The 62,308-nt window shown below is 35.1% G+C and overlaps 2 protein-coding genes across 7 annotated transcripts; one reads left to right on the top strand and one right to left on the bottom strand.

Annotated features, from left to right (window-relative positions):
- Window positions 1–1,576: 1,576 nt before the first annotated feature.
- LOC101257103 (uncharacterized) lies at window positions 1,577–34,958 on the top strand. Of its 6 annotated transcripts, none has more exons than XM_026029827.2 (11): window positions 1,577–2,238; window positions 3,034–4,254; window positions 15,123–15,190; window positions 15,344–15,432; window positions 15,512–15,674; window positions 16,434–16,723; window positions 24,950–25,154; window positions 30,401–30,479; window positions 30,604–30,653; window positions 33,968–34,125; window positions 34,205–34,797. In XM_026029827.2, the coding sequence occupies exons 1-11, from the start codon at window positions 2,016–2,018 to the stop codon at window positions 34,467–34,469; spliced, it is 2,811 nt and encodes a 936-aa protein (XP_025885612.1). In that variant the 5' UTR covers window positions 1,577–2,015; the 3' UTR covers window positions 34,470–34,797. The 6 variants fall into 6 exon arrangements, with proteins under 6 accessions (XP_025885612.1, XP_025885619.1, XP_025885618.1 ...); XM_026029834.2 differs by having other exon boundaries at window positions 33,968–34,115; window positions 34,205–34,385; XM_026029833.2 differs by having other exon boundaries at window positions 33,968–34,121; window positions 34,205–34,385.
- A 3,063-nt stretch (window positions 34,959–38,021) lies between these two features.
- Window positions 38,022–41,660, bottom strand: LOC101246748 (transcription factor MYB106-like). The gene is made up of 3 exons (XM_004228325.5): window positions 41,326–41,660; window positions 40,350–40,479; window positions 38,022–38,980 (listed from the first exon to the last, which is right to left on the bottom strand). The coding sequence occupies exons 1-3, from the start codon at window positions 41,456–41,458 to the stop codon at window positions 38,239–38,241; spliced, it is 1,005 nt and encodes a 334-aa protein (XP_004228373.1). The 5' UTR covers window positions 41,459–41,660; the 3' UTR covers window positions 38,022–38,238.
- Window positions 41,661–62,308: the final 20,648 nt, after the last annotated feature.

Genomic DNA, 62,308 nt, shown 5'->3' with positions numbered 1-62,308 from the left:
GTGATAGGAGATACACATAAGATGCGTTCAATGTTGTTGATTAGTTGCAACTAGAAGATCTTAGGATTGATGTAAGTAAAACTTTTTGGAGAAGACTATACTTTGATATAGTATACATGTGGATATATAGAAGTGAATGTTACCTTCCTCAAAAAATATAATGGGCGTTGGGAGTAGGATTTGATGATGTTGATCAGTGATCAAATTTAAATATTTTAAATTTTTAGCACCTTATATTTGATTTGGTACTTCTTTTATTTTTCATTTGCACCAAAAAATCATTTTAAAATATCGAAGACAATCGAATTGAAGTTGAAAAGATCGAATAAAAGAGAGAGAGCGTAAAGCGATTGGGTGGACGAAATAAATTTATTTGGTTTGATGTTCGATGCAAACTCTTTCAGAACCAAAAACTAAATAATCAAATCGAACAAAAGAATCAACGCCCACCCCTAGTCATGATTACTGTGTATTATGTATATGTATATCCACTAGTGCTGTAATTTTTTTAATTAATCAATTAAATGTGTTTTTGATAATTTTTATACTATAAGTTAACAGAATTTAAATTTCGATCCTTCTGTAATATGACATAATTTTGATTTTGTTTTGAGTGGGTTGCTTGATGTAATTACATCCAATCTTATATTGTAACAAGTTCTTGAATTAATTTCATATGATTCATAAAGTGCAACAATTCTTTAAGATTTCATGGCATACGATCATGAAAAACCTATTTCATTATCATTTTTTTTGGCGAGAGGGGGGGGGGGGAGTTCATTGAGTGTTCGATATCGCATAAACTTAAGAGTTTAGTTAAAGGAGACTCATGTGTAACATCATATTCGTAAATGTTCTTTACCACTTATCATGACTAGAATTTCATATGCAAATTAAAGAATCATGCTAATCCATTTTATTACTTCTACTAATTAATCAAAGGTTGAATTATCGGTAGCCCTCTAAATTTGACATTAATTTTTACTTAAACATCTTAATTAGACTTTATTAATTTTAGACGCCTCATGTTGAGTTTCATGTGTCATTTTGGTATGCTTTTGTTTGATTTCATTTTTATATATGCTTTTGTTGCAGAGATTAATTAAAGTTGAGCAGATTTTAATATTAACACTTTAACAGTTATTGATTAAAATTAATCTTGTTTGATATCCAAATTTAATAGACTATTTTTTATGAACACTAGAAGCTAAATAAAGTTAGAGAGCATACATATCACGATAAATACATATTCGTCTAAATTTTATTTCATACCTTTCAAAAAAATTAAAATAAGATAATTATAATTCAAAAAGAAAAATAAGCATATCATAGCATTATCACACCATCATCAAAGCCAACAAAAAATTAAAATAATTCGATGTTGATTTCAATTTAAATTGACTTCTTGAAAGACTTGATTAATAACTAAATTCTATCACTTTTCACAGTCTTTTGCATGTATTGATTCAATCAATTTTTTTCCAAAATTAAATTTGTAAATTATACTCTCTTTCCTCATCACAATCTGAGATTTTCTTTTCTTCAATAAATAAATAAATATAAACAGAAAGTATATATTTATAATAGTTTTTTTTTTGTTTTCAATTTTTTTACAGAGATGAAAATGTTCTTAAAGTCAGAAGGAACATTCGTATTATAGCATCTTTGAGTTCTTGATTAAATTTACATTTTTCAGCTTTTGCCTCTTCATAGATCTTCCAAATTTCTAGTATTTCTTTTGATTCTGATCCAAAGTGCAAATCTTTATACTGGGTTTTGTATCTCTTGTTTCCATTTTTGAATTCTAGGGTTAAATTTTTCTCAATGCACTTCTTGATTCTGGTTTAAAAATCAAAACTTTATAATGGGTGTTGAATAATATTTCCCATTTTAAATAATAATAATACATGATTCTCGAATATGGAGAAATGGGTATGTTTGTAATGTTGTAAAGTTGTGATTTTTAGAATGAATTTTGGCAATGAGGGGTGAAGGAGAGGAGGAGAGGGAAAACAATGGAGAGTATGGTAGAAGTGAGGAGTGAAAGGGTACAACAATCTATACAACGGGTAGTGATACAGAGGACTAGGTTGAAACTGTTGTTTATTCCTGTTTTTACTAGCATTTTGGTATGGGCCTGTTTGGTTCAGCTTTGGCATATGCGCTTGCTTTCGGGTTTCACTCGTGTAACTAAAGCATCGGTTCGTGTTGATGAGACTGTGCATTCGACTACACCTAGTGAGTCTCTATTTGACAGAATCTTGAATTCTGATGTTGTTATGGGATTCTTAACAAGTTTGTCTTTTATTTGTTATGTGTATACTTTTGAGTAAATTCACTTTTATTTGTTTTGTATCAATAAAGTCAATTTTGTTTGTTTCGTATCAATAAAGTCACTTCCACTTAACTAGTCATTTGCCTGAATCTTGATGTTGTTATGTGATTCTCAATAAGTTTGTCTTATTTGGTATGTGATTACTTTGAGTAAATTCACTTTTATTTGTTTTGTAGCAATTAAGTCTAATAAAACTAGCTTATCAATTAGTTAGTTAGTTAGTTGGAGTTAGTTAGTTGGCACTATTCATCTTTCAAGAAATTAGTTATAGTTTGTTCAAGTAGTTAGTTATAGTTAGTTATAGTCACATGTTTTGTATTGATGATTTGTTAATCTGCTAGCTCATCATTATTGTGTATATATACACATGTAATACATTGTTTGAGATTAAGTACTCTAATTCAATAATCAGATTTCTTCTTCTCCTTCATTTCGTTTCACTGTTGAAGGACTCAACCTCCATTAATGGAGGAATGAGGTACTTTCCAGCTTACATTGCTGGTTTCAACATGGTATCAGAGCGAGGTTCCTCACACTAGATCTCTTGATTTGATTGTTGATCGATTTAGTAGTCTCCTCTATTCAAGTAGATCCTTGATCTGTTTTTTTTTCTTCTCTTTTTTTTTCTCCTCTGTTTCTCTTTGGTTTGGTTGATCACTTGTTGCTGATTCATAGAGTTTTTTTTTGCTGATTCATAGAGTTTTTTTTTGCTGATATCAATCCATTCTCCATGGGTGATACTTCAAGTGATGTGAATGCCAATAACTCCCTAAAACGACCAGACTTCAATAGCCCATTCTATATACATCCATCTGAAAATGCTGCGTCTGCCTTGCTTCCTGTGGTGTTTGATGGAACTAGTTATAGATCGTGGAGACGAGCAGTTCTTAGGGCATTATCCGTTAAGAACAAAACTGGATTCATCAATGGTAAGATTGTGAAACCAAGCTTTACAGATCCATCATTCATGCAGTGGGAGAGATGTGATGACATGGTGACATCTTGGATTCTGAATTCCCTCTCCCCAGACCTGCAAGATAGCCTTCAATATGTTAACAATGCTAAGGAATTATGGGAGGAATTGGAAGATAGATATGATCAGACTAATGGATGCAAACTGTACCAATTGCAGAAGGAAATAAATGACTTGGTACAAGGTACTTTAGACATTACTGGTTACTATACAAAAATGAAGAAGTTATGGGAGGAAATGAGTGCAATTGATGTCCATTCTCAGTGTAGTTGTGTGTGTACTTGTGGAGGAAAGGTAAAATTGTATAAGACTGAGCAGGACAGAAGACTTATACACTTCTTAATGGGTCTGAATGAGATGTACACTGCTGTGCGAGGGAACATCCTCATGATGTCTACTTTGCCCACAATGGCACAGGCATTTGCTATCTTGTCACAGGAAGAGAGGCAAAGAGAAATGAAGTCTCCAAACCATATGGCTTTGGAATCTACTTCACTTAATGCTTCTATGTTGCCTCAAAGTAATGCAACAAACTCTGGTTCTTATAGAGGAAGCACAGGTAGGGGAAATGGAAACTACAACAACACTGGCAATTTCAACAACACTAATACCTATAGAGGAAACTCCAACATTGGCAATAGATCAAATATGTTTTGTGAATATTGCAAACGAACTGGACATGTCAAAGATAGGTGCTACAAACTTCATGGTTATCCATCCAACACAAGAAATCCAAGAGGAAGAGGCAAAGGATCAGCAGCAAATGTACATACTTCTGAAGGTGATGGCAACAAATGTGAAGAAAACTTTGAGCAGGGAAAACAAATGCCAGTGAACCTGTCAAAAGGTCAATATGAACAGTTACTCAACTTACTTGGAAATATGCATGGTGGAGCTGAATCTGATTACTTAAACAGTGTGTCAAGTGGAGCTGCAAGCTTAGCAGGTATATTTGCTTGTCATTCCTCTATCAGTAGGATAGGTGATATATCATGTAGATGTGAAAAATTGACTGCTGGCTCTTGGATCATTGATTCAGGGGCATCTCACCACATGACCTACACAAAACACAATCTCACAAACCTTAAGTCTCTACCTTATCCCTTCTTAATCACATTGCCAAATGGATACAAAGTCAAGGTGACTGAATTTGGTGATGTGTGTTTGAATCCAACATTAATTCTTTATAAAGTGTTGTACATACCTAGCTTCAAGTTCAACTTAATATCAGTTTGTTGTTTGGCTAATCAACTCAGAGGGATGGTTAGTTTTAACAGTGATTCTTGTTTACTGCAGGGCCCTTCTCTGAAGAGCCCTCTGGCACTTGGTAAGGCAAGGAATGGTTTGTATTTCTTTTGTTCAAAGTGTCACATTCCATCTGTAAATGATGATATTGTTTCTCATCAAAAATGTCAATCTGTTTCTCTTCTTAACTACTGTAAAACACCATCACCATCTAGTACAAGACATCCTCATATAATCAATAAAGAAACCTGTTCTACTGATCATACTTCTAACTCAGCTACTCATTTTTCCTTCAGTCAAGACAATGAATTCTTATGGCATGCTAGATTAGGACATGTACCTTTTGTGAAAATGAAAAACATATCTACCATTCCTTTAAAGTTTTCCAACAAACAACCTTTCACTTGCACAATTTGTCCAATGGCTAGACAAACTAGAATGCCATTTCCAGAAAGTACTACTAGAACTAGTTCAATATTTGAGCTGTTACATGTTGATTTGTGGGGACCTTATAATGTACCAACACATGATGGATATCACTACTTCTTGACTATGGTAGATGATTACAGTAGAGCTACTTGGACACAGCTCATTAGGTGTAAGAGCAATGCTCTTCATACTATAAAAGCCTTCATATCCTTAATAGAAAATCAATTCCACACCAGATTGAAAACCATCAGGTCTGATAATGGCTTAGAATTTTCTAATAATGAAGCAACATGTTTTTTTCAAGAAAAGGGCATAATACACCAGAAATCTTGTCCCTACACACCACAACAAAATGGGGTAGTGGAAAGGAAACACAAGTATCTTCTTGAGACAGCAAGGGCACTGTTGTTTCAATCAAAATTACCTATGAGATACTGGGGAGAATGTGTACTAACTGCCACTTATTTGATTAATAGATTACCTACTAAACTTCTTCAAGGGAAGTCTCCATATGAGCTGTTATACCAGAAGAAACCTTTTTACTCTCATCTCAAAAATTTTGGATGCCTTTGTTTTCCAACCACTTTGAAAACTCATAAAAAAAAGTTTGAACCAAGAACTGTACCTCACATTTTCATTGGATACCCTTTCAATACAAAAGGGTACAAGGTCTTAAATTTGGCTACCAAGAGAATTCATGTGTCTAGAGATGTCTATTTCTATGAAACTATTCTTCCTTTTGTCATTGCTCCTGCTGGCTCTAACTTTAATTCTGTACTGCAATGTCTTGTTCCTTACTCAAATAAGTTACCTTGCATGTCTAGTAAAACAAACACTTTTATTGATGATGAAATGTTGGATGATCACACACTGGATGAAGTCACTTGTGACCAAGTATCCATGCCTGAAAATACACCTACAACTGAATCCACAACACCTCCCACTGGACTAAATATACTTACCACAGCACCTACTGGACCAAACATATCTGTTCTTACACCAAGAAGGACAAATAGATCTTGTCATCCTCCAAGCTACTTGAAAGATTACAACTACTCATTACCCAAGTTACATTCTACTTCACCTATAAACAATATTGCTGATTCTCAACAATCACTCACATCTCTCACAACTCATCCTAATCATATGTGCTTCTCTACACTATGTTGTGAGAGTCAGCAGTTAATTCATAATGTCTCACATGATATTGAACCCACATCTTATGAAGAGGCAAGCTTAAATCCAGCCTGGCTAGCAGCAATGAAACAAGAATTTGATGCATTGCATGTTAATGATACTTGGGAACTGGTTAAGTTGCCAAAAGACAAGAATGTTGTTGGATGTAAATGGGTGTATAAGATTAAACATAAGGCAGATGGGAGCATAGAAAGGTTCAAAGCTAGATTGGTGGTAAAAGGATACACTCAACAAGCTGGGATAGACTACAATGAAACCTTTTCACCTGTGGTAAAGATGACTACAGTTAGAACTCTAATCTCCTTAGCAGTAAAGAAGGGCTGGAACTTGTATCAATTGGATGTCAATAATGCTTTCCTACATGGTGATTTAAATGAAGAAGTGTATATGGCATTACCCCCAGGACTGGTAGTGGACAGCAGTGATATGGTCTGCAAATTGAAGAAGTCCTTGTATGGTTTGAAGCAAGCTAGTAGACAGTGGTATGAGAAACTAGCTAATAGTCTTTGCTCAAAAGGTTATGTTCATTCAGAAAGTGATTACTCACTGTTTTACAAGAAAAATGGTAACTCCTTGGTGTTTGTGGCTGTATATGTTGATGACATTATCCTAACTGGTACTGATATGAAGGAGATTGAATCTTTGAAGCTCTTCTTGCATGAGAAATTCAGAATAAAAGATTTAGGAAGATTGCATTATTTCCTTGGGCTAGAGATATTGTACAGGCCAGATGGTGTCCTTATTTCACAAAGAAAGTTTGCTCTTGATCTTTTGAAAGAATTTGACTCTATGAACTACAAGTCTACAATTTCACCATTGGATCCCACTGAAAAACTGAGGCTTGCAGAAGGCAAACTATTGCCAGATCCCACCTACTACAGAAAATTAGTAGGCAAGCTTAACTTTCTTGCTAACACAAGAATGGACATAGCATATAGTGTCCAGTATCTCAGTCAATTCATGCAATCTCCTAGAGAACCTCATCTAAAAGCAGCTTATCATGTACTTAGATATCTACAACATGATCCTACCTTGGGAGTTTTTATCAACAATAAACCTGATCTTACTGTTAGTGCCTATTGCGACTCAGATTGGGCCTCTTGTCCTGATTCAAGGAAATCAGTGAGTGGTTATTTGGTTCTTATGGGAGATAGCCCCATTAGTTGGAAGTCTAAGAAACAACCTACAGTGTCATTATCATCAGCAGAAGCTGAATACAGAGCCATACGACAAGTAGTAGGAGAAGTGGTGTGGCTAGAAAGACTACTTGGTGAACTCTCAGTGACTATCCCTTTGCCTATACATGTATTTTGTGACAGTCAAGCAGCAGTACACATTGCTAAGAATCCAGTATTTCATGAACGAACTAAGCACATCGAGGTCGATTGTCATTTTGTCAGGACAAAGCTGCAAGGACTGATTATACTCCAATATGTTTCGACAGATGCTCAACTGGCTGATATTTTCACTAAGGCATTGACTGGCATTAAGCATACTGGTTTGTTAACCAAGTTGTCTGTAAGCAAATTACTTCCAACTTGAGGGGGGTAATAAAACTAGCTTATCAATTAGTTAGTTAGTTAGTTGGAGTTAGTTAGTTGGCACTATTCATCTTTCAAGAAATTAGTTATAGTTTGTTCAAGTAGTTAGTTATAGTTAGTTATAGTCACATGTTTTGTATTGATGATTTGTTAATCTGCTAGCTCATCATTATTGTGTATATATACACATGTAATACATTGTTTGAGATTAAGTACTCTAATTCAAAAATCAGATTTCTTCTTCTCCTTCATTTCGTTTCACTGTTGAAGGACTCAACCTCCATTAATGGAGGAATGAGGTACTTTCCAGCTTACATTGCTGGTTTCAACAAAGTCACTTTTGTTTGTTTCGTATCAATAAAGTCACTTTTGTTTGTTCTGTATCAATAGTTTCTCATAAGTTAGATTAAATGACCGGAACATTGTCATTAATAAAGTATTCTTTAAAAAACCGCCAGAAAGCTTACTCTTTCATTGCACTTAATAGATAATTGTATCCATTCTGGCTCTATTTAACGATAGATAGTCTTCAAAACTTATCAAATTAACGAGCATATTTTTCCACTTGAACAAAATTACAAGATTAGCAGAAAAATGAACTTTATCTTCCTATTTTTTAGGAAGACATACATATATGTGTGTTCGGCTTGAATAAGGTATGTTTGCCAATAAGAGCATTAAGGCCTGAAGGGGGGAATTGGGGATCAGGGGCATTAGCAATCGCATCAGTGAAAGGCTCCCAATCTTGAGTTAACATGTTGTCAGCAACTTTGCTTTCGAGTTAGTTAATGAAGTATGAGAGAGTAATTTTGCCGGTGGTTTTATAAAGAGAAGTTATTAATGGTACTTTTTAACTGATTTTATTAAAGTTTCCAGGGTGATCGTTCTTTTAGAGAAACAAATGAATGATTAAATGACTTTGTTGGTACAAAACAAAGAAAAAAGACTTGAAAAGATAAATTCATCAAGTTTGGTGTACATTTGAGAAACGGAACTTGATTACTTCATATAGCTGACATCAATTGAATGGTGATATGTAATTTTATTGGTGGATTATCGTGGAAGGCGTTTAAATGTTTGTTACATAGTCATTAGGGGACAAGGGATTCACTTGAACTAGTGGATAGTTTCATAGTAGTGAGATTTCAGGAAAAGACCAACTTAAATTTTTTGTTCTTAATAATCCAACGGATAGAGCTCTCCAGGAACAAGAGAAACAGAAGTGCGAGCAATTTAGAAAATCCTCATACTTGGCTGAAGTTTTTCTGCAGCAGAGAAGCAAATCAAATTGGATAAGGTTGGGTGATGACAATACTGGGTATTTCTACTCCATCATAAAGCACAAAAGATTAGAACAGGTTACCACCCAAATTAGAGACAAGGAAGGAAAAATGCATTGGAGAACACAGATACTGCTAAGGTATTTGTGGATTATTATGAGGAGTTGTTGGAGAGGAAGGAGAGGTATAGAATCAAGGCATTGGATAGATTTTTAAAGAATGGACACATGCTCACAATTCCTCAACAATTGGAGTTGGTCGGTCCATATTCAGAAAAGAAATCAAGCAAGCTGTGTTTAGTATTGATATGAACAAGAGCCTTGCACCAGAATCCAGATGGCTATGGAAGTGCTTTCTTCAGTGATGCTTGGAGTGTGGTGGGTGAAAAAGATGTGAGTCCAGCAAGGGGATCCTATTTCCCTGCTTTTGTTTGTTTCGTCATGGAGTACCTGTCTAGAGTGCTAACCAAAATGGGTACACTGCCTGACTTCCAGTTCCATCCAATGAGTAAGGGGAACAAATTAACTCATTTAATATTTGCAGATGATGTTATGATATTGTGCAAAGGAAATATGAGTTCAGTCTCGAGGGTTATGGAAGCACTTCATCATTGCTTGGTGGCAAACCTAGACAAATCAAACATATTCATAGCTGGAGTGGAAGAAGGTGCCAAACAAAACATTCTTGCTAAAACTGGTTTTCTCACTTGGTTCCCTACCAATAAAGTATTTGGGGTTACCACTTACCTCAAAGAAATGGAGAAAAATGGATTGTAAGCAAATGGTAGAGAAAATTACTCATAGAATTAGAGCAGCCTATGCTAAACACCTTTCTTATGCTGGAAGATTGCAGATCATAGTGGCAATGCTGTTCTGTTATGTATAACTTTTGGGGATCAGTGTTCATATTGCCTTTGAGCATACTGAAGGAAATCGACAGGAAATGCAGAGATTTCTTATGGGGAGCTATGGAAGGCAGAAGGAAAATAGCATTAGTCAAATGGACCAATGTATGTGCACCAAAGAAGTATGGAGGCCTCAATATCAAGGGTTGTTGCAATCAGAATATAGATGCAGTGGGGAAATTGTTGTGGGAGCTAGCAAGCAAGAAGGATATCCTGTGGGGCAAATGGGTCAATGGAGTGTATATGAAGTCGAGTGCAAACATTTCGGAACACAGTCCAAATGATTGCAGCTGGTATTGGAAGAAATTGAATTCTTCGAAGGTTCAGACTTCAGATGAATGTTGGTATCAAGGAGGGAGGTACAAACTTACACCAACAGGGGACTATTCTATTTTGCCGAGTTACCAAGACTTACTGGGAGATCTGCCCAAGATGAAGGAAGCTGAATTAGTGTGGAGTTCAATCCTTTTGCCCAGGCAAAGGATTATAATATGGCTGGCTTACCAAGAAAGATTGCGTACAAAGGAAAGATTAAAGCGGTTGAACATTACCATGGATACTACTAAGTGCTGCTTGGCGTGAAGAGGACAAAGGAGAGACTCAATTGCATTTATTCTCAGAGCGTGGCTGGATAACGGAAGTAAGGAACAAATTAAGTATGTGGTTAGGGATTACTATACAATGCGCAAGGGTCTGCAGTACAGTCCACTAGATCAAGAACAGAAGATGGAAGCAGTTCCAAAAGGAGATTGTAGCATCAGTGTGGGGGGCAATGATTTACTACACTTGGCAAACAAGGAATAGGAGAATCTTTCAACAATCAAGTATACAACCTGAGTTCATGATCACACAAATACAGAGGGAAATATGTCAAAGGTTATACATTTTGAAAGACACCAAGAAAGCACATATGTCAGGTCTTTATTTCAAAGATTTGTGATTAGGAGGAGTGTTTCCTGAGACCTATCAACTTGAGGTTCCCTTGCTGAAAGGTGGCTGAAATCACTAGGGGCTCTTTAGGTTGTAATTATTTGTGGTGGTATGGTAATAATTTCACATTTTATTACCCAAAAAAAAAAATGGATGTGAAAAATTGCTGATTTTTTGTTTACCCAAGAAAAAAGGAAGGAAGAAAAAAGTTTCTGTTTTAGTTTGGGTTGCGTTTTGTGTGCTAAATTAGACACTTGATATTGATGACTTAGCCCCCAAGTATAGTGAAAAATGAAATGGAAACAAATTAAAATAGTTGGTTCTCCTAGTGTAGCTTTTTCGCACTTGATGATACGAAAACATAATCCTAATAGCTTGGGAATACAAAAAATCATTTTATTTTAAGCGTAGTGGTTCACTGGTTTGTATGTGATTTCAAGCGTCTTCTTTTTGTGCCAATTGGCTTAACAATATTTTATAACACTTATACTTCATAAAAAAACAGTATTCTGCTACACAACACTTATATTGTTTGCTTCAGACAGATACACTTGTTTTTCCTTATTTCAGGTGCACGTCCATCCCGTGATTGTAACTGTAATACTCTTTAAAATGAATTATCAACTCTAGTAATTTTAAAAAGTTAAATAGTCCAATAACTCATAGAATTTCTGCTTAGTAGGTTGAAGAACAAGTCAATGGATTAGTAGGGAGTCAGCCGATAATCAGTGCCATATTGATGAAAACAAAAAAAGGCGCTATGCCCCAAAAGCAAAGGGAGTCGTGTGGGTGGAGGGAAGTGTCCTAACTCTAAACAACTTACTTTTACAATAAAATATTCTAAGGGGCTGTCTGGCACTGTGTGTTAACAATCCTGCGTCTTCAAGAGAACCTCCTCCTTGACAGTACAAAGGGAATTGGTATTGTTAGTAATGTTTGTTCAACCATTTGCTCAAGCCCCTAATATAACTATAATTTCATTGCTTATAATGCAAGGAACAAATGTTGTGTAATGTTGGAGAAAAGAGGTAACTTGATTACCAACTAATGTATTATATACATATTCCCTGGTTTAGTATGATATTTGTCCCAATTATAAATGTATGTTCAGTTCATGTTTTATATATTATTTGATCTTCATAATTCTCCCCACATTTTTAAATAGCCTTAGCTACCATGACTCAATGTATATCAAATAACAATTTGAATATCATCCTCATTCCTCTGAATTAGAAATTACTAGGGATGGAAAACGGTGCGGTGTGGTTGCGGGGAAAACCTGCAAAGAGTTCTACCCGCCTCAGATAGCATAATTTCTATATTCAACCCACCGCCCTGCCCCACATAAACCCACACGGCATAAACCTGCACTCATAATTGGCTGTTCCTTTTTTAAAAAGAAAGCGTTTATGGAATGAATTTGATAGTTTATGCTATCAAAGAAAAGCATCATTGATACATGATACATTATCCTTGTCAATCCAAATTATGATGTACCTTTGAGAGGCAACTATGTAATCTACTACATACTAGTCATTAGCTGTACTTGCATACTTTTGTAAAAATTCATTTTTTTTCTTTTTCCCTTCTTGGGTAGTGTTAGGATAGTGAATTCTGTTTAGTTTGTGTAAATATATTGTTCTTTTTCCTATCAAAAACTTGTAAAAAAAAAAATGAAACAACGGAATGGTGTAAGAACAAAAAACAGTCTGTTGTTACACAAAGACTGGTTCTTGAATTTGAAAACTGATGAACTTCATTATACTCTCCTCAGATATCTTGATGAATATATATGCTCCACTTCCTCTAAATCTTATTTCATCTAGTTTTGTTTTGTCTACTTCAGCTATTCATTATAAGAGTTTCTTTATGTGAGAAATATAAGGGAAGAATATTATTGAATTTTTTGTTGTTTACATTATTACAGAGAGACCGTATTTATGGACACTACAATAGACACCTTTTCCAACTAGGAACACTGCAATACAATCCCTTTCTAAGTAGGACCTATATATTATTCCTATTACTATTCCTACTCCTATTTCTATTCTAAGTAGGATTGTATATACCTATTATTATTCTAACACTCCCCCTCAAGCTAGTGTATACAAATCATATATATCTAGCTTGTTACAAAATAGAATTAATACAAGGACGAATGAGGAGCTTGGTGAGATATTTGCAAGTTGATCACTCGACTTCACAAAATTGACATTCAATCTCAATGTGCTTAGTCTTCTCATGAAATACTGGATTTGATGCATAATGCTGATAAAACACAGAGAGATAAATTACAGTGTTGACCTTCCAAACCAAGCTTGCACAAGCTATTTCAGACCATAGAGTGGCTAATACAATCTACATACAAGATTACTAAACTCCCCCTGAGCAACAAAATTGGGTGGTTGCTCCATATAGACTTCTTCACAATTAGCTGTCAGCAGTGTTATCAAAGGCGCGCTTAAGCCCTGAAGCGAGGCTCAAAAAATGTTGAGTGTTTTGCCTCGCTTTATGTGCGCTTTAGTGTTGTCATCAAGGTTCTAAGGAAAGCTTTTCCTTTCTAATGAACCTCTTATGAAGAAGCGACACTAAACAATTTATATTTCACTTATCATAACTTTTTTTCACTTTTTTGTCATATATTTATCATTTATGTTTATAACTATTAGTCTTGGACTAAACATATACATTTGTATTTTTTCTTCCTTTGCGCCCTTTTTATCAAAGCCCACGCTTTATTTGCGCTTTACGCTTAAAGTCCCCACGGACCTTAGAGCTTTTTTTGTGCTTTTTGCCTTTGATAACACAGGCTATTGGCGAAAGTGCTCAAAATCTAGTATAAAGTGTATGGATCATGTTGGAATCAATATATGAGTCAATATTGAAAAAGTCACTGAAAAACAGGCCAAAACATGCTCATATGTCGGAGTATTAGATTTGATGGCTAAAAATGGTCACAATCTAAGAAATAAAATTATACGGGTAGGGTCAGAATGATGTCACGACCCAACTAGAAAATAGAAATTATACAGGATAGTTCAAATTGATGGAACGACCCCATTGAAAAAGAGAAATAATATGGGTAGGATCGGAAAGGTGGCACGACCCTAGTGAAAAAGAGAAATTATATAGGTAGGATTGGAATGATGACACAATCCTATGCATATCAGATTTAAGGGGTCACCGGAAAGACGAATGAAACTACGGAAATCAAATCTGAGGAGTCATCGAAAAGACACACGGTGCTATGCAACTCAGATATGAGAAAGTGGTTCGGAAAAAATCCCATGGTACTACGCAAAATAAATATATGAAAAGTAGTCCGGAGATGCACGGTGCTACACAAATAAGATATGCAAAAAAAAGGTAGTCATCAGAAGGATGGCATGCATGGTGCTACACAAATTAAATATGATAAAGTAGTCACCGAAATGATGGCACAATGCTACACAAATTAAATATGAAAAAGCAGTCACCGAAATGATGCAAGGTGCTATACAAATTAGATATGAGAAAATAGTCACCAGAAACATACATCACCCAACTTTTGCTAACATAATCATTGGTAGGACGGACGACATATATGGATAATAGCCACCCGACGGTAGCGAAAGCTCTTTGATTGTTTACCAAGATTGTAGAGGCTCTGATACCATGTGAGAAATATAAGAGAAGAATATTACTGAATTTTTTGTTGTTTACATTACTATAGAGAGACCGTATTTATAGACACTACAATAGAAACCTTCTCCAACTAGCACACTGCAATACAATCCCTTTCTAAGTAGGATCTATATATTATTCCTATATCTATTCCTATTCCTATTTCTATTCTAAGTAGGATTGCATATACCTATTACTATTCTAACACTTTAAATCCACTTTAGTGTTTCAGGTTTAGGTTAAAAGATTTTTATCCCAAACCCGTGATCCGCATGATTCTTTTTTTAAAAAATATTAGAAGTGTATTATCTTAATCAGTTTATTTTGCTAGTGGAGGTAGTGCAGGTTAGAGCTTTTATAACCACCAATGTGGGACTTTTGTCATTCTTTAATAAAATGAATATGAAGAAGTGTATTATCTTAATCAGTTTATTTTGCTAGTGCGCCAACATACCATGTTTTCATGAAAATGCTATTACTCATCTTATAAGTGTAGCATTCATGAAAAGAGGAAACCTTTGAATTCTTCTTTGCAAATCCAAACTCTGCTTCTGCTATACATTACAATGAGTCGGAACTATACAACTTTTGAGTCATAACTCCATTAATTTCTCATGCCATGCAGGAAATTATACAAGTAATGGGTTTCTTCAAGTGTCCTGCAATGGTGGTTTGAACCAAATGCGTGCGGCGGTTGGTCTTTTTCCCGCTTTTTCTTTTTATATCAATTTTCTCTTTTTGGCGTTGAGGAAGTTGGAAATTGTACAAGTGCATTCAAATTGAATTAGACCCACAAAATTTTGATACAAACTCCTAACCTGATAAATTCAGCCAATTTGAATGTAGATTTGTGACATGGTGACTGTTGCACGGCTTTTAAATTTAACGCTGGTTGTCCCAGAGCTTGATAAATCATCATTCTGGGCAGATCCTAGGTAATTCTGGTGTTATGTACTGCTGTTTCCTTTGTCCTGTTGCTTAGTGATTTATAATAACTGCAGCATATCTTGGCAGCAATTTTGAGGATATTTTTGATGTGAGACACTTCATTGATTCATTAAGAGATGAAGTCAACATAATAAAGAGACTGCCAAAGAAAGTTGCAAGGAGCTATGGATACCATCCAGTAGTAATGCCTCCTGTTAGTTGGTCAAGTGAAAAGTACTACTTGCAACAGGTTGGTCTATTTGTTCTGGAGTACGTTATTATCATATAATTTGTTAACTGGTAGATGCATGATTGACCTTACCGAACTAGTTGTTCTTCATGGTTGTGCAACAATATTATTTGTCATCATTTAGAAGACCAAGGGCGTTTGGCTAAGCTGACAAGCTGGTTAAACTGATTTATAACGAATTTTTGGCTTGTCTACGCTTTTGGTAAATACTAAGTGCGTATAAGCCAAAATTAATCATAAGCTCTAAGATGGTCATCTCCAACTTATGGCTTTTCAACTTATAAGCACTCTTAGTTTGACCAACCCAGGACTTCTTCTTCACCCCATATCTATCGTTTCTCTTCTTTGCAACGATACATTTAAATTTTTAATTATTGGTAAAAATTTTAAGGGCATTTTAACAAAAGACTAGCTTATCAGCAGTTTTTTTCCAAGTATATTGACTACTTATGTTCTGTTTCATCACTTCTAGCACGTAATTCATAACTGCTTACTTATCAAAATTCACCTAAAACTTATCAGTTAAGCCAAGCTGGCTTCTGTACAAGTACTTTCACTTCACAAGTTTTGACTAAGTGATGTTGTTGCTATGTGTGTATACTACTTTGACATTAATCAGTATGTAGTCGAACGATGAATTCGTAGTCATTAAATATCAGTAGCCTTGATTACTGATATTCCTTCTGTCACACACTGAACATTTACATGTTATTTAACGGTAAAAGATCCTACTATAATGCGTTTTATATGTATTAACAGATACTGCCTCTCTTCAGCAAGCATCAGGTTGTAAACTTCAACAGGACAGATACTAGGCTAGCAAATAACGGGATCCCTCTTGAGCTTCAGAGACTTAGATGTCAGGTCAATTTTCACGCTCTGAAATTCACACAGAAGATTGAGGCATTGGGACAAAAGTTAGTCCATATGCTTCAGCAGAGAGGACCATTTGTAGCATTGCATTTACGGTATGAGATGGATATGTTGGCTTTCTCTGGTTGCACTGAAGGCTGCACAGAGGAGGAAGCAGAGGAGCTCAAACAGTTAAGGTGATAACAATTGAAGTAGCATTTTGTATTTACATTACACTCATGTATCTTTGCTTAGGATAGTAACGTTTATATAGGTTTAATAGTTGAATTCAATGTTAGTATATGATGATGTTCAAGTAACATCATTGATTTGGTCATGCTCAAGTCATGATGAGATTAGTAAAATCTGACACCACAAGGATTGTCTAAAGAATGTGTTTTCTCTCTTACCTACTTAGGTCCATAGGCTTTTATCTTTCTTTTCTTTTTGGATAAACTAATGATTATCTAATTTGAAACTCCATAAAAAGTGATACGGCATAGACAAGGGACACTGAAAGAGTGCCAAAATCAGTTTGGACTTATTATTGTTAGATCTACACCATCCGTGAAGGCAACACTCTTACTAAGAACATTGATGGAAATTTAACATCAGAAGAATAAAAATGTACACAGGTGGCCTAGAGAAAGTGTATGATAGGGTGCCAAGAAAGAGTTCTTTGATGGGTGTTTTGCCAGCATTTAAGAAGAAAAGAATTCATATTAAATATATAAATACCATGAAGGAATATGTAGGAATGAACTGTCACTGGTGTGAGAGCATAGTATTAGATGCAAAGTTATTTCTCATAACCGTGGGTTTACACTAGGGATCGACATTGAGTACATACCTTTTTATCTTGGTCTGGATGAGTTAACTAGCATTATTTTGGAGGTCCCTTGGGGCTTGGTGTATGCTATTTGCAGATGATATTATGTTTATGACAAAACTAGTGATTGTGTCAACCAAAAGCTTGAACTATAGAGAAGTACTTTGAGAGAGTAAGGGGTCATTGTTGGGATAAGGTAGGTTACTCTAGTATTAGGATTGAGATTAAATTTGTACTTTGTTTGTGTTAGAACATGAATAGGTTTATACAATCCTATTTAGAATAGGAATAGGAATACAAATAGAAATAGGAATAGTAAATAGTATCCTACTTTGTAAAGGATAGTATTCTAGTGTCTATAAATAGGGTCTCAATGTGATAATGTAGACACAACAATTCAATAATATTCTTCCCTTATATTTCTCACACTTTGGCTGAAGATATATCCCAAACTTAGTGTTCGATATCCCACCTATTACTGTCGAACTTGGTCTTATTTTATCCTACCTCCCAGCTGGGATAAACTAGTAATAGGATTAAAATCCGAGGACAATAATTTCGAGATAACTTACTCTATTCTTAGAATCCTAAGAATATTCTATAGCATATGTAAATATAGTAGGTAGCTTGATTTCCTTCTAGATTTACTCGTGATTAGGTATTGATTTCCTTTCCTTTTTAGGACATGTATACTTAGCTATCTAAACCCCAATAGCTTTTGGGAATAATCAAGGTGAGTTCTCTCTCAAACTCTTCTCTTCTCACATGGTATCAGGGCTTCTTTAGTGAGAAAGCAAGAATAATAAGAGAACAAAATTGCTGAAATTTTTTTTTCCAGCAAAAAAACCTCCACTGTTCTGCGATTCCGACACTCTCCAGGGGTATTGTGCATATACCAGTACCACCATTACGATCGGAATCCTTGCAGGTTGTGTTTTTCAGCCACTTTTCTGGCAGTTCCTTTTTTCCAGCAACTTTTTTCCGGCAAGACAGCAAGCAGATCTGTTCTTCAGTTTTTTTTTTTCTGCCAGAATTTACTTTATTTTTGAACACTAATAAATCTGTTTTTCATGTCTCTCGGATTCGATATGTTTAGCACTAAATCTGCGAGTTCCACCAGCCCAAACCATGGCATCACCACAGAACCTTTGACAGTTAGTGCAAACTATTTATCTTGGTCCTCCTCTGTTCAATTGTGGGGCAAGGGACAAGGTGTTCAGGATCACTTGGTTACACAGGCCAAGGATATTACTGAAAAAGATAGGGATCTGTATAGTCTGTTATGGAAATCTATTGATTCAAAGTTTATGCCATTGTTTCGACCATTCCAAACTTGCTTCTTAGTTTGGGAAAAGGCTCGTGGGCTATACACAAATGACATATCCTGCTTTTATAATGTGATTTCTCGGAGACTAATTTTAAAAAGCTGGACTTGGGATATGTCAACTTATGTTCAGGCAGTTATGGAGGAATTTAATGAGTTAATGCCCGTTACTCCAAATGTTGAAAAGCAATTAGAGCAGCGTCAGAAGATTTTTCTAGTTATTACACTTGCTGGACTTCCATCTGATATTTGATTCAGTGCGAGAGCAAATTTTGGCTAGCTCTACTATTCTTGTTGTGGATGACCTGTTTGCTCAATTGTTATGACTAACTGCACCACCTATGTTGTCTAGTCATCCAGTACCACCTGCAGATTCTTCTGTCTTAGCATCTCAAGCTGCATTTTAGATCGAAAATCATCATGGAGGCCGGCATGGGAAACAACGGCCAAGATGTGGTTATTGCAACAAACTGGGTCATACCCGTGAGTGTGCTACTCTCTACATGGTAAACCATAGAATGCTCATGTTGCTCAAACTAAAAACACTGGTAATCCCACCAATCAATTGTTCTTTTTGTATGAGGTGGAATATAATGACTTTCTTCAATATCTGGTGAGTAAGCATACATCTTCATCAATAGCTTCTGTTGCCCAAGTTGGTAATCCCAAGTTGGTAATCCTATTGGTTATATCTCACAGTCCACCTAACTTGGCCCTTGGGTTATGGACTCAGGTGCTTGCGACCATATTTCTGGTAACAAATTTTCATTGTCTAATATAACTCTTAGTGGGAAGCCCTTCCCTCTGTTACATCAGCTAATGGTTCTCAGACTATGGCAGCCGGAGTCGGTCAAGACAATCCTTTACCTTCCTTGACTCTAAATAATGTTCTTTTTTTTTCTGGTTGTCCCTCTAGCTTCTTGTCAATAAGCCGTTTGACTAAGACTTTAAATTGTTTGTCTCATTTTATAGTGACTTCTTTGTCATGTAGGACCTCAGTACGGGAAGGATGATTGGCGAATCCACTACCGTTTATTCAATCTCAGACTCTTCAGATTTAATCCACAGACAATTGGGACATCCTAGTTTATCCAAACTTCAAAGATGGTACCTAGCTTGTCCAAATTGTATAAATTAGATTGTGAGTCATGTCAATTGGGGAAGCACACCTAAGCTACTTTTCCGCGTAGTCTTAATAATCGTGTAGAGTCTCGTTTTCATTTAGTTCATTATGATATTTGGGGTCCTAGTAGAGTCAGTTCTACATTGAAGTACTTTGTACTTCCATTGATGATTACTCAAGGTGCACTTGGATGTTCTTAATAAAAGATCGTTCTGAATTATTTTCCATATTTCAAACTTTTTGTGTTGAAAGAAAAAACCAATTTGGTGTTTCTATTCGCATTTTTCGTAGTGATAATGCATGTGAATATTTATCATCTCAATTTAAACAATTTATGTCTTCCCATGGAATACTTCATCAGACATCTTGTCTTTACACTACACAACAAAATGGATTGGAGAGAGATAAAACAGGCATATTGTTAAGACTGCACACACTCTCTCATACAAGCAAAGGTTCCAGTGCGATTTTGGGGGGACGCAGTGCTCACCTCTTGTTATCTGATTCACTGTATGCCTTCCTCTGCTATTCATAATCAGGTACCTCACTCTGTTTTGTCTCCCAAGTCAACCCTATTCTCTCTTCCACCACGCTTCTTTCGGAGCATATGTTTTGTCCATATTTCACTCTAGGAAAAGACAAATTCGCTCCTCGTGCTCTTAAATGTGTCTTTCTCGGTTTTTCAAGGGCACAAAAAGGATATCAATGCTTCTCACTTGACCTTCAGCGATACCTCATGTCAACTGATTTTAATTTTTTTTGAAGGTCAGACCTACATTACATCCTCTTTTGCTTAATAATTAGACATTTCTGAGGTTCTACCAGTTCCATCTTTTGGGGATCCCACCATTTTTTATCCTTCCATATCATCTCCTATGACTCGATCTACCTGCTCTGCACCTCCACCATTATTAATCTATCATCATTGTGTGCGCCCAAATGATTCGCGCCCTCCGCTAGAATCTTTGCCTGCTGAGAACTTGTCTACACAGAGTTCTTCCATTTTCACTCGAAAAGGTAATCGCTCTACTCGTAACCCTCATCCTTTCTATACTTGTTTGAGCTATCATCGTTTATCACCAACCTATTTTGCGTTTGTATCACCACTATCATTTGTGTCTATTCCTAAGACTATAGGTGAAACCCTTTCTCATCCAGGCTGGCAACAAGCTATGATCAAAGAATTGTCTGCCTTACACTCTAGTGGTACTTGGGAGCTTGTTCCTCTACTTCTTCTCGGTGGGTGTATGCAGTGAAGGTTGGGCCTGATGGACAGATTGGTCACCTATGGTGATACTTTCTCTCCAGTAGCCAAGATTGCTTTAGTCCGTCTCTTTTTCTCGATGGTTGTGTTTCGTCATTGGCCTCTTTGCTAGTTGGATATTAAAAATGCCTTTCTTCATGGAGATCTCAAAGATAAGGTATATATGGAGCAACCACCTGGTTTTGTTGCTCGGGGGAGTATGGTAACATGGTTTGCATACTATGACAAGCACTTTATGCCTAAAGCAGTCTTCTCGAGCATGCTTTGGTGAGTTTAGCATGGTTATTCGGGAGTTTGGCATGGTACGAAGTTTAGTCGATCATTTGGTGTTTAATTCTCACTCTGCATTTGTGCATGTATTTATTTGGTAGGTATGTTGATGACATAGTTATCACTGGCAATGATGATGAGGGAATTACCAAATTGAAACATCACCTTTTCCACTTTCATACTAGGGATCTTGGTCGGCTGAGGTACTTCTTGGGAAAGTAAGAAATAAAATGTGGTTGCTAGATTTAGTGCAGAAGCAAGATATCGGGCTATGTGGTGGCAACACGTGAACTCATATGGATCAAGCATCTACTGAATGAGTTGAAATTTGGAGATACTAAAGGAATGGGACTTGTGTGGGATAATCAAGCTGCACTTCACATTGCATCAAATCCAGTATTTCACGAGAGGACTAAACATTTAAAGATTGACTGTTATTTTGTTAGAGAAAAGGTACTTTCAGGAGACATAGTCACAAGGTTCGTGCAGTCAAGTGATCAGTTTACGAACATATTCACCAAGTCCCTAGCTGGTCCCAAAACAAGTTATATATGTAACAAGCTTGGTGCATATAATTTGTATGCACCAGCTTAGAGGGGAATGTTAGAATCCTAAGAATATTCTATAGCATATGTAAATAAAGTAGGTAGCTTGATTTCCTCATAGATTTAGGCTAGCTTGATTTGATATTGATTTGTAGTGATAAAGTATTGATTTCCTTTCCTTTATAGGACATGTATACTTAGCTATTTAAACACCAATAGCTTGTGGGAATAATTAAGTTGAGTTTTTTCTCAAACTCTTCTCTTCTGACATCTATGAATCGAACTAACCTAGAAGAGTCGTTTGGTTTCAATATAAGTTATGATGGGATTAATTATGATGAGTTAAGTTATGTTGGGATTTGTTACGATGGGATAAGTTATGTTGAGATTATTTCTTATTGAGTGTTTGGTTTGCCGTATTCAAAATAATATGCATTGCATAAATTTTTTTAAGAACAAGTTAAGTTTACAAAAATGCCTTTCATGATTGTGAAAAGTAATGTATAAAAAGGGTTTAAACGGATATCTTTGTCATTTGTCTATTTATCCTGGGATTAGTTAGTCTAGACTTACTATACCACCGATGGGGAGGGATAACTTATTCCAGTATTAATTATCAATCCCGTAATAAGTTATCATGGACTTGCCTATGAGGCAACACATTAAGCGGCACTTTAATTTATTCTCAGGAATATTTAGTGTTATCCTTCACACAAAACCACCCTTGAGGGTTTAAAGATAAGTTGAAGTAAAAATGAACGCGTAACTGTAGGGTATTGCATAAACATAGTGAAATTGAGGTGAGATTAGGTGGGATTGCATACTTAATCACAACTCAATTCAAATAATAAAGCTTGATGTCCTTGAGATTTGGTATGATGGGTGATGATGTTACCAACACAATCAAAATAGTTTGGTTGAAATATGAAGTGTAATTGTTGTGTTATATGATATAATGGTACTTATGAAATTAAAAGATAAGAGATCCAAAATGCATTGCTGAGGCTCAAGTAGAAGAAGGGGTACTCGAGCAGAGGGTTGTTGTAGGACCATCAATGTTGCATGAAATTGAATGTTAGGCCTATAATATCCACATATATCCATAAGATGTATGACTATCGCAGTAATAAATTTGTCAAGGTGGATGTGCGGATTACATTCAGGAGAAGGTGCAAGTATCACACATAGATGATTATATGAGAGAGTAGCTTGAGGTACTTTATTTATATCCTAACTCCAACATGGAGTTCCAGATGCACCAGTTTTATAGGTGTGGAACCATGATGAGTGAAGACATCTTAGCAGGAAATGTGGTACTTGTTTCCCACCCTTCCTCCTTTACTTTGAGAATTGTGTTAACAAAGAGTGAGAAGAAGTGGAAGAGGTCCCATACAAAATCACTCTTACTTGAGCAATGCAGGAGACTAGGGAATGGGTCAAATAAACTCTGTCGCGTCGAAACAATAACGGGTGACGACATACTTAGATGATTCTTTGATTGATATTTTCATATTAGTGATTGAAAGAGGTGTGAATGGTTATGTTATAGAAAGAGAAAACGGAAGCATCGAATGCCAAGGAGGTGCCTTGACAAGGAAGGAATGAAATTAGTCAAGTATGCCTTCTTTGGTGGCGAAAATAAGGGATAAATAGCAATACTGATTCTCTAAGCTGGTTTGGATTTCCAATGTTTTGATAAATTGGTCAAGATAGATGGCATCACCATTTTTTGTTCTTTCTTACCAGTTGACAATCTTTGGAGTGAGGGAGATGTAAATCACATGGAAGTTATCCAAAGAAACCCTATGATCGCTTGGAATTCACTAAACCTAGAAAAAAGCAGGACACAACGAAAGAAAATAATCTGCATGGGTGATACCAATTAGTTGGGATTAAGTTTTAGTCAGGATTCTGGCCTAATGATCAATAAAGTGTGTTTTACTTAGAGACCAATACCAGATACAAGAAACACTACATAACTTTTTACTCTTGCTTATGTCTTTGATGGCGGAGTTACCCGATACCTATGTTGGAAAATTCAACAGGTTCTTGACATAATAGTCGAGTTGTGCAAACTGGCGCATACACCACCATAATTAAAAATGAGGTTTTAGTGTTATTAGTACGTTATGTAGGGTCCAATGTTTGATAGGAGTTAGTCTCATTGATCATTTATACACGAGTGAAAAATGTGGAGGACTTATAATGCTTGAGAGACAAGTTCTTATATATTACACAGAAAAAGCTTAATTGGAGTGACGTGTAGTGAGGATGAGATTGTCCACCTCAACTTACTTGGGATTAAGGTGTAGTGTTGTTGTTAATGTTGTAATGGTTATTTAATTTCTTGCTCATCATAGCAACTCCAAGCTACATCGTTTATCTAGATAGTTCCTTGTCACACATTAATTTAGAACGGCTTCCATGCCCAGACATCCCTATCGTGCATTTATATCATGATACTAGATAATGCATGTGACATTGAAGAATAACTTTTTGATTTTTGTTATGTTCTTTTAAGATCCCTTTAATAGAGGATGTCGAATAATGGCTAACCCAACTCCCCTAACCTAGGCAACAAAAAAGGAGAACACCAAGAGATAGCCTCCAAAGTTTTCTCTCGAAAACACACACGAGTGGCATGATACCAAAAAAAAATTCTTTACTGTAGAATATGTCTAGTATCAATTTTTGATCTTAATTTTCAGTTTTTTGTTTTTACTTTTGTAACTATTTACATGGACTGATCACCTAGAGTTTCACCATGGTGATAGTCGTAGACTGGTAAAGTTGATTATGAGTAGTGTGCAATGACTACCTAGTGGTACAAGTTGGTTGCAGACCTAAATTGAAATGCAAACATAAATAACATTATTTGCTCATAATTTTTTGTTTTCCCTTTAATTCGATTTTGAAGTTTCTATATTGTCGAAGATTTTCAATTTTTTATTGGTTATTTTCCCATATACTTGATTTTCTTGTATTGTACCGTTCTTTGTGTTTGACATTCATACACCTCATTTTATTTTTTCTACATTGTAAAGTTTTGTTTTACGTTGTTTGCTCAGGTATGCATTTCCATGGTGGAAAGAGAAAGAGATTGTATCTGATGAGAAGAGATCTCAAGGCTTGTGTCCCCTCACACCGGAGGAGACAACTTTGATTCTACAAGCATTGGGTATTGAAAAGAATATGCAGATTTATATTGCGTCGGGTGATATTTATGGTAGTGAACAAAGACTTGCTACACTGAGAACTGCCTTCCCAAAGATCGTAAGTGTTAATTGTTTTTTTTCCTTTCCTTTGCCGGACTATTAGGAATATAGATCTCACGACTAAATATATTAGAAAAATTGTCGCATTTGACTATATTATGATAAAAACGACTTATTATTCATTAGCAACCTAATTGCATGCTCTCATATAATTGATAATCGTTGATATTCTGAAAATCAAAATTTTATAACTAAAAATGATTTTTAGCAAATTTTAATAGAAATTGTGACATTAAAGAGATCTGAAAACTTTATTTTGACAAGCAGTCTTGGAGTCTTTTTTTTTGTGTAGTTTCTATGAAACTAGGAAGTGACCAGCATAACCCTTAATGATGAGGAATACAAAGTTACCCGTTTAAAAAAAGTAACATATTTTTATAAATTGTTCTATAGATTGAAACCTTGGTAAGGATGGAGAAATTATGTATATTAAAGTTAAGTCAGAAAAGTATGATAATTAGAAAAACCTGATACAATTGGTGTAGTTTATGAGAAATGAATTAAAGAAGAAGAAGAGTTTGAATAAGCAGCAGAAGAAGATATGAAGAAGGAAACACAATCTCTTAAGAACAAAATACTAATTATTGAGAGTCTACAAGCTCTTAATACAGATTCTCATTAATTGTGTTAAATCATACAAAGTGTAGTTCTATCTATATAAATACATACATTCTTGAAAGGGTGGTTAGTAATCCTAACTAACTAATGAAATATTTTAACTTACTTCTAACTAACTTATAAAGTTCAACTTGTGCCTATTTGCTTAATACATTAACAATTGGCATGCCAATAAAGTTTTGGAAATATTGCAGAGAGATAGAGTTGTAAAAAAATATTTATTAATGATAAAACTTTGAAATAAACGATAGAAATTACCCTTAGAAACGTTATCTAGAGTCACTCGATAAAATTAATAGCCTAACATCAATTTTTAATAAGAGACATTTTTTTTTCTCCATGTTTTTTGTTTATATTACAGTATTCTTGAAAAACATAAAGTTTTTTAGCTTTAATAATCTTATTGCTTATATTTATATTAGTAAGGATAAATAAGATGTTGGTCATTTGCTTGCAATACAATCTATTGGATAATATTATATAAAATTTTATTTACTAATGTGAAGATGTTAGTTATTTAATTCAAAATTCTAAAATAATATCTACTATAAAGAGTAGACAATATTTTCTATAACAATTTTTTTAATCTAAATTTTATATTATTTAAGCAAAAGTAAAATCATAAAGTTTATAATTTATTAAAAATTTTGGGCACTCAATATTTTTGTTGCCTAAGCAAAGGCTTCATTAGTCTCCCCTTGAGCCACTCCTGAACATCATAGAGAATCAATTCGAATTTGTGCTTAGTAGATCCATAAAGACTAATTTTGTTCGAGTGTTTTATGAAAAAGTCATGGCAAAACTTTGGAACGGAGAATAGAGTTCATGAATTAGGGACATGATAATGATGATAAGAAATCAATTTTAATCTGTGTTTAGTTCGTTAACAAAGATTAAATTTCGTTAGGATGGTTAATGAATTTTTATACTGACAGAAGAAGGATTTTCACATGATAACTCTATTCACAAGATTGAATGCATAAAAATATAGATATGAAGATGAGTGTTCAGTTACAAAGATATTGGGTACGATGAGAGACGATCACATTCAGTAGAAGATGCATGTAAAATACATAGAGGGTATGATGAAGTTAAATGTTTGGCTAAAGTCTTAAGCGACCCCCTAAACTTGTCCGCATCTTTCGTTTTGACACTAGAACGAAGACTTGTTTCTATTACACTTACAATACTAAAGTTGTCCTATTAAATACTTTTTGCTGACATGACATTGTGTGGCTAAAACACCTCAAAGGGGCACGTGAGAGATAATTATTTGGTCAATTTTTTTTCTGTTCTTCTCCATTTTGTCTTGCAAATATTTTCTTTTTCTTGCTACCTGATCTCTTCTACCACCACCGTCATTTTTCTTCAAATTTACTTCCGCCGCCACTACACCACACCACCTTCTTTGCCTGAAAAAATGTGAGTCCACGACCACAACTTCTATCTTTCACACCATTGCGCCACCTTTCGACACTTATCACTCTCCATCTCCCTCCCTCCTTAGATCTTCAGAGTCCCACAAATGTAATGAAAAACAGGTTCATGTAAATGATAAAGACCTCAAAAACAACAATGTTCCTTCGCCATATGGAGTTCGGACCCAAAGGCAATCATTAAGTGAATTGATGTGTCTTCTTGTTTCGTAATCTAGTTGATGTTCTTCATATAGCATTCAGATCGAATGATCATGAAATTACATTAAAGGTGTATTTGGTATGACGGAAAACATTTTCCGAAAAGTGTTTTCCAATTTTTCATGTTTGGTTCGGTAAAATATTTTTCAAATCCTCTCCTATGTGGTTTGCGAGCTGTTGCATAGGAGCTGGGGTTTTACCTTGTGCGCACCCAAAGGGTAGCGGCTGCGGGTTTCCCTTATCATAAAAAAAATGTTTTTCAAATCAACTCATTTTCCTCAAATTCAAGGAAAATGACTTCCCTTCGAAACGTAAGGAAAACATTGGCGAAATAGTCTGATAGACCCTTATACTTGTATCGAATTGTAAAATGGATCCTTCTACTTAGGATTTTGTCAAGTGAACACTTAAACTTAACAAAACACAATATTTTAAACCCTTATTTCATTGGAACATGGTGCGTGTAATACAATCAAATACACGTGTAATCCAACTCATTTTTTAATGCCACATCAGAAATTAAATATAAAAAATAAATAATATTTTTTTAAAATGTTATTTTTCCGTTCTTGTTGCACCTTCTTCTCAACTCTTCCATTCTCATCATCCACCATTTCCCATCCATCTGCCGCCCCACCCACCTCCCACCATTTCCCATCTGTCTGCCGTTCCACCACCCCCAAATCCAAACCCAACTTTCTCATCCATCTGCCGCCCCACCCACCTCCCACAATTTTTCATCCGTCTGCGGCCCCACCACCCCCAAATCCAAACCCACCTCCCACCATTTCCCATCCATCTTAAGCATAAATATACACCTGCTGCTATATCTTGCAAATTAGGTGTTCTCGTTTGGCAAGTTTCTACAAAAGATGAAATTCTTTTCTTTATCCAATTCTTGCAAAGCTATACATGAATTTTCCTTCCCCAAAACACTCAGAGATTCAAGAATCTTTACAGAAAAAAATCAGAATACATAAATCTCCGCCCACCAAAAAAAGGTTGCTTGAAGCGACTGTAGATTTTAGTAACGACAATTTTCTTCCTAATCTGCAGCAAAGAAAGTGGCCGCTGCCCCACCTATACTCTCTTACTCACCATCTCCACCTCCGTCGTTGAATAGGTAGTTTTCAAAATAAAAAATACCCAATTTTCGAGCAAGCACCACCATGAAACAAACGCCGCATTCTCCCTCCACTAATAATCACCATGAAATTTGATGTCATGAAAGTTCCAATGTCAAGATCGATAAAGAAGATAATGATAGGGTGTGGATAAGAAAGAAAAATGGGGTTGGGGGTGGGGTGGCTGAAAAAAAATTAGTGTGGGGAAGAAGATGGAGTTTTTTCCTTTTTAAATATCATGTTCACTTGCCTTTATAGGCGTGTGACTACACTCTCTTGCCAACTCATTTATATTAATGCCACATAAGAATGGTTAATTGTCAGAGGGGTTTAATATGTTGTGTTATGTTGAGTATAAGGATTCAGTTGACAAAGTATTAAGTAGAAGAGTCCACAATACAAATTGATACAAATATAAGGGTCCACCAGATCATTCCGCCAAAAACATTTTCCAAAACTTTCCTCTATACAATTTTTTTGTTGAACAAATAAATTCAAAGCTTATTTTTAAAAAAAACATTTTTCAACTTCAACTTTTTTACTTTTTAACCCCCCTAACCCCGACCCCCCCGCGAAAAAAATAAAAAAAATTAAATGTTTGTTTTCAAAAAAATATTTTCAATTTTAAAATTTTATTTTCACCCCACCCCTACCCTCGACCCCCCCTCCAAATAAAAAAATAAATAAATTTAAAGTTTGTTTTATAAAAAGTACTTCCAATTTCAAAATTTTTATTTTTTCACACCCCCCCCCCCCCCCCCCCGAAAAATAGAAGTTTGTTTTAATTTTTTTTTAAATTTCGAATATTTATTTTTTTTACTCCATATCACCTCTAAACCCTTGCCCCCCCCCCCCCCAAAAAAAATTAAGATTTTAAAAAATATTTTCAATTTCAATTCAAAAATTATTTTCTGCTCTCTATAAAAAAGAAATATTTTCTCAAAAATAGTTTTCATTCATAAATCAAACACTAAAAAATCTTTTCCGAAAAATATTTTCTACTCACCAACCAAACATGAGAAAATAAGTCAAAAATCATGAAAACATTTTCCTTCATACCAAACACACCCTAATACTTCCACATATTATCAGTAATGCAGGAGACATCTCTATTTTCCCCTCGGGATTCTTTATTCCAACTGCTTAACTTTCAAGTCGCCTTATACCATCAAATGAAATGTGAATAGCATTCATTCTGAATGGGAATGGGGAAGAAGACATGAGGGGAATAATACAGTCAAAATTGTGGACGAAGGTGGCGGTAGATGGAGACGGCGGTGGTGGCTGCTTAGTTAGGCTTAAGTCTAAATTATTTTTCTTTTTTTTTTGAAAAAAAATCATAATTCGTTTTTAATAATTAATTTGACATAAATTTCATGTCCCTGGTAATTGGTCACTTCGCCACCTCTTCCACAAGTGTATTGCTCACACTTCATATTTTTGGCTAGTTATCACAAGTGTCTGATAGAATTATTTTATGAATAGTGTAAGTGTATATGAGAACAAGCCCAAGTTCAAGTGTCAAAATGAAAGATGAGGACAAGTTCAAGGGGCCGCTTATGACTTTAGCCTAAATGGTTTCACCAAAAAGAAAAAGAGAAAATAGTTTGAGATGATTACACTATGTTCTACATAAATCCTCCAATTTACTCGTTTGTGTAAATGAAAAGTGGTAAAGTGGAGACAAGGTAGATATGAAAATTGTATAAAAAGGAAGCTGTCATTTCAAGGTCTATTACATCTCAAAATCAATGCGAATTAGAGTATCCAAATAGATGATATGACGTATGGTTTTGATTCAACGACAAAGACCCAAGAACTGATGTATGGGTTATGTCAAATCGTGGTACTTTTGTTTGGATCAGTGTTGTGAAAGGCGCTCGCCTATCTGCAGCGGGGCGAGGCGATTTGAAAACGGCGAGCTGTGGCGACGAAAAGGCGATGGTGAGGCGACTGGCTTTGCCATGTTTTTAGGGCCTAATTTAATAATTAAAAGCCAATTTTTTTTTTTTTTTTTTTTTTTTGCAAATTTTAACCTTCGCAACCTGCGCTCCTCAACCCCTTCGAGATCGAGAGTCAAGCTTCTTCGCGCTGCTGCTCCTTCGCGATTGCTGCCAGGTATGAGACGAGACGTCCTTTCTTCTTCTTCAGTCCTTCTCTTCTAGTTCTTCTCTTCTTTTCTTCTTCTCCACTCTGTTTTTCAGTAGTGAGTCTGAGACTGTCACTGTGCTCTGTTTTCCGGTGTTAATGTAGTAGTGACCCGAGTCCTCTGTTTTTAGTGGTAGTGAACTATGTGCTCTGTTCTATTGCAGTGTCCACTGTTCACTGAAATCTGCCTATATTTTTTTTTTAAAAAAATTAATCCTTCTATAATTATTTCTTTATTACTTAATTTAATTTTATACTTATTAATATGGTATTTATTTTTTCATAAATAATGAATTCAATGGTGAATATATGTTATTGCTATTAAGATTTTAAATATTTATATATGCTATTAAAATTTCAAACTTTTGGTATTAATTGGCGCCTTTATTAAAAAAGGCAAGCGGCGAGGCGAGGCAGGCCCTTTTTGACTTGTCGCCTTTCGCCATCCAAAATACTGGTTTGGAGGATAGAGGAGGAAGCCCATACTTCTTGATATCTCGAACCTATGTGCCCACAGGAGTTGGCAACAAGCCTATAAGCGATATCAATTAGTGAGGATTAAGGATTAGCATGTTACATAACATTAGGGCGACATGGATGAAATGGAGGCTTGACTCTAGAGTGCTGTTTATAAGAAGGTACCACTCTAACTTAAAGGTAAGTTCTACATAGTGATGGTTAGACCGTCTTATTTTATGGGGTGGAGTGCTGGTCAGTCAAGAACTCATATGTTCAGAAGATGGATATTGCGGAGATGAAGATGTTGAGATGGTGTGGGCTTACTAGGAGAGACATGATCTTGATTGAGGTTATCCAGGAGAAGGTAGGAGTGGCCTCTGTGGCGGACAGATGAGGGAAGCGAAACTGCAATGGTTTGGACATGTACAGAGGAGGTGCCCGACACCCTATGAGGAGGTGTGAGAGATTGGTTGTAGAGGGTTCGCAGTAGGGTTGCATATGGTCGGTTCGGTTTTGAAGTCTATTGGTTATCGGTTTGTAGACATGCTAAATCGTTATAGAATCGTTAAGATATAGACTCATCTTTTATTGGTTTATCAGTTATTTATCGTTAACGATTCGGTTATCGGTTCAACTTTAAGATTGACACAAAAAAATCATTGAAAATCACTTAGAAACAAGGTGACAAACCAAATGAACCATGCATATGAGTTTACATATTGCATCGTACTCAAAAGCAAACACTTTTACATTGAGTAACCAAGAGTTTTGGACAACTAAAAATAAAAGTAGGAAACCAAACCCTAAGTCAACAACTTTATGTACAAAAAATGGTATAAATATAACTGTTTGATTTACTATCAGGTTATGGTTAAATCGTTAAGAGAAAAACATCAAACCCCTATAACTCATTACTAATAAAGCAATAACTTTGTTCAGTTTGGGTTATCAGTTTCGGTTTCGATTTTGAACAACCCTAGTTAGTGGAGGGGTTGGGTAGGTCAAAAAAATATTGGAGAGAGATGATTAGACAGGATACTTTCATATTATCGAGGATATAACTTTAGATAGGATAAGTGGAGGTCTCATATAAGGTTAGAAGGTTAGTAGGGATAGAGTGTTGCCTTGTGAAGGTTTAGTGTCTGTTGTAGGACTAGTCGTACCGTTTTAGTTCTTGCACATGAGTTTACATATTGCATCTTACTCAAAAGCAAACACTTTTACATTGAGTAACCAAGAGTTTTGGACAACCAAAAATAAATGTAGGAAACCAAACCCTAAGTCAACAACTTTATGTACAAAAAATGGTAATGAATGTAACTATTTGATTTACTATCAGGTTGTGGTTAAACCGTTAAGAAAAAAACATCAAACCCCTATAACTCATTACTAATAAAGCAATAAGTTTGTTCAGTTTGGGTTATCAGTTTCGGTTTCGATTTTGAACAACCCTAGTTAGTGGAGGGGTTGGGTAGGCCGAAAAATTATTGGAGAGAGATGATTAGACAGGATACTTTCATATTATCGAGGATATAACTTTAGATAGGATGAGTGGAGGTCTCATATAAGGTTAGAAGGTTAGTAGGGATAGAGTGTTGCCTTGTGAAGGTTTAGTGTCTGTTGTAGGACTAGTCGTACCGTTTTAGTTCTTGCACATGAGTGCAAACACTTTTACATTGAGTAACCAAGAGTTTTGGACAACCAAAAATAAAAGTAGGAAACCAAACCCTAAGTCAACAACTTTATGTACAAAAAATGGTATAAATATAACTATTTGATTTACTATCAGGTTGTGGTTAAACCGTTAAGAAAAAAACATCAAACCCCTATAACTCATTACTAATAAAGCAATAAGTTTGTTCAGTTTGGGTTATCAGTTTCGGTTTCAATTTTGAACAACCCTAGTTAGTGGAGGGGTTGGGTAGGTCGAAAAATTATTGGAGAGAGATGATTAGACAGGATACTTTCATATTATCGAGGATATAACTTTAGATAGGATGAGTGGAGGTCTCATATAAGGTTAGAAGGTTAGTAGGGATAGAGTGTTGCCTTGTGAAGGTTTAGTTTCTGTTGTAGGACTAGTCGTACCGTTTTAGTTCTTGCTATATGTTGTTTGTTGTATTTCGATTATCACTCTATTTTGTTGTTTATTATTGTTTTCTTCTTCTCTTACTTGAGTTTGATGCCTCTCTACCTCCACGAGGTAGTGGTAAGGTTTGCATACAGTTACTCCCCAGACCCAACTTTGTGGGATTTCACTAGGTATGTTGTTGTATTGTTACACTTACAATAGGCCTGATGTTAGTCAATCTTTACTTTTGGTAAGAGCTTGTATATTGGTGTAAGGAATAGAACCCACGAGTGAGCCCAGTGGTCAATGAAATGAGTTGAGAATCATCATGTTTTAGCTTTAGGTCCCACTGGAGGCGAAAAACACGTGTTTTCTTCTCATTTGTCCAATCATCGGTGGATAGAGTTACTTGGTACCTATGCTGATGGGATGTAGCAGGTGCTGCAAGCTAATCTAGACACCACATTCATCGAAATAAAAAAAAAATATTGGTATAGGGTGTATTTTTGGATGAATGCAAATGAATTACAGAGAATCCATATAACCGACCAAAGCTATTTCGGGGTTGACATATAGTTGATTGCTTGCTTGATTTGTAGGTTTATTGTTCTCAATTTCATACTCCCTGTGTTTAATGCTACAAACTCCAACATAGCTATTTCACATGCAATACTGTAAATCGTTAGCTTTCTATCTTCATCGTTTTGACCATTACATCCAATTAATATATCTCCGATTTATGTTTATGTTACAGGTGAAAAAGGAAATGTTGCTTGATCCCGAAGAGTTGCAGCAGTTCCAGAATCATTCATCTCAAATGGCAGCACTGGATTTCATAGTATCAACTGCTAGTAACATATTTATCCCTACTTATGATGGCAACATGGCTAAACTTATCGAAGGTCATCGTAGGTGCATACGATCTTCTATTTCTGTTTATGAATGTTTCTTATGTGTATCTTGAATGTGTTCCTGAGTAGATCCATTGCAGGTATCATGGTTATAAGAAAACCATCCTATTGGATCGGAAAACTCTGGTAGGGTTATTGGACTTGCATCACAACCGGACCCTTTCATGGGCCGAGTTTTCAGCTGCTGTGCGACAGTCGCACGAGGGAAGAATCGGGCAACCAGCTCATCGAAGAGTTATCGAGGACAAACCCAAAGAAGAAGATTACTTTTATGCAAATCCTCACGAGTGTCTGTGTGAGAGTGCAAGATGTGAAGGTCTCGATAATTCAACTGAAGTTCGATGAGACATGTCCACCAAGTTCCATAAACTTGCATATATATTCGGTTCCACAGCCTAATGCACAGGCAATTTTTTATGAAGAAAAAAAAGCCGAAGGCTCAATTTTTTTTCCGGTCACACATCAAGATTCTTTAGAGGAAGGCAAAAACTTAGTTAGATGAGTCAATTCTTGAGATGCAACATGAGAAAGAAGGAAGGATTGGTGCCATCCGCGCTTCTTATTATTGAAAGTAATTGAAGCTTTGAAGCTTGTTTTTTTTTCATTCCTTTCAATTCTTTCAATTGATTTTTGCAACATTTAGCTATATAAAGTTGAGTGATTTTCTAGTAAACACATTTTTTTCTTTGTAAAGGGAAAATCCATGACCTTAGGCTTTGTGTGTTTGCAGTTGCCTAGTTTTAGGACTCAAAATCAGTTTTGCAAATGCTACTCCCACCCAAAAAGGTAGCTAGCAATTGTGAATACATGTATATATTGGTTTAGATGTTTCAATTTTGTTTGTTTAGACGTTTAGTGGCTATTCTCACATATTTTGGTGAGAAAATAATTAGTACGTAGAAAAGGTATAAGAGTCTGAAAAGTATCCCAACTTTGGTCGAATTTGTTGTTGCCATACTAAACTTTCGTGAAGATCTATTACCTTCATAGACTATTTAATATCGTATTTTGAACATATACATTTGCCCATGTGGACATAAAAAATGTCAAATTATAAATAGTATTGTGTCCACGTGGACACATATATACTTGTAAAATACACTATTACATAGTTCAGGGAGGTAATAAATCCTCATAAAAAATTTAGTATCACAATAGCAAATTCGATTAAAGTTGGAATATTTTTCAGACTCTTATTCGTATGAATAAATTAAGAAGTTTTCCGCTCTTACATTGACCAAGAGATTGCAGTAGAGAAGAAGTGAAATTGGATGCTATCTTTATTTGATTCAATGTACTGTCCTGGAATCAAATTGGAAATACAATGATAGCTTACTTGGTTTCAATAGTACATTTTGGACCAGTATTTTTTTTGTATTTCTCCAATTTTGGTCCCATCTTTTGCTTCTGTTTTGGTCCTGCTTTTTTTTTTATCGTTCAGTTTTTACGTTGTTTTGCTCCCGTGGGGGTAGTTTATACTGTAACTGGTCCAGTTTTTGCACCTGTTCCCGGTGCAGCAACTTTCGTGGAGATATTGTTGCAGTTTTGATCAAGTTTGTATGTTCTGTATTTGGCTGCTGTTTTTGGATGCTGCTATTTTCACGTAGAGATATCATTGCAGTTTTGGTCCAGTTTTTGCTGCTGTTTAGGTCCAGGTTTGATGACTGCTGCAGTTTTTGTGCACATATTTATCCTGACCGGCTACTTGAGTAAGTTGTCAGGTGTCGCACTGATTAGTTCTCTTTTTCTTTGTCCCTTCAATTTTGATATAGAGCTACAAACATTGAACTTTGCAATGCCAAAGACAAGTATTAGAATAAATATGCAACTTTCAAATGTGGAAAAAAAATTGCAGTTGCAGTATTTGGTAGGAAGGAAAATAATTCGAAGAATATTTTTTAATTTTTTAAATTTTTTTTTACGTTTGGTTAGTTAAAATATTTTGAAAAACGAACTTTCGAAAAAATGAGGACAACGACGGCTCTAATAAAAATTAGGGAAAACAAGTTTCTTCCCCACCACCCGTGGACCTTCACTCCATATTCCATTCAGTCCATGTAGTGTTTTGCAAGATTACATATAAAAAAAATGGTAATATTTTTTTGCTTATAATATCTATAGACAATAAAATTCGCGTCGAGAAAACAATGATCAAGAACGGAAAATTATAGCAACAATCAATTTTATTATTTCAATGCGAGTGTTACAATCTCTATAATTCCTCTGAATTCGCCTTTTCAAATCTAAATTCAAAGGCTTTAAAGCTTGTTCTTGAATCTATGATGAACTTGAACTTTATCTTGACTTTTATTTGAATTCAAGCGCTTCGAGCTTGTTCTTGAATTCGGTGGTCTTGATCTTGATCATTCTTGAACTTAAATGCTTGAATTCTTAAACTTATAGCTTTGTAGAGAATTAAATGACGCATGCACCACGGAGTTTCTCTAGCTTCTTCTTTAGAATTTTCTGTCTCTTTTGTGAGTTATGAGGACCCCTATTTATAGTTTTAGAATAGAGGAGTTCCGATTGGAATAGGACTCCGTTCAGTCATCAGATTTAAGTGACATGACATTTGGGCTTTATGGATCGGGCTTGTCATCTTTGACACATGTCATGATTCTATTGGTTTTCTTATTTGACTTGACATGCCACACAACTGCACACGTGGCGCCAAGATGAGCTCTCAAATGAGATTGGATTGGATTTAACAAATTGGGTATCTAATGTAGCCCAAATCAATTAATTTAGACTTTAATTAAATCTATATTTATTAGACTTAAATATTTAACTCAATTATATCAATCCACAATATTTATTAGAATTAATATATTTATGAATTCAATATAACCCGGATCATTTTATAAATTTATATTTAATAAATTTTAAATGATTACAATACCAAACACTAGAAATTAAGTAAAAAGTCATTTATTTTCCAATAAAATATTTTTTGTAAAAAATATTTTACTCCGAAACCAAACACACCCATGTGATTGCCATTTTTGTCTTCTAAGTCTTAAGTGTGAATAGACCTCTCTCACACAGCCCTGAAATCATTCTAGGTCGTGTCAACCTACTCTCTATTTTTAATTGATTGTTGATGTCTTGTCTTTTTTCTCTTATGAAATAAGTTCCTTTTCATCCTTAAATCGTCTTATGAATGAATTTTTTTAATTAGTAATATCAAAAAGAGTGGAAACTTTTACTACTTTTTCTTATATAGTTCTAATTATTCGAATAGTTAAAGTAGTCTATGTTTGATTTAACATCCAGAGTTGGTGACATTAATATTCAAGAAAATAATAAAAAAAAAAATTGGAACAATTGATCCCAAAATTAGATGGTTGATAAAATTACTACAAAATTTTTATGAAGGACAAAGTGGTCTATTTTCAATAATAATTTTGATAATTTTTTGTGAAATAATTTATTTTCGATTTAATAATGTGAATTTCTTTTGCACCGATTGAATAAAAAATGCTTTATGTCAATTATGACAAAAGACCAAGCTATTTTGGTTGTTTCTAATAGTTGGTAAATGATCGAATTACAAAAATGACTTAATTTAATTTGAAAAGATTCTCGTTAATACTTGGCCAATCCAAACTCGTGGACCAAGACCTAGGCTTACAACCTCTCCCTTCCCAACCACACCTGACCCAATTGGTCCGTTTTGGTTTGATTTTAACTTAGGTCATTTAATTTTTAATTTATTATTGCAATGAATATAAATCGATTCGACGTGCTTGACAAGTTTAATCTTAAATCCCATAAACAAGTTACATGGAGTCCATGGTATAAACCCCACCCATCTACCCCACAGACAAAAATATATAAATGGATCCACAATCTTTGAAAAATGGTTACCAACATAAACATGAAATTCAAATTGGTAGGTACTGACAACTAGCAAGTTAAATAAACTATCAAATTAAAGGACTAGACTAGTACAATATATTTAATGCCTTAAATGCTTAAAACTCAAGGCAATTCTTCTTTAGACTAAGGTTTGTTAATCTTAGTCTAAAGTAGAATTTCCTAAGTCCTAATTCATGTACTTATACAAACTTATAAATTAGCTATTACAATATATATGACCATTTTAATTAATTAATTAAAATACTGATGAACCATCAACAAATGAAGTACAAGATTTTAGTATAGTGTTCCAATAAGTGTTGTCGTTGTTGTCGTTGTCGTCTTCTTCTTCACGACTTCCAAGAACATGGTCCAAGTGTGTAAACCCTTGAATAGTATTCAAATTTGGATAATTAGAATATGAAATGCCATTAATGTTATTCTCCATGAAATTTTCAGTACCAATCAAACATGAATTATCAATTAATCCAGCCCCTGTAATACTATTATTATTTGGTACCATGATTAGAGATAAATTTGAAGTGGATATTGGAGGGTTATCGAAAAAATTATCTTTGGTAATTTTTGGCATAATTGACCAATTTGCCCCTCCTTGCCATGCTTTTAACACATCAAGACAAGGTGGAGAGGGTAATTTTGTTTGAAGGGGTGGTAAAACATTTGTTGTTGTAGTAGTAGTCAAATTATTAGGACTAAAGTGGATATTATTATAATTATTAATGTTATTGTTATTGTTCGAAATAATTTGTTGGTGTTGTTTTTTGGATTCGCGAACAAGTCGAGCTTCAGCTTCTAAACGAGCCTTTTCCCACTGAGCCATGTGGCTTAGGTTTGCGGAACCAAAGATGTTGGATTTTGGTTTATGAGTATTTGGATCAATGCCCATCTTGGTTAACCTCTTCTTCAAGTGCGTGTTCCAATAATTCTTAATTTCATTGTCCGTTCTGTTAGCCAAATGAGTCGCAATAGCTGACCATCTATATGATTGAAATCACAAATTAATATTAGCATATATACATTATCAGTGTAAATAATAATAGATTGATATTTTATGTGATGATAATAGCGAAACACAAGTTAAATTGATATGTAAAAATATTTTAAATGTCAAAGATGATAAAATAACCTAGAAAATACAGTAACAACAATTCAAAGTGTGCCTATGATTGAATACTGTTAGTTTATATAACTTAAACTCAAATATTTTTTATTATTACATAACACTTAGAAGCTGATATATAGTGAATGAATATGTGACATGGAAATTATCTGTCTCAACACGTTAACATAGTAGATCAAAAACATAATGTTGAATGTATTTTTTGAGTTAAAAATATAATATATGGTATAAAATGACTCATTTAGAATAGTTCAAAATATTTTACCTTTTTTCAGCATTTATATTTTAAATCTCTTTAAATACAAATTCTAACTCTTGACACTTTTTATAAAAACTTTGGAAACAAAAAAGGAAGTATCCAAAGCAAAGGTTTGTAGGAGAAATAACTTTAGACCATTTTTATACATATACACTTCTGTTCAATGAACAAGTACAAATTAACTAAGGTACATATTCTATAGAAGTATTGGAACAATTATAGGTAGTACTTTTTGATCAATGTTATATCTCCTACTATTCATTCCTATACTGTCCGAATTCTTCAAAAATATTATTACATACCTGTCAAATTCTTTTAAAAAAAGTATACTTTTAAATGATTTGAGATATATACGAGAACACTATTAAAGACTATGAACAATATCGATTCAACCTTTTAATGCAAATTCTTCAAAAATATTATTAGATACCTGTCAAATTCTTCTAAAAAAGTATACTTTTAAATGATTTGAAACATGTACGATAACATTATTAAAGACTATGAACAATATCGATTCAACCCTTTAATGGGTGTGCATGAATAGTTGGGTTGTTATCAGTGACATATATAGTCCATGATGGTCAATCGGACACCATTCGCCAAAAAATTATACTCCTTCTGTTTCAGTGACACTTTTTTTTTTCCAAGAGTCAAACAGTTCAACTTTGATTTGAAATTTGAGTATGGAATCTTCAAAAATTTTTAAATAAATTTATATATTTATAAATTACGTAAAAATTACTATTATTCACAATAATTAAAAAAAATTGAAAACATGAAAAGGATCTATGAAAACTTACAATCAAAGACACTTATTTGAATCTCGAAATTTGAAAAGTGTCACATAAAATGAAACGGATAAAATATTACGTATATAAAACATTATAGAAATTATATAGGTCAAAAAATTATTTTTCATACATATATATTAAATCTTGAACACCCTAAATGAAATTTCTGACCTTACCTGTTACCAAGAAGGGCATGGAGTTGAATGATTGTCTGTTCTTCTTGCAAACTGAATTTTCCTCTCTTAATATCAGGTCTTAAATAATTTATCCATCTTAATCTGCAACTTTTTCCACATCTCTTGAGTCCTACAATATATAAAATCAAAATTCTATTAATGCAAAAATTAACTAATTTTAAGAGTTTTGACTAATATGCACTAAAAAATAATATACATTTTTTTACATTATTCATGCACATGTCATCTAAAAAAGATAACAATTAGGTAATTAACTAACTTTTCATTAGAATTTTTATTTTTGACAATCTGAAAAAATAAAATATATATTGTTATAACATGTTAAAATACAGCAGTAATATAAAGATTTTTCTAGGCTATCATGGATATATAGACTAAATTATAACTCCAAGTTTATAAGTTACAATATTATCAAACTTTGAGAGTTTAACTTCTATATTCCACAACAACAACTGTTATATACATTGATCAAATGTGTAGGGATCCACTATAAAAGACTTTATCATTGACTTCAATTTAGTTAATGTCATAATCATATAAAATAAAATAAAAAAAGATCAAGATAAGTTTAATATATGTTGTAATAATAATAACAATAATATTAGAAGTCCTTTTTAACAAGACTAAAATTTATTCCCAATTATATTTAGATATCATATTACAAATCTTTTTTTCTTTATTGTCTCATTTAGATCTTTAGCTAATTCTGTATTGATTTTAAGAACAATTTTTCAAGACAACTTACAAATTAACACATTTGTAGGTTAACACTCACGTCAAACATGATCAAATCATCTCATGCTAATACAAAGGCAAAAAAGTTCCAAACTAACATATAACTATTAGTAATCACTGCTGATAAAAAAAATAGGGCTGATTAAAACCTGAAAAGTAAAACATATTACTTGCTATAACACGTTAAATTTTTTTATACTGTCAGTATATATTAACGTACCGGCTTTAGTTGGCAAAGCACGCCAACTACCACATCCATTTTTTTCAATGTAATCCATGAGTTTTTGGTCTTCTTCAGGAGTCCATGGTCCTTTCTTCAATCCCACTTTCTCACAACATGGTGATCTTCCCATTTTCTTTGGACTTACAAAGAGAAACCTTTTTTTTTTTTGTAAAAATATGATATAATGTTTTTTGTGATTAAGTTGGGTTGTTATTCAGTAGAAAGCTAACTTTGATGTATAAATACACCCAAGAAATTAAATGCTAGCAGACAGTATGAACAAAGATTTATGATACAATAATAAGTTTTCTAACAAATGGAATAAGTGCATTAGGTTCAAATCCAACTCCCTTAGCTAACTTAGTATTCTCTACTTTCCTTGATGTTACATGGTTTTATTAATATTAAGTGATAAAGCGGGACATATTCTTTTATTTTTAATTAAAGATCTCGAGTTCAAGTTCGAGTTTGAGTCTTACTGATACATAGTCATTTTTGTTAGAAAACGTTTTATCTTTTGTGTGAAACTTTCTGACGCGAATACAAATGCAGACATTTAATTAGGTCTCAATACGGGTATCAAACACCAAGAAAGCCTTTGTAAGAGAGCCCTTATACCCTCAACGTGGTACTTTTCGATCTGATAAATCAATGTAGGACTTTTCATCATGAATCCGAATTTTAGAGAAACCCTAATGTAGGTATCATATACAAAGTGGAAAGTCTTTGTTATGTGGAATTTCCTGACATAAATTTGAATTTAATTAGTCGTGCTCTAATATAGATACAGAGCACCGAGTAACTCTTTTTTTTTTCAAAAAAAATGAATTTATTATTATTATTATTATTATTTTTAAATGGAGAAAAGAGATTTCAATTTATGTATAATGTTCCAGGCTGGCCTATATAAATAGAATTACTGCTATAGTATTGCTTATTATAACTACTTAACAGTACGAATGACTAGTACAAAATTTATTGGATTAAATAAAATAAAGGCTGGGACACTAAAAACATAAACAAGTTGTCTCACTTTTATGTATTGATTTTTCTCTCTTTTTTAAATGTTTTTTTTTAATAAAAAGTTATGATATAACATAAGAAACATAAAAAATTAATCTCTTTAATAAATGTTCTCTTTATGTTTGAGGATACAATTATTTTTGGCTCCTAAGTAGCTTTGGTCATTTAAGTTTGTTGAAGTGACCATTTTTTTTTGTTTTAGTAAAATATTTAATAAGTTCTAGCTATTAGATATAATGGAAACTATGATTTTCTTAATTAAAAACAAACACAAAACATATGACTAATAATGTTTCCATATATTTCTTTTATTGTAGTAAGAAACAAATAATTATTTGACGGTTACTAATAAAATAAAATAAAAAGTGAAATAATTAGTTATCGCATTATGCTAAAATATAGTGTCACCAATAATAGAAGTTGTTATTTTAAGGCTGAACTTGTCACTTGATGCACTAAAGAATCAGTTTTTTTTTCAGTTGCCTAAAAAGAAATCAAGAAATTAATTAATTAATTAATATTCTGAATTGATTTTAAGAAAAAAAATTAATTAATGAGATTTATTGAATAAATTTTGTTTAAAAAATTTATAAATCAATCAATCACTTGTCGAAGTCGAGTGACGATGACACGAGGGGAAATCGTCTCTTAGTATAAGTATAATCTTTTTTTTTTTTTTGTACCAATATGAGAGAAATGACTTTTCATTTAAAATGTTTATTATGCTTATCAATCATCGAAATTTTGAATTCAATATGATTCATAATTCAATAAAGATAACGAAAACTCATAAAGAAGTACTATGGAGAAGGACCTCAAATACCTTCAAAGTATTGAAAATGACACAAAACTATCATCCATCCACATATTGACTCCAAAATATCCCTGTCTTAATCTTTCAGTTCAATATTGACCACTTATTTAATGATTTTAAATTCAAACTATTTAATTTTTTAAAATACTTGGCGCTCAACAATTGAATATAATTTAATTTGTTAATATCATTTATATATAAACCAACTCACTGCTCACCTAATACTACTTACACCCCCACCCAATTAATAAAACAATTTTAATCATCAAAATGGCCCTAAATACTACTAAAAATCGATGAAATTATAGATTCCTAAAAATGACATCCAAAATTATTCGAGTCTCAATTGAAGCCCCAATTAAATTTAGCTTGAGCCACTTATTTAGGAGGACACTTTCAATACTCTTTCAAAGCTTGAATTCGAAATTTATGATTAAAGGTAAGAAGTAGTACATCCCGAATTAATTCATGCACTTTCTTTAATATAATATTTTATATATATAAACTTTCATATATTATTTTTTTAAAAAATTATCTATTAAGTAACGTCACATAATTGAGAAACAAGAATAATTAAGATGAACATAGTGAGACTTTTAAGTTTATCGATAATTTTTATTTAGACACTTGATGTAACGACCTGTTCAGTCGTTTTGAGCAGCAAATTTTATTTCTGGAAAAACTGATTGAGACGACGGATCCCACGACAGACCGTCATGGGCACGACGGACCGTCGAGGGGGTCTCGTTCCAAAACACTTAGATTTCTGAAATTTGGGTAATGAAATCGACTCTCTGAACTTCATGACAGAATGGCAAGACGGACCGTCACAGGCGTGACAGGCCGTCACAGGCGCAACGGGCCGTCACAGATCCTTTAGTAAATTTCAGTCTCTGAACTCTGTGACGACTCAATAGGACGGGCCGTCGCAGGCACGACGGCCCGTCACAGGCTGCGTAATCCCAGGCTGGGTCGGATTTCTTTAAGTGTTTTAAGGGACGTTTTGGACTATTCCTGCTATAATTATAAATTTAGTGGGTGAATATTAATAATTCAATTTCTTGAGGGTTAAAGGAGATAACCTTGAATTAATTAATGAGTTGATTTATCATCTTTTATACTTAATTATATGCTAATTAGGGTAAAAGAAAAAGGGGTTTGAATAAGAAAAATAGAAAGAACAAGAGAGGGAGAATCGATCAAGAGAGAGAGGAACGAAGAGTATAACAAAGCTTTGGGGAAATTGCTTGCTTGATCACGAATCTTCGGCGGAGGTAGGTTATGGTTTTTATGCCATTCGGAGTAAACTCTTAATAGCGAATGATATGTATTGGGTAGTGTTGTAAACCCTTCTATATGCTTAATTGTATGCACGCATGAATGTGATTATATAATTGTGATAAAATAAGCATGATGAAGCTATTGAATCCTAAATCTTGAAAAAGAAACCCTGATCTACTTTGTTAATGATGATGCCTTGGTATAAGAAAAGGCTTGATGAACGAAAGTAATGAGATTGATGATGCCTTGGCATAAGACAAGGCTTGATGAACTAAAGTAATGAGATTAATGATGCCTTGGTATAAAAGAAGGCTGGATGAATTAATAGAATGAGATTAGTGGAGCGGGTGTCACGAACCGACACGTAGTATTAGGGGATCGGGTGTCACGAACCGACACATAGTATTAGGGGATCGGGTGTCACGAACCGACACGTAGTATTAGGGGATAAGGTGTCACGAATCGACACGTAGTATTAGGGGATCGGGTGTCACGAACCGACACGTAGTATTAGGGGATCGGGTGTCACGAACCGACACGTAGAATTAGGGAATCGGGTGTCACGAACCGACACGTAGAATTAGGGGATCGGAGTGCCACGTTTCGGCACATAGTAGTAGGGGAGCGGAGTGTCACGTACCGACACAAGAGAAATAAAGATAATGAATCTTGAAAGATGTCAATATACTCAATTTAATGAACCTATTTCCCAAATGAGTATGATGGGGAGGCGTGAGTCCTCATTGATGAGCTTGGTGTTGTGACCAAGGGTTATGGTAATTGTAAATGCCGCATGTTGAGTATTGTAGTTGATTTTATGATATTATCTGATATATACTGTTTTCTATTTTGAGTTGGCCGATATTATCTACTCAGTACTTGTGGTTGTACTAACCCCTACTTGTAATTGTTTTTCTTTGTTATTTGTGGAGTGCAGCAAACGTGCCGTCGTCTTCAACTCAACCGCAACTCTAGCCAGTGTTCATTACACCGGATTTCAGGTTGAGCTAATGCTTCTAGCTTGGACTGGATCTTCCTCTTCATGTCTTGATGCCTTGAACTTCCGGCATGGACTAGCTTTTTACTTATTTTAGCTTCTTAGGTACTCTTAGCTTTAGTAATTTGAGGATAGATGTTCTTGTGATGATGACTTCCAGATTTTGGGAATAATGATAAGTTTGAGTTTTAGAAGTTGATTATTGATTTTGATGAGTTTTAAGTCTTCCGCATTGTTTTTCTATTTATTATGTTTGAAATGTTGGGGTTTAGATTGGTTGGTTCGCTCACATAGGAGGATAAATGTGGGTGCCAGTCGCGACCCGATTTGGGTCGTGACAAACTTGGTATCAGAGCATTAGGTTCGTTGGTCTCATCACACAAGAACGAGTCTAGTGTGCCCCGTGCTAATGATTTGATCCACACTATTCTTACAGAGGCTCATAGCTCCGGATATTCTATACATCCTGGTACAACCAAGATATACCATGACCTAAAGCAACACTTTTGGTGGAGTAGAATGAAGCGCGACATTGTTGAGTTTGTTGCCAAATGTCCAAATTGTCAACAAGTAAAGTATGAACACCAGAGGCCCGGAGGAACACTTCAGAGAATGCCCATTCCTGAATGGAAGTGGGAGAGAATTGCAATGGACTTTGTGGTTGGTCTTCCAAAGACATTGGGGAAGTTTGACTCTATTTGGGTAATTGTGGACAGATTAACTAAGTCTGCTCATTTTATTCCGGTCAAGGTGACTTATTATGCAGAGAAGTTAGCCAAAATTTACATCTCAGAAATTGTTCGATTGCATGGAGTTCCACTTTCCATCATATCAGATAGAGGTACGCAGTTTACTTCTATGTTTTGGAGAACATTGCATGCTGAATTAGGTACTAGGTTGGACCTTAGTACTGCATTTCACCCTCAGACCGATGGTCAGTCTGAGCGAACAATTCAAGTGTTGGAGGATATGCTTCGTGCATGTGTGATAGAATTTGGAGGTCATTGGGATAACTTCTTACCCTTAGCAGAGTTCTCATACAATAATAACTATCACTCAAGTATTGATATGGCTCCTTTCGAAGCATTGTATGGGAGGAGATGTAGGTCTCCCATTGGTTGGTTTGATGCATTTGAGATTAGACCTTGGGGTACTGATCTTTTGAGGGATTCATTAGAGAATGTTAAATGTATTCAAGAAAAGCTTTTAGCGGCTCAAAATAGACAAAAAGAATATGCAGATCGAAAGGTTAGGGACTTGGAGTTTATGGAGGGTGAGTATTAATAATCCAATTTCTTGAGGGTTAAAGAAGATAACCTTGAATTAATTAATGGGTTGATTTATCATCTTTTATACTTAATTATATGCTAATTAGGATAAAAGAAAAAGGGGTTTGAATAAGAAAAATAGAAAGAACAAGAGAGGGAGAATCGATCAAGAGAGAGAGGAACGAAGAGGATAACAAAGCTTTGGGGAAATTGCTTGCTTGATCACGAATCTTCGGTGGAGGTAGGTTATGGTTTTTATGCTATTCGTAGTAAACTCTTAATAGCGAATGATATGTATTGGGTAGTGTTGTAAACCCTTCTATATGCTTAATTGTATGCACGCATGAATGTGATTATATAATTGTGATAAAATAAGCATGATGAAGCTATTGAATCCTAAATCTTTAAAAAGAAACCCTGTTCTACTTTGTTAATGATGATGCCTTGGTATAAGAAAAGGCTTGATGAACTAAAGTAATGAGATTGATGATGCCTTGGTATAAGAGAAGGCTTGATGAACTAAAGTAATGAGATTGATGATGCCTTGGTATAAAAGAAGGATGGATGAATTAATAGAATGAGATTAGTGGAGCGGGTGTCACGAACTGACACGTAGTATTAGGGGATCGGGTGTCATGAACCGACACGTAGTATTAGGGGACAGGGTGTCATGAACCGAGACGTAGTATTAGGGGATCGGTTGTCACGAACCGACACGTAGTATTAGGGGATCAGGTGTCACGAACCGACACGTAGAATTAGGGGATCGGGTGTCACGAACCGACACGTAGAATTAGGGGATCGGAGTGCCACGTTCTGGCACATAGTAGTAGGGGAGCGGAGTGTCACGTACCGACACAAGAGAAATAAAGATAATGAATCTTGAAAGATGTCAATATACTCAATTTAATGAACCTATTTCCCAAATGAGTATGATGGGGAGGCGTGAGTCCTCATTGATGAGCTTGGTGTTGTGACCAAGGGTTATGGTAATTGTAAATGCCGCATGTTGAGTATTGTAGTTGATTTTATGATATTATCTGATATATACTGTTTTCTATTTTGAGTTGGCCGATATTATCTACTCAGTACTTGTGGTTGTACTAACCCCTACTTGTAATTGTTTTTCTTTGTTATTTGTGGAGTGCAGCAAACGTGCCGTCGTCTTCAACTCAACCGCAACTCTAGCCAGTGTTCATTACACCGGATTTCAGGGTGAGCTAATGCTTCTAGCTTGGACTTGATCTTCCTCTTCATGTCTTGATGCCTTGAACTTCCGGCATGGACTAGCTTTTTACTTATTTTAGATTCTTAGGTACTCTTAGCTTTAGTAATTTGAGGATAGATGTTCTTGTGATGATGACTTTCAGATTTTGGGAATAATGACAAGTTTGAGTTTTAGAAGTTGATTATTGATTTTGTTATTGAGTTTTAAGTCTTCCGCATTGTTTTTCTATTTATTATGTTTGAAATGTTGGGGTTTAGATTGGTTGGTTCGCTCACATAGGAGGATAAATGTGGGTGCCAGTCGCGACCCGATTTGGGTCGTGACAAACTTGGTATCAGAGCATTAGGTTCGTTGGTCTCATCACACAAGAACGAGTCTAGTAGAGTCTTAAGGAACGGTAGGGGGACGTCTTTACTTTTCTTTGAGAGGCTATAAGTCTTTAGGAAAATTCCATTCTTTCTTTCTTTCTTTCGTGCCATTACTTGGATCCAATTGGTATCTAGGTGATACAAATTGGTATCTGACCATCTTCACTCTATTTCGCAGATGGTTAGAACTAGAGCAACGACTGCACCAACACCAACACCGGAAAGACAAGAAGCGTCTGAGCCAGCCACTGGGGCTGGAGCTCGAGGAAGAGCAGCGGCAAGAGGTCGTGGTAGAGGTCGTGGGAGGACGTCCTCTAGGGGAAGAGGACAAGCACCTAGCCTATCTTATACTAGAGCGGTGACTCCTCCACCGACTGAGGAAGTGGTAAGAGAGGGTGAGGAAGGGGAGAATGAACAAGTACAGAATGAGGGATTGCCACCCCAACCTACCCCAGAGATGATCAATCAGGTTCTTGCTTATCTTAGCGGGTTATCTGATCAGGGCCAGACACCTCCAGTGTTTTCTGCACCAACACCTCAGGTTTCGGAGGTACAACATGCAGCTACTGTGGCTCCCCGCATGGATGCGTCATTGGAAATAGGCACGTTTCCTCGTCTGACTACAGGGCTTATAATGACAAATGATCAGCATGAACTTTTCAGTAAGTTCTTGAAATTGAAACCTCTAGTCTTCAAGGGTGCTGAATCTGAGGATGCCTACGATTTTCTGGTTGACTGTCATGAGCTACTACACAAGATGGGTATAGTAGAACGGTTTGGTGTTGAGTTTGTTACTTATCAGTTTCAAGGGAACGCCAAAATGTGGTGGCGGTCACATGTTGAGTGTCAACCAACAGAGGCACCACCTATAACTTGGGCATCATTCTCTAGCTTGTTTATGGAGAAGTATATCCCCCGGACCTTGAGGGATAGGAAAAGAGATGAGTTCTTGAGCCTAGAGCAAGGGAGGATGTCGGTTACTGCATATGAGACTAAGTTTCGTGCATTATCCAGGTATGCCACCCAACTTTGTTTCAGTCCACAAGAGCGGATTCGCCGTTTTGTGAAGGGGTTGAGGTCAAATTGCGGATTTCAGCCTTACAGGTAGCGGCTACGGCAAAATCCTTTCAAGAAGCGGTAGACTTCATAATAGAGGTGGAAGGAGTGAAGCCAGATGACTTTACCATGACATCGACATCAAAAAGGTTTCGAAATGGAGGTGAGTTTAATGGTTCTTACTCTAGAGGATAGGGTTCAGGAGGTTACTCAGTCCGACCAATTCAGTCTTCACTACAGACTGTAGTTGAGGGTCCACCTCAGACCGGTCAACACTTCTCTGAGAGACCTGTGCTTGACTCCAGAGAGTATTATGGATGTGGGGAGACTGGACATATTAGGAGGAATTGTCCAAAACAGAGTTATAGACCCCCAATAGCTAGAGGTAGAGGTGGTCATGGTAGAGGCCGTTATTCTGGAGGACGTGGTGGCCGAGGTAATGGTGGTCACCAAAATGGCCGGGGTGACGGACAAATGGGAACTACTGCAGCGCAACATGGTAGGGGCAACAGGCAAACAGGTGATAGGGCCCATTGTTACGCTTTCCCTGGGCGGTCGGAAGCGGAGACATCAGATGTTGTTATCACAGGTAATCTTTTGGTTTGTGATTGTATGTCTTCTGTATTATTTGACCCTGGCTCCACATTTTCATATGTATCTTCTTCATTTGCTACTGGTCTTAATTTACATTGTGAATTGCTTGACATGCCTATTCGTGTTTCTACTCCGGTGGGTGAGTCTGTGATAGTTGAAAAGGTGTATAAGTCTTGTCTTGTAACGTTTGTGGGGAGCAATACTCATGTTGACTTGGTTATCTTAGAAATGGTTGACTTTGATGTAATTCTGGGTGTGACTTGGCTTTCTCCAAATTTTGCAATCTTGGATTGTAATGCTAAAACTGTGACGTTAGCCAAGCCTGGGACAGATCCGTTAGTGTGGGAGGGTGACTACACTTCCAATCCGGTTCTATTATCTCCTTTCTTCGTGCTATGAGAATGGTTAGTAAGGGTTCTTTAGCGTTCTTGACACATCTCAGGGGTGATACTACCCAAGTACCCCCAATTGAGTCAGTTTCGATAGTCCGCGAGTTTTTAGATGTGTTTCCTGCAGACCTTCCTGGTATGCCACCGGATAGAGATATTGACTTTTGCATTGATCTTGAACCGGGTACCCGCCCCATTTCTATACCCCGTTATAGGATGGCTCCCACTGAGTTAAGAGAGTTAAAAGCCCAACTTCAAGAGTTGCTAAGCAAAGGCTTCATTAGACCAAGTGCATCTCCTTGGGGTGCTCCGGTGTTATTTGTGAAGAAGAAAGATGGGAGTTTTCGGATGTGCATAGACTACCGGCAGTTGAACAAGGTAACTATTAAGAACAAGTATCCCATTCCTCGCATTGATGACTTGTTCGATCAGTTACAAGGTGCTTGTGTCTTCTCTAAGATTGACTTGAGATCCGGTTATCATCAATTGAAAATACGGGCAATGGATATGCCAAAGACTGCTTTTCGGATCAGGTATGGGCATTACAAATTTGTAGTGATGTCTTTTGGTCTTACGAATGCCCTTGCTGCTTTCATGAGCTTAATGAACGGGATTTTTAAGTCATATCTGGATCTCTTTGTGATCGTATTTATTGATGATATATTGGTATACTCAAAGAGCAAGAAGGAACATGAGGAGCACTTGAGAATTGTATTGGAAATGTTGAGGGAGAAAAAGCTTTATGCAAAATTCTCCAAGTCTGAGTTTTGGCTAGATGCAGTGTCCTTCTTGGGGCATGTGGTTTCTAAGGATGGGGTGATGGTGGATCCTTCTAAGTTTGAGACAGTGAAGAATTGGGTAAGACCTACTAATGTGTCAGAAATAAGGAGCTTTGTTGGTTTAGCTAGCTATTACCATCGATTTGTCAAGAGATTATCTTCCATTGCTTCCCAATTGACGAACTTGACTAAGCAGAATGTTCCATTTGTATGGTCGGACTAATGTGAGGAAAGCTTCAAAAACTCAAGACCTTGTTGACTACTGCACCAATCCTTACCTTGCCAGTGGAAGGTAAGAATTTCATTGTCTATTGTGATGCATCCTATTCGGGTTTGGGTGCAGTGCTAATGCAAGAGAAGAACGTAATTTCTTATGCTTCAAGGCAATTAAAGGTGAACAAACGTAATTATCCGACCCATGATTTGGAATTGGCTGCGGTAGTGTTTGCCTTAACGCAAGGGAGACACTATCTATATGGAGTTAAGTGTGAAGTCTACACGGATCATCGTAGCCTACAGTATGTCTTTACTCCAAAAGATTTGAATTTAATGAACCTATTTCCCAAATGAGTATGATGGGGAGGCGTGAGTCCTCATTGATGAGCTTGGTGTTGTGACCAAGGGTTATGGTAATTGTAAATGTCGCATGTTGAGTATTGTAGTTGATTTTATGATATTATCTGATATATACTACTTTCTATTTTGAGTTGGCCGATGATATCTACTCAGTACTTGTGGTTGTACTAACCCCTACTTGTAATTGTTTTTCTTTGTTATTTGTGGAGTGCAGCAAACGTGCCGTCGTCTTCAACTCAACCGCAACTCTAGCCAGTGTTCATTACACCGGATTTCAGGTTGAGCTAATGCTTCTAGCTTGGACTGGATCTTCCTCTTCATGTCTTGATGCCTTGAGCTTCCGGCATGGACTAGCTTTTTACTTATTTTAGCTTCTTAGGTACTCTTAGCTTTAGTAATTTGAGGATAGATGTTCTTGTGATGATGACTTCCAGATTTTGGGAATAATGATAAGTTTGAGTTTTAGAAGTTGATTATTGATTTTGTTAATGAGTTTTAAGTCTTCCGCATTGTTTTTCTATTTATTATGTTTGAAATGTTGGGGTTTAGATTGGTTGGTTCGCTCACATAGGAGGATAAATGTGGGTGCCAGTCGCGACCCGATTTGGGTCGTGACAAACTTGGTATCAGAGCATTAGGTTCGCTGGTCTCATCACACGAGAACGAGTCTAGTGTTCCCCGTGCTAATGATTTGATCCACACTATTCTTACAGAGGCTCATAGCTCTGGATATTCTATACATCCTGGTGCGACCAAGATGTACCGTGACCTAAAGCAACAATTTTGGTGGAGTAGAATGAAGCGCGACATTGTTGAGTTTGTTGCCAAATGTCCAAATTGTCAACAAGTAAAGTATGAACACCAAAGGCCTGGAGGAACACTTCAGAGAATGCCCATTCCTTAATGGAAGTGGGAGAGAATTGCAATGGACTTCGTGGTTGGTCTTCCAAAGACATTGAGGAAGTTTGACTCTATTTGGGTAATTGTGGACAGATTAACTAAGTCTGCTCATTTCATTCCGGTCAAGGTGACTTATTATGCAGAGAAGTTAGCCAAAATTTATATCTTTGAAATTGTTCGATTGCATGGAGTTCCACTTTCCATCATATCAGATAGAGGTACGCAGTTTACTTCTAAGTTTTGGAGAACATTGCATGCTGAATTAGGTACTAGGTTTGACCTTAGTACTGCATTTCACCCTCAGACCGATGGTCAGTCTGAGCGAACAATTCAAGTGTTGGAGGATATGCTTCGTGCATGTGTGATAGAATTTGGAGGTCATTGGGATAACTTCTTACCCTTAGCAGAGTTCTCATACAATAATAGCTATCACTCAAGTATTGATATGGCTCCTTTCGAAGCATTGTATGGGAGGAGATGTAGGTCTCCCATTGGTTGGTTTGATGCATTTGAGAGTAGACCTTGGGGTACTGATCTTTTGAGGGATTCATTAGAGAATGTGAAATGTATTCAAGAAAAGCTTTTAGCGGCTCAAAATAGACAAAAAGAATATGCAGATCGAAAGGTTAGGGACTTGGAGTTTTTGGAGGGTGAGTATTAATAATCCAATTTCTTGAGGGTTAAAGGAGATAACCTTGAATTAATTAATGGGTTGATTTATCATCTTTTATACTTAATTATATGCTAATTAGGGTAAAAGAAAAAGGGGTTTGAATAAGAAAAATAGAAAGAACAAGAGAGGGAGAATCGATCAAGAGAGAGAGGAACGAAGAGTATAACAAAGCTTTGGGGAAATTGCTTGCTTGATCACGAATCTTCGGTGGAGGTAGGTTATGGTTTTTATGCCATTCGGAGTAAACTCTTAATAGCGAATGATATGTATTGGGTAGTGTTGTAAACCCTTCTATATGCTTAATTGTATGCACGCATGAATGTGATTATATAATTGTGATAAAATAAGCATGATGAAGCTATTGAATCCTAAATCTTGAAAAGGAAACCCTGATCTACTTTGTTAATGATGATGCCTTGGTATAAGAAAAGGCTTGATGAACTAAAGTAATGAGATTCATGATGCCTTGGTATAAGAGAAGACTTGATGAACTAAAGTAATGAGATTGATGATGCCTTGGTATAAAAGAAGGCTGGATGAATTAATAGAATGAGATTAGTGGAGCGGGTGTCACGAACCGACACGTAGTATTAGGGGATCGGGTGTCATGAACCGACACGTATTATTAGGGGACAGGGTGTCACGAACTGACACGTAGTATTAGGGGATCGGTTGTCACGAACCGACACGTAGTATTAGGGGATCGGGTGTCACGAACCGACACGTAGAATTAGGGGATAGGGTGTCACGAACCGACACGTAGAATTAGGGGATCAGAGTGCCACGTTCCGGCATATAGTAGTAGGGGAGCGGAGTGTCACGTATCGACACAAGAGAAATAAAGATAATGAATCTTGAAAGATGTCAATATACTCAATTTAATGAACCTATTTCCCAAATGAGTATGATGGGGAGGCGTGAGTCCTCATTGATGAGCTTGGTGTTGTGACCAAGGGTTATGGTAATTGTAAATGCCGCATGTTGAGTATTGTAGTTAATTTTATGATATTATCTGATATATACTGTTTTCTATTTTGAGTTGGCCGATGATATATACTCAGTACTTGTGGTTGTACTGACCCCTACTTGTAATTGTTTTTCTTTGTTATTTGTGGAGTGCAGCAAACGTGCCGTCGTCTTCAACTCAACCACAACTCTAGCCAGTGTTCATTACACCGGATTTCAGGGTGAGCTAATGCTTCTAGCTTGGACTGGATCTTCCTCTTCATGTCTTAATGCCTTGAACTTCCGGCATGGACTAGCTTTTTACTTATTTTAGCTTCTTAGGTACTCTTAGCTTTAGTAATTTGAGGATAGATGTTCTTGTGATGATGACTTCCAGATTTTGGGAATAATGATAAGTTTGAGTTTTAGAAGTTGATTATTGATTTTGTTAATGAGTTTTAAGTCTTCCGCATTATTTTTCTATTTATTATGTTTGAAATGTTGGGGTTTAGATTGGTTGGTTCGCTCACATAGGAGGATAAATGTGGGTGCTAGTCGCGACCCGATTTGGGTCGTGACAAACTTGGTATCAGAGCATTAGGTTCGTTGGTCTCATCACACAGGAACGAGTCTAGTGTGCCCCGTGTTAATGATTTGATCCACACTATTCTTACAGAGGCTCATAGCTCCGGATATTCTATACATCCTGGTGCAACCAAGATGTACCGTGATCTAAAGCAACACTTTTGGTGGAGTAGAATGAAGCGCGACATTGTTGAGTTTGTTGCCAAATGTCCAAATGGTCAACATGTAAAGTATGAACACCAGAGGCCCGGAGGAACACTTCAGAGAATGCCCATTCCTGAATGAAAGTGGGAGAGAATTGCAATGGACTTCGTGGTTGGTCTTCCAAAGACATTGGGGAAGTTTGACTCTATTTGGGTAATTGTGGACAGATTAACTAAGTCTGCTCATTTCATTCCGGTAAAGGTGACTTATAATGCAGAGAAGTTAGCCAAAATTTACATCTCAGAAATTGTTCGATTGCATGGAGTTCCACTTTCCATCATATCAGATAGAGGTACGCAGTTTACTTCTAAGTTTTGGAGAACATTGCATGTTGAATTAGGTACTAGGTTGGACCTTAGTACTGCATTTCACCCTCAGACCGATGGTCAGTCTGAGCGAACAATTCAAGTGTTGGAGGATATGCTTCGTGCATGTGTGATAGAATTTGGAGGTCATTGGGATAACTTCTTACCCTTAGCAGAGTTCTCATACAATAATAGCTATCACTCAAATATTGATATGGCTCCTTTCGAAGCATTGTATGGGAGGAGATGTAGGTCTCCCATTGGTTGGTTTGATGCATTTGAGATTAGACCTTGGGGTACTGATCTTTTGAGGGATTCATTAGAGAATGTGAAATGTATTCAAGAAAAGCTTTTAGCGGCTCAAAATAGACAAAAAGAATATGCAGATCGAAAGGTTAGGGACTTGGAGTTTATGGAGGGTGAGTATTAATAATCCAATTTCTCGAGGGTTAAAAGAGATAACCTTGAATTAATTAATGGGTTGATTTATCATCTTTTATACTTAATTATATGCTAATTAGGGTAAAAGAAAAAGGGGTTTGAATAAGAAAAATAGAAAGAACAAGAGAGGGAGAAACAATCAAGAGAGAGAGGAACGAAGAGGATAACAAAGCTTTGGGGAAATTGCTTGCTTGATCACGAATCTTCGGTGGAGGTAGGTTATGGTTTTTATGCTATTCGTAGTAAACTCTTAATAGCGAATGATATGTATTGGGTAGTGTTGTAAACCCTTCTATATGCTTAATTATATGCACGCATGAATGTGATTATATAATTGTGATAAAATAAGCATGATGAAGCTATTGAATCCTAAATCTTGAAAAAGAAACTCTGATCTACTTTGTTAATGATGATGCCTTGGTATAAGAAAATGCTTGATGAACTAAAGTAATGAGATTGATGATGCCTTGGTATAAGAGAAGGCTTGATGAACTAAAGTAATGAGATTGATGATGTCTTGGTATAAAAGAAGGCTGGATGAATTAATAGAATGAGATTAGTGGAGCGGGTGTCACGAACCGACACGTAGTATTAGGGGATCGGGTGTCACGAACCGACACGAAGTATTAGGAGACAGGGTGTCACGAACCGACACGTAGTATTAGGGGATCAGGTGTCACGAAACCGACACGTAGTATTAGGGGATCGGGTGTCACGAACCGACACGTAGAATTAGGGGATCGGGTGTCACGAATCGACACGTAGAATTAGGGGATCGGAGTGCCACGTTCCGGCACATAGTAGTAGGGGAGCAGAGTGTCACGTACCGACACAAGAGAAATAAAGATAATGAATCTTGAAAGATGTCAATATACTCAATTTAATGAACCTATTTCCCAAATGAGTATGATGGGGAGGCGTGAGTCCTCATTGATGAGCTTGGTGTTGTGACCAAGGGTTATGGTAATTGTAAATGCCGCATGTTGAGTATTGTAGTTGATTTTATGATATTATCTGATATATACTGTTTTCTATTTTGAGTTGGCCGATGATATCTACTCAGTACTTGTGGTTGTACTGACCCCTACTTGTAATTGTTTTTCTTTGTTATTTGTGGAGTGCAGCAAATGTGCCGTCGTCTTCAACTCAACCGCAACTCTAGCCAGTGTTCATTACACCGGATTTCAGGGTGAGCTAATGCTTCTAGCTTGGACTGGATCTTCCTCTTCATGTCTTGATGCCTTGAACTTCCGGCATGGACTAGCTTTTTACTTATTTTAGCTTCTTAGGTACTCTTAGCTTTAGTAATTTGAGGATAGATGTTCTTATGATGATGACTTCCAGATTTTGGGAATAATGATATGTTTGAGTTTTAGAAGTTGATTATTGATTTTGTTAATGAGTTTTAAGTCTTCCGCATTGTTTTTCTATTTATTATGTTTGAAATGTTGGGGTTTAGATTGGTTGGTTCGCTCACATAGGAGGATAAATGTGGGTTCCCCAAATCGGGTCGCGACTCTTGAATTATAATATGTTTTGATTGAGGACTTAAATGTATAATGATGTACTTCTATAGACATTGTCGTCTCAAAATTTTAAAAACACTCATTGACATGATTTTTTCTAATAGTTGCATTTGTAATGGGGCGAATTTGTTAATTTAGGGAGTGTAATTAGTAACGAGTGGATAGTGGATTGATTTATAAATTATATTAATAAGTTAAGTTATAACAAATAGTTGAATGTCATGTATTAAATTTTTTTTAAATAATTTAAATTTAAACCAGTTAAACAAATGGTCAATTTTAAACTCGAAGGTGGATGAGAAGGATATTTTGGAACCAATATATGAATAAAGGGTAATTTTATACTATTTATAATAATTCAAGGATATTTTAGGCCCTTTTCCAAAAATACTATTAAAAAGAGATACTCAAAATAAGCATATATTGATTTGAATTACTTTATTTGAGCTACTAGATATGTAAGAGTGATAATTTTTTGAAGATTTATTATATCATAAAAATTTATAAAATTCGAACTTAAAATAATATGTTAAAAAACATGAATTATGAAATTTTTTTTATGAAATACTTAAAAATTATGTTATGATAAATACTTAAAGTATAAATTAATTATAATATTAAAATATCAAGTTTTGTTGCACATCTTTGTGTGTCAGAGATAAGAACATTTTTTTTTATAAATAAAACATTTAAAGAGATTTGCAAATTTTTTGACAAAATGATCTGGATTGAATTTTTGTAAACCATTTTTATCAACTGAACACTTAAATTAAATTAAATAAAATATTTTAAATCCCTTTTTCATCGCATGTAATACAATCAACTATATGTAAACATCCACATCCTTTTTAAAATACGTCTAAGATTAAATGTTGAAAAATAAGTAATATACAAAAAAAAAAAAAAACCACTGACAAAGCCATGTTCACAATTGTTTCATCATTTTGTAAATTATCAACAACAAAAAAAAGATAAGAATTATAACCTCAATAAGACATTTTATAATTTTTTTTAATTATTGAGATTTATAATATTTTTGACGTAATTTATAAACATATAAATTATATTAAATGTCTTTATTTTCTTTATTTCAATTTTCGTGGTATAAAATGAAATTTGGAGAGTCAATTAAAATTTTTCTTTGATCGTAATTTTTTATGTTACGAATTCAATATATATTCTCCTTCTATCTCAATTTATGTGACACAAATAGAATTTCAAAAGTCAATTAGAAATTTCTTTGACCATGATATTTTTTAGAAGTTGTTAATTGTTATGATTATGGTATTTTGAACGTCATTTATAAATATATAAATTATTAGAAATTCCTTTTTAATTATTGAAAATAATTTATTCTTTTTATTCTAGTATGTGTGACTCAGATGAAATATAACAAGTCAAATTTTCTTTGACTATATACCTTTTATATAGTTTTTTTAGAAAATATTATATAATGAAAATTACTAAGTCACGCTCTAAATATGCATATACATGACATGTTTCCCTTCAGCAATGTTAATGCCACGAAAGTTCGATCAATGATAAGAAATCTTTAAAATATACAGTATTGAGTTTAACTATTTTGTTAGCAAAATTTTGAGTAAAAGGATTCAATTGATAATCTACGGACATGTTTGATCATGCGACGTGAAATCATAATATGAAATTATGAGATTGATGCAAGTATATGAAGTTACAAGGAGACTGTTAGGAAGCTGTTAAAACTTTTAGACAGTTAACACTGTTTACTGTCATGAAGTTAGTTAGTCAAATGTCAAGAAAGTAGTTAGTTAGTTGGGTATTTATCTTTAATTCATTTCACTCATTGATGAGTTGTCTAAATACATGACATATGTACTGGTTCAAGTATTCATAAAATATATCAATCTCTTCTTTCTTTCTTCTTTTACATATTCTTATCTAATGTTTCGATTTGACCCTGCATTAGTTCCATCTTCTTCGAGCTTCCAACTCCTAGATTAATTACTATCGTGGTAATTGAGTTCGATTGCATCAGAGATGAAGTTGAAGTTTTGTATTTGGACATGCAATATTGAATTTTATGTTATATGTTTTCTCATAAACATAAAAACCTCGTAAATCCTAAAACTATTAAAATTATGTCAATTCTATACACAATCTTACCAAACATAAGTTGTAGTATACTAGTCTTTGTGATAATTTTCTCACATAGTACTATCAGGATCTGAGCCTACACCAGGGATGTGGTCGGCACTCGAGAACCATTGCTAATACCCAAGCGAATCCTCATCCTAATTGACTACAAGCAGAAGACTAACACAAGCATATAAAGCTTAAAAACTGAACAAAAATTCATGAAACTCAATTACAAACCTTTAACTCAAATGAAAAAATCTAAATAAATAGACATCTTAAGTCTTTATAAAATTTAATAAAATAAATGAATAGTAACTCTACTCTCTATCTATGAAGCCTCTAAATGACAAAAATGAAAGTTGAGACAAGACCCACGACCTTCTTACAACGAAAATAACTGAAAGTAAAAGTGGAACTCTCCGAAATTAAGGAGGCTCACCATAGCTAACTCGAACTCCATATGGTATTGACGAAACTCCTGTTGATGACCATGAATATTTGTATCTGTATCATGAAACGATGCAGGACAAATAACTCAGTACAAGCATGAAGGAATACTCAAAAATAATATACTCAACTCAGTAGTAAGGTTCTCAACTCAGTGAAACTGAACAATAAGGTGCTCGACACAATGAAATACAAATCAACTTCAGATACACAACTGGAAGGTACTGAACTCATGATACTCAAGAATAAAACAATAGTAAAAGAAGCAATATATATGGAAATATGTAAAACTATAGATAACAACTCATTGTATTGAAAGTACAATATTACTCAATGTGTATATAAAAATACAATATAATTCTTGGGAGTTTCTCCAACTGACAACTACCACTATGAGCCTAAGTGATGATAAAATGTCTTGCTCACGGTTTTAGAATTTTCCTATACTTTGTCATCATATAGAACGTCTTAACTAAGTGGATCCACTAGTCCATGCTAAAAAGCACCAAGGAATAATCCAAAAAGAATGATCCTTTCTACCCATGATGACTACATATTTTATGGAAACTTGAGTTATTATGAACTCACATCCCCATATTGGTGCTCAATAATACTCCCAAAATATACTCAACTCATATGTTTTTTAAAACAAGACTCTTTCGTTGGTTTGAGCTAATTACTCAAAACTTAGCTTAAAAGCTCTCTTGGAAATCGGTGTTTCCTTTCTTGCTCAAATGTGAAAACATTTTAAATCTTGGAAATACTTAATCCCCGTATAATCTTTAATATACTCTTACTCTTTATTCAACTCAAAATTTAAGTCTTAAAACAAAGTTAAAGCGTTTGTAAAAGATTCTTAAAATATGGTTCATGTTGAATCATCATCGAGATCGTCTAAACGCAAGGACTTCATGAGTAACATGTAATAGTCGCATGATTAGAATTATAATATCAAAGGGGATACGGAACTCAATACTCAAGACATAAAATTTGAAGATACTACTCCTCTCAATGATACTCAATTTATAGAGTCCATGCAGAATGTACGGGCATGAACGACTCAATTCGAAGGTCTACATAACTGCATAGAACCCATGTACACGACTCTTCTCATTCTCTTACTTACTTCCTTAAAATTTAGTTCAAACCAAAAGTTTATCTTAAAGGATTTACCTTAAATTCAAAGACTTTCTTGAACTCTGCTCATAACTCTCTCTTGAATGTGAAGAATGAATTTAAGAGTTATGGTTCATGATACGAAGGATCTCGTGATGATAAAGTAGACTCATGAATACATTCTCATACTCACTTGCTCAAATCTTGAAATAAGTTATTAGTAATTGTTGAAGACTCTTTAAAAAGATTCAAATCAATAATGTTGGAAAGAACGCTCAAAACTTAACTATCAACACTACCTTGAATTTAATTTATGTTCAAGGTTGTGATTTATGATAGGAAATATCTCAGAATGTTTGGGAGTATTTTTAGATAGTTAAATATGAGAAACGATTGAAAAAAACTGTATGTGGAGCAGGTCCGCAATGCGGAGATGAATTAAAATTTTTGGTCGAAATAATTTTTGAAACTTTGGAGTCTGCGACTTCTCTGAAAAGAGGCGCAGAGAGGAACTTTTCACACCAATTCGCCTAAGATCAATTTATTTTATCAATTTCTCTTTTGATTTAGATACCCAATGCATGTACTCAAATAACTAATCAAACACAACTCTAAAATCAACTCGATTTCCTCAAGAATTCATCAAACTCATCTTAACGCAAAAACGAAAGCCAATTTCTTGAACACAATTCAAGAACATTAAACCTTCATCTTTCTAAAACAAATTTAACGCTAAAATTAACATGATTGACATGTGGATTTACAAACTCACACTATGAAAGCTTAAATACCTCTAAGGGATCAAACTCATGTCGAAAATCCTCTAGGAAACTCAAGAACTTCGACTAACGACTTGATCCTTTCCTCCTTATTCCCCTTTTCTCTTCTTAAACTCTCAACTAAAATCCTAGGTGTATATTAGGATTATAAAGCTGAACCTAATAGGATTATACCCCTAAAACAATACTAAAAATGAATCAAATCTGATTGGGTAAGAAAAAGACCAAAATATCACTTATTAATTCTGGATAACTTTTCTTAACTGGATAGAGTGGCTTCAAAAGGATATATCGCACTCATCCATACTCTAAACTTAGAAAACTCGGCACCGTTGCAAAGATAATTCATAGAAATTTTATTGGATACCTTGTATCCCACCTAATTCATATCTTGTACGAAACGTTATGAATGTTTGAGGTTGACCAAAACTTAAAGGAACTTAAGAATGACTTGAATGAACTCTCTTTAGTTCTTCTTGAAACTAACGGTGTTATATCTAGGGACCTTACACTCAAAAAATTTTAATATCCTCGTTAAAATTCTACTAACAATAAAGGATGGTTCGAG

Source organism: Solanum lycopersicum, chromosome 1 (genome assembly GCF_036512215.1).
Source record: "Solanum lycopersicum chromosome 1, SLM_r2.1".
NCBI classification, from domain to species: Eukaryota; Viridiplantae; Streptophyta; class Magnoliopsida; order Solanales; family Solanaceae; genus Solanum; species Solanum lycopersicum.
This window is presented reverse-complemented; position numbering and strand designations above follow the sequence as displayed.

Excerpts from the sequence above, each read along its gene's own strand:
- LOC101246748 (XM_004228325.5), bottom strand. The coding sequence starts at position 41,458 with ATGGGAAGATCACCATGTTGTGAGAAAGTGGGATTGAAGAAAGGACCA. Across the intron at positions 40,480-41,325 it reads TGCTTTGCCAACTAAAGCCG|GACTCAAGAGATGTGGAAAA; the intron begins GTACGTTAATAT and ends TATATATTGTAG. Across the intron at positions 38,981-40,349 it reads CATGCCCTTCTTGGTAACAG|ATGGTCAGCTATTGCGACTC; the intron begins GTAAGGTCAGAA and ends TCAATCATATAG.
- LOC101257103 (XM_026029827.2), top strand. The coding sequence starts at position 2,016 with ATGGAGAGTATGGTAGAAGTGAGGAGTGAAAGGGTACAACAATCTATA. Across the intron at positions 15,675-16,433 it reads AAAAGTACTACTTGCAACAG|ATACTGCCTCTCTTCAGCAA; the intron begins GTTGGTCTATTT and ends ATGTATTAACAG. Across the intron at positions 16,724-24,949 it reads GAGGAGCTCAAACAGTTAAG|GTATGCATTTCCATGGTGGA; the intron begins GTGATAACAATT and ends TTGTTTGCTCAG.